Raw genomic sequence first — 70,130 nt, 5'->3', positions numbered from 1 at the left:
TGGACCACCAGGGAAGTCTCAGACCTGACTGTTTCAAAGAAAGGCTGGAGTGGCTGGAGCAGAGAGCAGGGAGCAGTTGGAAATGGTATCTTAGTGGAGTGTGTTGAGGAAGAGGGCCACTGGAGGGCTTCAATCTTAGGAGTGATATGATCTTTTAACAGTCACTCTAGGTGCGGTGTTGAGAACAGACTGTGGGGGTTAAGGATGGAAATAGGGAGGTCAGTGCGAGGGCTGCTGCAGTGTCCCAGAGAGAGACAGTGGAGGCTCAGGTGGCAATAGGGACAGAGTGAGCCCATAGGGTTTGCTAGCAGATCAGGTGCGGAGTATGAGAGAAAGGAGGCAAGGGTGATCCAAGGACTCTGGCCTGTTGGATTTATCTGGGCTACTAGATTTCTTGTGACTTCTCTGCATCCACCCAGCCTGGGTTTCTGAGTGCCGTGGGCATGCATGCCTGCATGTATGTGTGTGTCCAGCCCCTGGGGCTATACATTGCAGGCGCATCTCCTCTTTGACAGGCTGAGAGATTTGCCAGCCTTAGCAGGGTACAGGGAGGGCGGTCCTAAAGCAAGCCACAGCTCCCTCTGCTCAGGGCCATCTCTGTGTGGGTCCTTGGTTAAGGGTCAGTGTGGATTCAACCGCATGGCACTGGGAAGGGAGGCTAAGCCAGATACCCAGAGGCAGCCCTGTGAGTGATGGTTGCCACATCGGTGACCTGCTTTCTGGGGCACTCCCAGGCCCAGGCTCTTCAGCCTGGGTTCTGAACTGAACGTGACCTGCTTCTTCCATTACTTGCTCAGCTGGCTTCCTCTAAGGCTCCTGCCCTCAGATGGAGCATTCGAGGGGAGGGGAGAGTAATGATCCTGCTCAGGGGTGGCCCAGCTCCCTTCCTTAGGGTTCTGAGCCTTCACCCCTCCTGCTGGCCATGTTTTTTATGACTCCTGGCTTGGAGGACCTTTTCCCACAGCATCCTGAGGTGTCACCTGGCTGGACTTCCCCTGCTCCAGCCCCTGCAGTCAGGCTGAGCACCTTCTAGCCCAGCTGGGCCTGGCCTCCACGGATAACAGCACCACCATCCTGAACTTTCCCTAAGCCGCTTCCATGCTGAGCTCTCCACAGGCCTGTCCTCCTGGCCCCCTGGGGTCCATCTAGTACAGTGAGTTGGGTACAGAAGTGTGGGTTCTGGGGTACAAGTGCTTCCACTCATCTGCACATAACCTTGGGAAGTCACCTAACTTCTCCAAACCTCCACTTCATCAACTGACCTTGTAGAGGCCCTTGCATATTGGAAGCCCTTGTCAGTATACCTTGAACAAGCTACTGCATGTAATACACTTAACATGCAGTAAGTGCTCAAGAAAAGTCAGCTATTTAAGTCATCCCCATCTCTAGTTGAAGAAACTGAGGCTCAGAGAGGAACAGAACTTGTCCAAGACCACAGGGCTGAGAAATGATGGAGCCAGATCCCCTTAGGCCCTGCCCCTGCATTTGTCCCCTTCTTCCCTATCTCTGTGAGGCCAGCACAGAGTAGGTGTCACCCCACAAAAAGAGAAGCCAGGAGCTTACACTCTGAGAATCCCAAGGTGGGGGGAGGCTCCTGTCATAATGGGAGATACAAAGATTAATTAAACACAAGAGGCTGCCCATTCTGGAGCCAAGAGCCACAGCACTCTGGGAACAGTATCCCTCCCCACATAAAGCATCCAGGAACCTCCGTGGAGGGGTGACGCCTGGGTCCCTGATACAGGACTGGCTCATCGAGTCACAAAGGTCATAATAAATGGTAACCATACAAATTCTGAACTTCTAAAGGCAACCCAAGTTTCAAACATTCCATCTCGTTGGAATAAAGCAGCAAGAGCCTCAGATTGAGGCTCCTAAACATTGTGGCACCTAAATAACCCCTCCCAGCCAGATGGGTCACAAAAATCCATGTGACTTCACATGTCCTGAGCTCAACTTGGAGGAAATATAGTCCCCATTCTTCCAGGCACACTGATGCCAGCTGCCCCTGCTTCATTGGTGTGTGCATGTCCACACAGACACTAACACCAACTAGGGCTAAGGGTCACCTAGTCTTGGGACATTAGGTGACTCTGTGGCTTGAGAAGCGCCCTCCCCTGTCTTCCAGCAAAGATTCTAACCCTAGAGTTGGGCACTGTAATGCTGAAAGGGGCCTTTTGAATCCTTGGGCTTCGCTGGTGGCTCAGACAGTAAAAAAAATCTGCCTCCAATATAAGAGGTGAGGGTTTGATCCCTGGTTCAAAAAGATTCCCTAGAGAAGGGAATGGTACTCTTGCCTGGAGAATTCCATGGACAGAGGAAAAGCCTCTGGCCTTGCACACTTCTTGTCAGCATGAAGGGCAAGGTCTGGTCTAGGCGACACAACGTCAGGACTCTCTGACCAGCTGGTTATGGAGGCTGTGGCTCTTTCAGTGCCGCCTTGCAATCTTAGCGTCTAGCTGCAGACCTGCCTTTCACATTGCCTCCTGCCAGGAGTTTCGGTTTTGGTTTCTGATAGCAGAACTGAGTCCTACCCTTTCCCTCTATTGCCCTCCACATTCTCCTTCCTCCTCCCTTGTCTCTGTCCCTCCTTCCCTCTCCCATGCCTATGAGACGTGGCCCCCTGCTCCCTGGCTCTGTGGGAAGAGGTAAGGGAAAGATGAGAGGGGATAGAGAAGTGGGGAGAGCTAACATTTTCAGGGCTAGGCAGCCACTCACATTTGTACAAATTATGCACTACACAGCTCGAGGGGCACAGTCACCTCAATGTCACGAGGTTTTGCATAGTTATTAGCACACTTTTCAGGCAGATGGCAGTAAAGCATCCTGGGGTGGGGTGGGGAGGACATCTATTTGAAGTGAGGAGAGTGGGATAAAGGGGCTTAGTGCATTTTGGCTCTGAGCGCCTAGAAGTTCCAGGCCATTCTCTGTCCCACGCACTGCCACTACCCCCAGGCCAAAGCTCTAACCCACTTGTCCCTCACTGCTCAGCTTCTCAGCTGAGCTAGAGCCACAGTGAGAGACTCTTGTTCAAAAGAGGCTGGTCAATCACCACTAGGCTGGTCAATCACCACTAGTGGGAACCCAAGCAAGTCTCTTCCTTTCGGAGCCTCAGTTACCCCATCTGTAATACGCAGAGGGGACAAAATGATCTCTAAGGGGCTCTCTGGAGTGAACATCTGAGTCTGGGAGGCAGGTGAGTAACAGCTAGGTTTGGCCTCAGGGTCCTCTTCTCACTGAAGGAAGAAGGCTGTCATTGCCCTGACTGAAAGTAGAGCTCAGAGGACCCTTTTGTTGAAGGATGACGATGGAGGCCTCATGAGGTCACCTAGAGGAGCTATGTGACTGGGAGCAAGTCCCCTAACTTCTTGTTTCCTCCCTCACAAAACAGGGGTGACACTCACCTTGCAGGTGTTTGTGAGGATTAAAGGGAACACTGTGTGCAAAGGTGCTGGCACAGAGGAGGCACTCAGAGAAGGGCAGAGGAGAGAAGCCCTGGGGAGCACAAAGGAGCCAGGTGCCAAGGCTCCGGTGGAGGCATAGCAGCCTGCAGGGCCCCTGGCCCACCACTGCCTGAGCTCAGGCTCCAGGACAGGAAACCTACCTGGTTTCCTCTGGGCCTAACGCCCCGCTAAACTGCCTCCCGCTGTGGGCTCCCCTCCCCTCTCTTTGCCTGACCGCACTTCCGAGACAATGCTGAGGGCCTGCCAGCTCTGCGGGAACCCCAAAGAGCCCTAACCCCTCAGTCTGGCAGGCAAGGCCCCTCCCGAGCACCCTCAGCGCCCCTGACACTCCCCAGTCACCTAGAGTTACCTGACACCTCCCCCCACCCCCTGCCCCAACAAGCCACACACTGTCACACCTCCGGGCCTTTGTCCACGCCATATCCCTCTGTGTCACAGGCCTTTCCTTCTCTCCTCTCCCTGCCCCCTAAGCGAGCTAAATCCTTCTCATTGTTTAGGGCCTGGCTCAAATGTCACCCTCTCTGGGAAGCCTTTCCCTATCCTTCCAGTAAAGAAAATAATCACCCTTCCTGTTGGCTCCCTCAGCTCAGGATTCATAGTCTGGAGTGCAGTGGCGCTGAGTCAGTCATATCCACATGGAGCCTAGGCGCCCTTATAGCTATCTCTAAGACCGAGGCCAGTCACCTCTACCTAAGCGGGAGGGTGTTGGGAAAATTCAAGTAAAGGAGATGTAAAGTCCATACCCACAGTGCGGACACACAATCGGTTCCCAATAAACGCTGCTTGGAACTTCAAGTTCAGCCGGCCAACCCAGCAGGGTGCCGGAAGGATGTGTCAGGTACGTTTCAGTGCTGTCTTCCAGCTCTTTCCAGTGGTCCTCAGGTTCCCGCCCAGGGACGCTGCTAGCCCATAGCTCATTGGAAGATCAACCATGACTGACAGGCCCTGAGCCCAGTGACTGACCTAGTCCTTCCTGGAGCATGTAGTCCACCCTGCGGCTCTCTTTGGCACCTCTACGGAGGAAGGCAGAGGGTGAGAGTCATTTGGGGGGATAGGACTAATTTTCATGGCAGACTTGTGTCAGCTGTGCGGCCCCACTGATGACTCAGGTCTACTCCCCACCCTTCCCCTTCAGGAAGAGGCCCTGTCATAATCACAGTTGTGCTACATAAAAATAGCTTCATTTCACAGTGCATGAACATTAGGCCTTTCCACTGAGGGAAGAGGAAGCCCATTTCCCCACCTATATTCCCCTGGCCCCCATTCAAAAGCGGATCCTTAGGGGTGGGGTCTTCACACTTCTCCTTGAATGGCTTGAGCAGCAACTTCCTTCCCAGCTTTGGTGCAGAAGGCTTTTTGCGGCTTTGCAATCAGCTTCTCACATTTTCTCATTTGCCCCTCATACCAGAGATATGGGACATAGCAGCTGAGGTTATTGTACCCATTCTGAAGGTGTGGAAACCCAGACCAAGGGAGGGGAGGTGACTTGCCCTCCTCACACCGTGAGCTGATGGTGGAGCTGAGTTGTGGGCACCTGTCTCCTGTTACAATGTTCCCTCTGTTCTGGCATGTGCCTTCTCCTTGGAAAATGCTGTGGTCACAGCCAAGGCAAAGAAGAAAGGGGGAGGAGAGAAAGGCTGGACAGAGCCCAGCTTTGAGGAGCAAGACATTCATGCAACAAATATTTGTGGGACTTCCCCGGTGGTCCAGTGGTTAAGACTTTGCCTTCCAATGCAGGGGGTAGGTCTCTATCCCTAGTCGGGGAGCTAAGATCCCACATGCTTCGCAGCCAAAAACACAAAATGTAAAACAGAAACAATATTGTAACTAATTCAATAAAGACTTTAAAAATGGTTCACATTTTTTTTTAAAAATGAAAAAAATTTTTTAATTGTCAAGCTCTGCTGCATGCCAGGCACCACACTAGGCGCTAGGAATACAGTAGAGAGCAGAAAAGAGGTCCAGTTCCTGCCCTTATGAAGCTTACAGTTTAATAGAGAGCTGACATTGACCAAGCCAATACCAGATGCTTTGCAAAATGTGTACATGGAATAAATCATTTAATTCTCACAAACATCTCTGTAAGGTAGCATATTGGACATTTGTCATTCAAGTTGGCCACTCGGCATCTAAAACCCCTTCCTATGTGTGGGGTAGTCTTCATGCATGAGGAGGAGCCCAACTTCCATGCCTGAGACTAAGTATGCCAGCCTTCCTTGCAGTTAAGCCTGGGCATGTGACAAGGCCTGGCCAATCAGCATGACCATCCCACACCTGCTATTGAAGCAATAACTGCACAAATCCAACATGGCAATCAGGGCCCCACCTGACTTCCCAGAGGCACCAGCAGCCATTTGTAGGGGCAGGGTCCCTGGTTCACTGCTGGTGGAGCCAGTGTCTGGACACTCCCCTCCTCAGCCTATCCTCCTTGCTCCACTCACTAGCAGCCTTCATCCTGGAGGCAGAGAGCCTCTCCTCCTTGCTCCACTCACTAGCATCCTCTGGAACACAGGACTGATGGAAGCACACCCTTCCTTACACACCTGCCAGGATATCCTGGCACCCAAATGCCTTTGCCTGGCACCCAAGGTTCTTCCAACCTCTCCCCACCCCCGACATGCACATCAATCCTCCAGCTCAACCCAGTGCTCTGACCACACACCTCTCTCGCCAGTTGCTCCCGTTCCATTGCTACTCTGCCCTGCCCTGTCCCTTGCACATTCTCGAACTGCCTTGGCTTATGCTGTTCCCACTGTTAGGGATACCCTTCCCTGTCCCCTCCCACTCACCTAATAATAAAGTCTCATTCATTCTTAAATCAGCTTCAAATACCAATTCATCCATGAAGCTTCCCTCAACCCCACCTAGACACCCACTAATACTGTTTCCTTTATTTTGTCCATGGAAGTTCTGTGGATCAGCTGCTTTGGAGTGAAAAAAGGTGTGCCTGTGAAACCAGGAGCCTGGCTTTTGGTCAAACAGACACAGTTTCAAATCTAGGCTTTGCCATTTACATGCAGTTTACCTCCCCGCAGCCCCATCCTTCAGCCTCTCTGACCTCCCCCCACCCATGCCACATTGGTGGTTTCCTGTTCATTCTGCCCTATGAATGACACCCCCTCCAGGCCCAGCACTGTGGGCATCAGCTCTGGGGCCAAACCCGGGTCATGGAGGCCTTTGCTACCCATTGAAGCCATGCCTGATCCCTTTGGCTCAGTCCCACCCCTTCAAACCCACCCTCCACTACAGAACATGAGGCAGGTCACAGAGCACCTGGTGAGAGCCTCTGACTGGGCCTCCTCTGGCACCAGGGAGAGAAATGCATAGGTATGTCTTATCTGTGCACCGAAATGCCAAGTACAAGCAGGTGTGTGTGCATGCAGCTGTGTGCAGACTTGGAGGGGGGGGTGTATGTGGGAGCATATGTTGCTTATCTGAGTATGTGTGTAGCTGCTGTGGTTGTCAACTCAGAGCAAAAAAAAAAAGCCCACATTTCCTGTTAAGAATCAATTAGAATATTTTTTAAAAAATAGAAGCCCAAATCTCCCCAGGAGTGTCATCAGAGCTTGGGGGATGAAAGGTGGGAAGGCAGGGCAGGAAGGATGGGAACAGGGGGCAGGACTCTGCTGCCAAGCCATTGTGTGACCCCAAACAACACTTCTCCGGGCTTCAGCTTCCCTTTCTGTAACAGCAGGATGGAGACTAGGTGATCTCTGAACCCTCTCATTCATGGAGACAGATCAGTATACAGAGTACACTCTTCAGAGGGAGAGACCATGCACAGTTCGATTTCTCTTTAGGCACACTGCCCACCTCACATTGATCTAACCCTTCCCAGACTACCCCTGGAAACATAGGCTATACTCTGCCGTGTGGCTGCATGGAGGAGGGGACAGGGCAGATGTTTCCAGGGGGAAAGGAGCAAAGTCTCCCACCCTCATCAGCAACTTCCTCTCCACTCCTACCTGACCTGCCCTGCTTCCTCCTGGTTCCCACATCCCCAAACAGAAGAGAAACAAATTACTTCCCCTGTAGGAAACAAATTAGTTCCCCCTGGAGAAGGGAATAGGGACCCACTCCAGCATTCTTGCCTGGGAAATCCCATAGACAGAGGAGCCTGGCAGACAAACACTTTTACCTTCAGGAAAGGGCAGGAGTCCCTGTCCTTCCACCCACCCCACCTGCAGCGGGGGAAGTTGCATGGAGGAGAGGCCAGGTTCACACCCAAGTTCCCCCGCATTTCACAGATGAGAAAATGCAGAGTGAGACAGTGGTGTTGTCAGGATTGCACCTAGCTTCCCACAAGCCTTTCCACACCATCAGGCTGCACTTCCCTGAAGGAGGATGTGTGTGTGTGTGTGTGTGCGCGCGCGCGCTCAGTCGTGTCCAACTCTTTCGTGACCCTATGGACTATAGCCTGGCAGACTCCTCTGTCCATGGGATTTCCCAGGCAAGAATACTGGGGTAGGTTGCCATTTCCTCCTCCAAGGGATCTTCCCAACCCAGGGGTCAAACTTGCGTCTCTTGCATCTCCTGTGTTGGCAGGTGGATTCTTTACCACTGTACCACCTGGGAAGCCCATGAAGGAGGGTCCCTAACTCTCATTTCCACTGAGGGTGGAATATAAGACAGGAACTGACACTGCAGCACAGGGACTTCAGACAGAAGCCAGGAAGCAGATCCCCTGGGGTTCTCCAGTAAGGTGCCAAAGGAACCTCCTCACAGGCATGCCTTTAGAGTGGAGAATACCCTAGAATGCAGTAGCTCCTCATGGTTAAGAAGAGGGCTGAAGAGGCTAGGATTTCTGCCTGATATCCTGCACAGAAGTGGGCAGGATTCCCAGAGAAGGAGAAAAGCTACCATGGCTGGACTCTATGCTCAGTATTCACACCTGTGCCTATTTTACAGATGAGGAAACTGAAGCCCAGAGAGGTTAAATGACTTTCCCAAGCTCACCTATGTGATATGACCCCAAAATCTTTCTTTCCATTAAATAGTTCCTCCACACAGAGCACAAGATGAATTTAAAAACCTGATCCATAAGGTGAGTTTAGATGATATGTGGATGAATTGTTCATTGTTTTACTACTATATTGATCTGAGAATTCCCTGGTAATCCAGTGGTTAGGACTTCATGTTTTCACCACTAAGGGTGTGGGTTCAGTCCCTGGTTGGGGAACTAAGATCCCACAGACCACATTGTGTGGCCAAATTTAAAAAACAAAAACCAATATATTGATCCAAGTATAAATCAAGAAAAAATAAATCTGCTATCAAACTCATGAATTCACAGATATTATTGCTTGGGACTAGACTAAGTTTTGAAAGGAGTTGAGAAATATCAAATGGTTAATCATTTAGGTAACAAAACTCCGGTAAGTAATGCAAGAATGGCTGAAGCTTTAGAAGCAACCCTTATAACCACTCCGTTGGAGACATTAAATATGGGCCCCTGTTGGCAAACACCTGGGCCACTCCTGAGTGTGTGCCCCACCTCCACCCTGTCGCCTGTCTGGTCCTAGCCAAGCAGCTCAGTCTCTGGTGTGTGTGGAGGGGCCAAATGAGGTGAGATGGTGGAGAGATGAGCTGCCGGCTTCTGGGGAGGGAGGTGGGCGTGAGGAAGGGCGGCCTGCAAGGCTCGGAGAGTGAGATGCGGTCCCTGGGAGCTGCGGTCAGCTCTGAGAAGAGCGCCATTCGGCATGTGGTGTGCACTGTGTGGGTGTCCCTTCCTCTCTAGGTTTTAGCTCCTCATTTTGGGTCCTGGTTCCCACTTTCCTCTGTCCCTACCAGTTTCAGCCTTGCTCATTTTGTGAGGAGCCATCCTGGCAGGAGGGAGGCTCTGGGCCTCACCCAGGAGGCAGCTCCACTCCTGGGCCTTTCCTCATGGGTCTCCAGGCCTGGCCTAGAAGCCAGGTCCACGCGCAGCTGGGCATCAGGCCTGGCAGCGATCCGGCTGCCGGGACCCAGGGCAATGACGGAGGACACAAAGCCTGTGAGGGCCTATCCGGGTGACCCTGCAGTCTGGGGTCAGCTCCACAGGGACTGGCCATGGGGAACATCGAGTGCACTCACCCCCAGGCCCTCTGGGCACATCTTCCTTGTGTCAGTAGGAAGCCCTGTGGGGGAGGTGGGGGAGGGGCTCCATTTTCCTTCAGCCTCCTCCCCACACTAGCCCCCTGGTGAGTCCAGCCTGCCTTAATGACTCACGGCCTAGTCACCCATCCAGGATTTGAATCCTGAAAGATCAAGATCATATTCATCAATAAATATTTTTCCAGTATATCCCCCAAAGCTCTGGGTTAAGTGCTCTTGACACAGGTTTTTATTGAATCTTCATAACACTCAGGGTCGATTCTGTTATTGTCAACGCTAAGCAGGTGGTAAACTGGGTCTCAAAGAAGTGAAACCAAAAAAAAAAAAAGTGAAACCATCTCGTCCAAGGTCAGATATCTGTCAGGGAACAGCCAGGATTCGATATGATTATGAATCTGTGCTGTTTCCCCATCTGTGTAAAGGGAGGGCTCACTATTAGGGAAGATGGTAGATTCTTCAATCGAGCTCCATCCCCAATTTCAATACCAAGCACATTGATAATAGTCATCTTTTTCTTTCTTTTTTTTTTTTTTTAGCTGTGATGCATGTGGGATCTTAGTTCCCTGACCAGGGATGGAACCCATGCCCCCTGCATTGGAAGTGCAGAGTCTTAACCACTGGAGCAACAGGCAAGTCCCAAGAGTAGTCATCCTTAGAGCTTTATCAGTTGCCTATACCTTAGTGTGAGTGGATGATCATTGTGACCTTGTACCGCTAATGTTTTCTCATTTAGCATCTTATTGAGTTCATGCCAAAAAGAGCAGATACCATTACCCCCATTTTACAGTTGAGAAACACAAGACTCAGGGAAGTGTCGTGACTGGTCCTGCAATGCCCTGGTTAGCATTGCAACCAGCTCCTCTTTTGGGTGGGCCACTCCCTCTACCCCAACCCCTCTCACTCAGGACCTTTCTCCCAGTGCACTTTTTAAAAATTAATTAATTAGGCTGCACTGGCTCTTAGCTGCTGCACGTAGGGTCTTTGATCTTTGCTCTAGCACGTGAGATCTTTAGTTGCAGTATGCAAACTCTTAGTTGCTGTGTGTGGAATCTAGTTCCCTGGCCAGGGATCAAACCAGGGGCCCCCTGTTTTAGGACCATGAATTCTTAGCCACTGGACCACCAGGGAAGTTCCCCAGAGCACATTTTGTTAAGAGGAACCAGGACCCCAGAGAGACAGGGTGATGAAGGAGAAAAGTGGGTAGCAATGAGAAAGCAGAGACTATCCAGACATTGGATGGCCATAATAGGCTGTTACATATGTTCACCTGGAGAGCTGTGGGTTGCTCGCCATCCAGTGATGGCAGGAAGTTGAATTTTACTTTTTTTTTTTTTTTTTGGTTGCCCAGCATGTGAGATCTTAGTTTCCTCACCAGGAATTAAACTTGTGCCCCTTGCAGTGGAAATGCAGAGTCTTAACCACTGGACAACCAGGCAAATCCCTAAATTTCACTTGATTATGTAAAATAATCAGATCAGCATTCAACTTTCTGATGTAACTGGAAAATAGCCTTTAAAAAAGATCAGGATCCTCCCAAAAGACTGTAGGGCAGAGCTAGAACGGGGCTTCCCAGGTGGTGCAAGTGGTAAAGAACCTACCTGCCAATATGCAAGAGACATAAGAGATGTGAGTTCAATCCCTGGGTCAGAAAGATCCCCTGGAGGAGGACATGGCAACCCACCCCAGTATTCTTGCCTGGAGAAGCTCATGGACAGAGGAGCCTGGCAGGCTACAGTCCATAAAGTTGCAGAAAGCTGGACACGATGGAAGTGACTTAGCACTGGCGCATGCACACATACACAGGCCTAGATCAGGGGCTTGTAACCTTGTGTGAGTCTATGCCATAACCTCCTTTGTCATATGGAGAAGCCTATGGACCCTTTCTCAGAATAATGTTCTTAAATGCATAGCATAAATAACATAGGCCTATGAAGGAAACCAACTATATTAAAATGTAGTTATCAAATATTAAAAAATATTTTAATGTAGATAGTGCTTCCCAATCAATGCATAAAATACCAAGATCTAGCAACAAGTATAATCACTAATGTAGTTTCAAAACAGCAATGAATGTAAACCATATTCTGAAATATCTGAAAAAAGTGATTTGAAAACGACTGTAATTCTCCCCGTGACACTAGCACCATTCCTCCTAATACTGCCAGTGCTAATACTGCTACTGGCAATGATGTTGCCACATTATTGATGAGGAAAGGAAAATTAAGGTAGAGGTCAGTGAAAATAAACATTTTTATTTTCTCCTTCCAACTTTCAGACTCCTGAATTCTATCCTTTGATCTCTAGGGATCCCACAGACCCCACATTAAGAACTGGCCTAGTTCTATCTTTTATAGCACATGTGTCTAATGTGTAGATGTGGTTTTTAAAATCTGATTAAGTTTACAAATAAATGAGAATAATTAAGAATGAGGATCTTAAATGAGAACAAGTGAGAAATGAGAATCTCTGTGTCTGAGACCTAGAGCTCTTGCTAAGGTTACTCCATTTGCTCTCCCAGGAAAAACAGAGCCTCTGTCTGCTCATCCGCAAAGTGGAGTGCCCAGGGTTACATCAAGGCACTGTGCCCCAGATGCCCACAGACGGCTTGGCATGGGGCCAGGCCTTCCTCCACTAGCGGGGCCTCTGTGCCCATCCTCACACTGATGCCACTTGGCCGGAGGAGAATCACATTGGATCTGGGAATATCTTGACTGGCCCCTGACCTGGAGGAGGGTGACTTCACAGCCAGCCCCGGGAGCCCCAGCCTCTCAGGCGCCCTGAGTCCTCTCACACCCAAACCTCGAATGGCCTGCATCCCGGGAATTCCCCAGAAGCCCTTTGGCGCCTGCTTCCCTTCTTGACTCATTTGTGGTCACATGAGGAACAGAGTCACGAGCCAGTGTGAGTAGGTCAGTGCTGACAGGCTCACAAGACTCTTGGCCAGGAATCAGGCAGCAGACAGTGCAGAGCCGCAAGGCCCTCAGACCCCTGAGGACAGACAGAAGCCTAGAACAGAGGCTGAGCCCAGGCCCTCAGGCTCTGACTCCCCAGATTTCAGGCCCTACTCCTCCTCTGCAGCCTCCCGCATGGCCAGGCCGGGGTCTCCAGGTGGCGCTAGTGGTAAAGAACCCACATGCCAATGCAGGAAACCTAAGAGAAGCAGGTTCGATCCCTGGGTTGGGATGATCCCCTGGAGGAGGGCATGGCAACCCATTCCAGTATTCTTGCCTGGAGAATCCCATGGACAGAGGAGCTGGCGGGCTGCAGTCCATGGAGTTGCAGAGAGTTGGACACGGCTGAAGTGACAGCACACACGCTTGCATGGCCAGGCCGCTCTTTCCCCTGCCTGAATTGTCAATGCCGTGGAGCTCATTCCCTTCCCTCTAGCCAAGGTCTGCCATCCAGGTGCCTCTTCTCCAGAACCTTTTTCCCTCATCCTTTCCACATTCCTATCAAAACCCTCCTACTCTGCGTCCTGTCAGCCTCTGCTTTAAGGCAACTCCCAGTTATCTGAGGTAAGCGGAATTTGGAGTGAAAAGACCTGCGTTCAAATATTGGCTCTGACTAGCTATGAAGTCCCCTTCCTCTTTGAGCCTTGTCCAGTGTCCTCATCTATTACATGACGTGTTTTTTTTTTTAATTTATTTATTTATGGTTGTGCTGGATCTTCACTGCTGCACGCAGTCTTTCTCTAGTTGCAGCAAACAGGGGCTACTCTCTAGCTGCGGTCCAGTGGCTTCTCACTGCGGTGGCTTCTCTTGTTACAGAGCATGGGCTCTAGGCCTGTGGGCTTCAGTAGTTGTGGCACTCGGGCCCAGTTGCCCCACAGCATGTGGAATCTTCCTGGACCAGGGATTGAACTTGTGTCCCCTGCATTGGCAGGCAGATTCTTAACCACTGGACCACCACGGAAATCCCACATGATGTGTCTAAATTGCTGCCCTACCTTTCATAGCTGCTTTGAGGACCAAGAACATTTTTAGATGTGAAATCACTTCATAAACTCTAAAGCATTTTCAGAGCTATAATATGGGACTCATCCTGGCTGACAAGTTACAAGATGTGTTTTGATTATCAGGATCCTACTGGAGAAATGAAAGTGGTGGTGTTTCAGGAAGAGTGTAGATCCATTTAACTCAAGGCCCTGCCACACAGTCCCACCCCGTCCCCTAAATCATAGCCCAAACAAGACATGCCCTTGAAGGCAGAGTCTGGTCTTGGATCTGAGTGGGAGTTTGAAAACTCTGGAGAAATAACCCCTATAAACCCAACACAGGAAATTGACTGAGTAGGTGCTGTGGGTGATGCAGATTTGCTTCTGCTTTAGAAGTGATTCATCCTGTTTGTCTCAACCATTGTCAAAGAGGGACAATGAGAAGAGGGAGATTTGGAAGGATAGGACCCATTTCTGAGGAGGAAAGCTGGAGAGGTGCTGCACCCCAGGAGCCAAGCCTGAGGCTCACAGGAGGGCACGTTCAAACCATTTGTTGGCATAGGGGCCTGGAGGGTCACCTGCTGGGAATCACGCCGGGTTTTGCAGCAGAAGGCCTGGATTCCAGACCCTGCTCTGCTGTGCCCAAACTGTGTATCGTGGCAGGTCACGGGCCATCCCTGGGTCTGCACACCCTGTCTGTAAAGGGCCTGTGATGACCCTGACTCAGGAGGGTCTTCCTAGGATTCATGTGTTCAGGAGATACAGAAATGCCTGCAGGGTGAAATGAGTTGCAAGGTGAAGTGCCCACCCACCCCAACTCCCAGCACAGCATCCATCTAGGCCTCTTACATGTTCATCTCCTCAGTGGGCTGACCTGCAAGAGAAAGCGGTGCATCTCTTCTGTACTCACAACTCGGGGCACCTGTAATTACTATTCCAGAACTCACATTACAGCAGGGCCCAAAGCCCAGGAAGGCCCCTTCCTCCCCATGAGGCTATGATCACATGTCTACATCTGTATTGTTCTCATATATATCATTTACTTCTCCCCTCTGGGGTCAGAGAAAACCTCAGCCCCAGCTTGCAGTTACCTCAGTGTCTGGGAGAATTTCATCACTGCCCTGTCTTCCTTCTTTGGAACTACACAGTCTGGATCAGACCCCAGCTCTGACACTAGGTAAAACCTTGGGTAAGTCACTTAACCACTCTGTACCTTGATTTCCTCATTTGGGAATAATAATTCAACCTGCTGGGTAGATGTACATTCAGCCTGACAAGAAAATATCTTATTGTTTTCTTTGGGGGGGCGGGGGAGAGTGTGGTTGTGCCACTTGCCACAAACAGGATCTTAGTTCCCTGACTAGGGATCGAACTCATGCCTGCTCTGCAGTGAAAGCTCTTAACCACTGGACTGCCAGGGAAGTCCTTCAAATTTTTTTCTAGAGTGGTTGTGCCAATGTATATTCCCAATAGCTGTGTTTTAAGAGATCTGATTGCCCACATCCTCTTCTGCCTTTGTATTATCAAACTTCAGGCAGCCAAATGGATGTAAAATTGTATTCATTATGATGTGTGTTTGCATTTTCTTGAATGCTCGTGAGCTTGAGTACTTCTTCATCTTTACTGGTCAGATATATTTTCCCTTCAGGGAAAAGCCTATTCATATCTTTTGTTCACTTGTCTATCGTATTATATACCTTTTTGTTAATTGGTTCACAGGAATTCTGTTTTTTTCTAGACATTCCTTTTTTTCTTTTAGACAACTGTGTCCCTTTTTTATTTTATTTTATTTATTTACTTTTGGCTGTGCAGGGTCGTCACTGCTGCACGGGCTTTCTCTCATTGCAGAGAGCAGGGCCACTCTTCCTTGCAGTGCGCCGGCTTCTCGTTGTGATGGCTTTGTCTGTTGCAGAGCATGGGCTCTAGGGTGCATAGGCTGCAGTTAGCTGCAGCACGTGGTCCCAGTAGTTGTGTTTCACAGACTCTAGAGCACAGTCTCACTAGTTGGAGCACACTGCCTTGGTTGCTCTGAGGCATGTGGGATCTTCCTGGATCAGGGATCCAACCCATGTGTCCTGCATTGGCAGGTGGATTCTGTACCCCTGAACCACCAGTGAAGCCGTCTATATATCCTTAATACTCATCCTTTGTTGGTTATATAAAATAATTATCTTCTCCCAGTTTGTAGCCTTGTCTTTCATTTTATTCAAGGTGTCCTTTGATAAGCAGAGTTCTTTCTTTCAGATAATTGTATTTATTTATTTTTGACTACACGTGTCATTGTTGCTTTGCTCAGGCTTTCTCCAGTTGTGGAGATTGGGGGCTACTCTGTTGTGGTGGGCAGGTTTCTCACTGCAGTGGCTTCTCTTATTGGGGAGCACAGGCTCTAGGTGCTTGGGCTCCGTAGTTGTGGCCCACCACGGACTTAGTTGTTCCACATCATGTGGAATCTTCCCAAATCAGAAATCAAACCCGTGTCCCCTGCATTAGCAGGCAGATTCTTAACCACTGAGCCACCAAGGAAGTCCCTCCAGAGCCAATCTTAACAGATCTTGAGGGGGCAGGAAGGGAGGGCCCAGATAAAGCCTGAATGACACAGAATTCCCTCTATGCCTGACAAGCACTTCAGAGGGGGTGTCACATCCGAGGAGCCTAGAGACGAATGAAGCCGCACTATAGCTTTGCCTAAGCAGCCCCTGCCTGCATTGGAGCTCAGCATTAACCATTTTATTAAAGCCCAGGTTGGATGCATGAGACAAGTGCTCAGGGCTGGTGCACTGGGAAGACCCAGAGGGATGGGATGGGGAGGGAGGCTGGAGGGGGGGATCGGGATGGGGAACACATGTAAATCCATGGCTGATTCATGTCAATGTATGGCAAAGACCACTACAATATTGTAAAGTAATTAGCCTCCAACTAATAAAAATAAATGAAAAAAAAAAGACCAGTCAACTCAGCTAAAAAACAAAACAAAAAAAATAAAGATGTAACACACACATATGGCAAATAATGATGATAATACTTCAGATAGTGTTCCAAAGTATCAAATGAAGTTAAATTTTACCACTGCCCAGAGGTCATCACTTCAGCAGTGGCTTAGTAATGATGTTTAGCTCTTGTGAATTCTCTCCCTGCCTGCAAATCACATGCTTGATGCTTCTTGTCGTTGTTGTTTAGTTGCTAAGTCGTGAACGACTCTTTTGCAACCCCCTGGACTGTAGCCCACCAGGCCCTACCTCCTGATTTATCAACTCTAGAATCACTCTATTTATTCTCTGCAGCAAAAGTCAGTTTTCTTCCATCTCCCCCATCGCTCCTCCCTTCTCAATCATTCTCAGGGTTTGATTTTTCTTTTTAATGAATGCTACATGTTATGCCAACTCCTGCAGTTGCTGCCACAACTGTATTTCAGGAAGCCCAACCCTGTGAGGTTCCCGCCCCGACCCCCCACCCCAGCAGGAGGACGTCAGACAGGACACTTCCCATCACCCCGCTTCCTGATTCCAGACATCAACCCTGAGCTGGACAGAAAGAAAACAGCCTGTTGGTATCTGGGGCTCTTCCCAACAATGGCGCAAATGAAAGCACTGGGCCTGTTTCCTGAGTGGGGGTGGAGAGCCCCAGGACAGGGTAGGAGAAGAATGTTGCCCAGACCAGTGATAGCCTGCCACAGGCTTCCTTGGGTGACCTTGGGCAAGTCCCTTCCCAGTGTCTGCATCTGTAAAATGCAGGCTATTGAGGTCCCTCCTACCATGTACTTTTTGTGATAAGTTCAGAGTGACTTCTCTGAGGAGACCTTCTGATAAAGGGTAGAAAAACTTCAGGGTCCCTCGGGACTTCCAGAAACAGGTTGGGAGGCAGGAGTTAACCGCTTCTGAGCTTGCAGAGACCGTACCACCTAGGCCTACTGCAGGAACTGACCCTGGCTCAGGCTCAATGGGTGGTTCTGAGACCAGTTTCTTTCAGAAAGTCTTTTCTCAGCCAGAGGAAAGTGGGGAACTGTTTGACCTGAGGAGACCTTTGCTCACCCATAGCAGGAACCCCAGACAGTTCAGAAGGGCCTGGGGCCTAGTTCTCGCTCCAGCCCTCCCCAGGGGCAGAGCCATTCACACACTCTCCACTCACAGTCAGGCACACTCTTGGCCACACCACGTCCTGGAGACTCTGGGGACCCACAGGCTAAGCCCAGCACGGCCTGGCACTGGCCGCAGTTGGGCAGGCCTACTTCCCTTCAGGCCCAAGGCCACAGCCCAGGAAGGAAATGAAGGTGGGAGGGGCCCAGAAACGCTGACTTGGCTAGAAATCTGCCTGGGAGGGAGGAAGCACGGAGGCCTAGCCCAGGGCTGTGGGCAAAGCCGGCAAAGCTGCCCTGGCATCTCTGAAGATCCAGGGCCACCAGGGCCTTACCTGGACCACTCAGCCCTGGCTTGTGGCCAGGAGGCTGGAGGGGGGATCTTGACAAGATCGCCCTGTGAATGAGGGACTGAGCCCACGCCTGGCCTCAGCTGCCCAGAATATGTGGTTTTTTCCCTCACCAGCAGTGAGGGGCAGGGCTGGTGGCTCGTGGGCAAAGAAACGCCTATAGCTTAAACAAGCCCCTTCCCCAAGAGTCCAGCCTGGAAAACTGTACTTCTGAGCCCAATAGCAAGAAATGAGTGAAACAAAGAGACACAAATGAAACCGTCTCTTGGCTTTCTGGGGCTGATCTGAAAAATCCCCTGAGCCTAGGTCTGAGCACTTGGACCCCCCCTGATATGTGGCCTACTGGGGACAGCTGTCTTGCCAGCTCACCAGTGAGCGCTCACTCTGCACACACTTTTCTGATCGTGGCAGTGGAACTATAAACTGTCTGCCAAGGTCAGGGTTTCTGAACCTCAGCACCACCGACATTTTGGGCCAGATATTGTTGGGGGGGGTGTGGGGAGGGGGGCTGTGCTGGGCATTGTAGTATGTTTGACAGAGTCCCTGGTCTCTATTCACTGGTTGCCAGTAGCACCCCTCCCAGTTGGAGCAAACAAAAATATCTCCGAGCTCTGCTGAATGTCCCCTGGAGGGCAACAGGGTCCCCAGTTGAAAAGCACTGCTCTAGATACACTCTTCCTATCTTTGGTAATAAGATTTTTTGGCTGCACTTGTGGCTCAGTGGTAAAGAACCCGCCTGCCAATGCAGGAAACATAAGAGACGCGGGTTCAATCCCTGGGTTGGGAAGATCCCCTGGAGGAGGAAACGACAACCCACTCCAGTATTTTTGCCTGGAGAATCTCATGGACCAAGGAGTCTGGTGGGCTACACAGTCCTTGGGGTCGCAAAGAGTTGGACACAACTGGAACGATGTAGCATACACACATGCACAAGGAATGTGGGATCTTCCCTGACCAGGGATTCAACCCATGCCCCTTGCGGTGGAAGCGTAGAGTCTTAACCACTGGACCACCAGGGAAGTCCTTGTAATAAGACTTTTGATTTTCAGCTGACAGGTAGTCACCAGGATCAAAAATCAAGGAGCAAGACCACCACTGCAATTATGTGTAGCCACGTGGCTAAGATCTGGCCAAGGAGAGAAGGCAGAAGTGCAACTTCCAGGATCTGTCTTTAAAGGGAAGGTGTGTGTCCTTATGACTTCTCCATTCCCACTGGTTAGAATGCAAGTGTGGTGACCCGAGCAGTGTCACTCGTGGGTTATGAAGAGGTCATCAAGAGTTAATATGGCAAAACACATGGTAAGGAAGAAATGCCAGGTCCTGGATGTCCGTGGAGATGCTGTGGTGGAGAGGGACTCTCCCGCTGGACTTAACTCACAGAGAAATAAACTTGAGTCACTGCTATCTTGGCTGTCTCTCCAGAGCTGATTATAGCCTCTAATGAACTCTCCTGATAACACAGCCTTTTGTCAGTCACAGTCATCATAACATACATAACTCTGCCATACTTGTGGCTTCAATCACCCACTGTCCGCATGTCTGTGAACTTCAGATTTGCCCCAGCCCAGTCCTGGTAGTTCACTGGACAATTCCACACAGTAGCCATCCTCTCTCCAAGCTGTCCCTCCCCCATGCTCCCTGTCTTAGGAAAGGGCACCTCCACACTCCCAGCCCTGATCCCCAGAGTCATCTCTTATTCCCCTCCCCCTACTCCATCTCTCTTGTACCCACAAGACCCCAAATCCCCCATTCTGCTTCCTGTAATAAAAAGGATCTATTCCTTCATTCTACCTCAGGAGCAAGTGTCCCAGCTCAGCAGCCGCTGACCTCTCCACATCTGGTTCATTGCAACCATCTCCTAACTGGTCTCCCTGCCTCCAGTCCCCACCCGGCCTGTCCCGACCCTCTTGAGAACTATCCCATGACTCCCTTTAGTCACTAGGACAAAGTTCAAGCTTTCTGGGAAATATCATGACCGCCTGCCTTCTGCCACCTCATTTCACATCACCTTACCCTTCCCTCAGCACCTCCTTCTATAGGATACTACACAGAATTTGCCCCAGTTTTAGTAATATGCTGTGATTCTGTTTTTGCACACTCTGTTCCCTCTCTCCAATGCTCTCCTCAACTCCTGTTTGTAAACTCTTACTCCTCCTTCAAGGCCCAAGCAAAGGTCACCTCCTCCGTGAGCCCTTGCCTGATTTCGCCAGCAAAAGTAGCCTCTACGCTACTGCAGAAACTTGCCCCTCTATCTCAGGGCTGATCCCACTGCGTTCACTGAATCAGGGTGTCTGTCTCATTTTATTGTGCTTGGAATCCACAGCACCTAATGTAATGTTGGCAAGGCATAGGTGTCCAAAACAGTAATGTCACCCATTTACTAAGCCCTTACTCTGTGCCAGGGCCTGAGCTAGATGCTTTATGGAAATAATCTCATTTTATCCTCAAGATCACCCTTCCGGAAGAGATGAGACTGAGATTCAGAGAGGCTGCAGCGGCTTCAGGTCACACAGCTTGTGCAGAGCAGTGTCAGAGACTGATTCTCCATCTGCCACACTTGCTTCTTCCTTAGGATCTTGCCTCACCCCCACTGCCAAGCTCAGAGGTCTCCAGTGAAGCACCAACACCCAGAGCTAACCAGACCTGGGTGCAGAAAAAGCGCTTTGTCTTTTTCTTCAACTAACAAGTTGAGATTTCTTGAAAAGTAACTTTAAATAGTAAACCAAGAAAAAGCACTTACAAACATATAAGTATATGAAAAAGTAACTGCTCAGTTGTCTGACCTTTGTGACCCCATGGAGTGTAGACTGCCAGGCTCCTCTATTCATGGCATTTTCCAGGCAAGAATACTGGAGTGGGTAACCATTCCCTTCTCCAGGGTATCTTCCCAATCCAGGAATCAAACCCAGATCTTGTGCGTTGCAGGCAGATTCTTTACTGTCTGAGCTAAAGGGAAGCCCCATACACATATATACATACACATTAATATATGTATGTATATTATATATGTACATATATATTTTAAACAAAATAGATGGGCAAGTTGTTCAGGTTCTTCCTCCAAGCTCTTACTTCCCACACTCTAAAACCAGCAGGAGGGACTAGATGGTTGCAAGGATCCACATCAGTCCTGATGACCTATGATTCTTCAACTAGTTGCCCAGATGGATCTGGACTGATAAGTTTTGTTGGGAAGGGCAGGCCACTAGGGACACAGCTAAGGAAAGGGGAGGGGAAGGTCTTGCTGCAAGCTGACCATCCCCCATCCAGGTCCCCACCCCTTTATGACTAGACCTTAGAGGTCTAAAGGGAGAAAGAGACTTGCCCAAGAGCCTCTCCTCAGCCTCCTCCCTCTCGCATGGCCCTGCCTGGCCAACCTGGAGTCCAGACAGCATGCTTCCTGCAGGACCTACAAGGGTCCTGTCCCCTCTCTTGGTCTGTTTATGCATCTTCCCTCCTTGGGCCACCGCCCGCCCTGGGTTCCCAGGCCCTGGCTCCTCCTCCCCACTCTGGCCAGTGGGACCCTCTGGAAAGCCCCACTGAGAGTCGCCACAGGAAGGGGACAGGGGAGGCTCGTGGGCGAGTTCCTGTGGAGGCTCAGGCTCTCAGCTGTAGCTGCTGGAGCCTGTCATTTCCCTTCCCCCGCCCACCCAGCTGGGAGGCCCAGAAGTTTCATCACGGCCGAGCTGCTGTCCTTATAAGGGAAGGGCCTCCCGAGCCTCTCCCTTGGGCCCTGGCTGGCTGGTAGAGAGCCAGACCAGTCTCAGGGTATCCTTTGGGGGCCAGGAAAGGTGGGGATGTCCCAGGTTGGCCAGAATTTCCCTGGGCTGAGCATCCATCGGCAGTCACAGACTCTCCAGAGAAGAAACAGGAAGCAGTTGATTGTCACCCCAGGCCCAGAACCTAGGGTGTGGAATCCCGGGTCCCGATGCTTAACTTGTGGTCTCCTAGACAAGTTAAGTCTCAGTTTCCTAACCTGTAAATGGACTGAACAGAAATCTTCCTCATGAGGCCACTGGTGACAGTGAGAGACCAGAGCAGGCCTGCCAGTCAGCAGGGGCTCTGTGAGGCTGGGCTGCTGAAGTTTATTAACCTCATTTTCTGTGAGGCAGACCATGGGCTACGTGTTCCACAATAATCCTGTGAAGAGGGAGATTAGCCCATTTGACAAACAGGAAAAACAGGCACATTTTACCTAAGGTAAATGGCTTTACCTAAGGTAAATTCATTCATGGCTAGAATTTGAATCTAGATGTATCTGCCTCCAAATCTAGTCATATTTTTCTACTTACACCCTGCTACTTCCTCCAGGAACTTTGTTCCTTTAATAAAATTATGACAACAGGCCAGAATTCTACCATGACCTCTCCACCCTCCATGTCCCCCCACAGAGCCTCCTGGTAATGTCTCAGAAACCTCCACTTGAGTGAGTTCATGAGGTCTTTTTTTTCTGACAGTCCTGCCTCATGTCTCTGACATGTCTCCTGTCTGGGATAGGAGAGAGGGGTCGGGAAGGTGGGGAGGCAGGAACACAAGATTGGGGGGACACAAAATATGGTGGCTCCAGAAAGACACAGGGAGGTTCCAGGGCTCGGGCTCAGGTGGGACCAGAGGCACGGGCACTCTGGATGTCCCCTTCCCCACCTGATCCTCCCCCTCTGTCCTGAGTCCTGCTTGAAGGCAACCATCTGTGGTTTACAACCCCACAGGGCTTCAGACCAGAGATACCAGGACTCGTATTTAGAAGAAAAAGGCTCCGCTTCTCTGCACAGGCCTCCTGCCCCCAGGGCCAGGAGGAAAGAAAGTTCTCACCACATCCTTCCTCAGTCTTGCGGCTGGCTGGCCACTGACACCTTCCCGGCAGCCGCTCCCTTCAAGGCGGCCCTCAGGAGGAGACCTTGTTCCTGGGCCAGGATGGGGGCGCATCCCCGTCAGTAAAGGGACTTCTCTCCCTCACCTCCCTCGCAGATGAAGTGAACTGATTCGCCTGGGGTCCCCCCGCTTCTGCTGGCCACCCACTTGGTATGGTGGACACACGTCAGGCCAGTGGCAGGGGAATTCCTGAGGGATAATACGAAGGTCAGAGAACAGTCAGTAAGTCCCGGGTCAGGTGCTTCCTGTTGTGCTGACCACCAGGCCTGTTCAGCAGCCCTCACAGATAAGGAAGGGAGCCGGCCTTTGGGGAACAACTTGCGGTGCTTTCCCACATCAGGAGCGGGTGGCACTGTGATCTCCTTTGTGAGTGAGGAAACTGAGGCCTCCAGAGGCTGAGCTTCACTGAGGTCCCTGGTGGGACTCAACACCTAGCCAGCAGTTTGACTTGACTTGGTCGCTTGACTTGGAGCTGTATGCTGGCCCAGGGGTTTCTAAAGAGCACTCAGCAAAGCCCTGGGTCCTGCTGAGATGTGTCAGGGATGCCACAGGCATCAGGTGAGTCCCAGGCTCACCCCAACCAGGACCAGGCTCTGAAGTTAAAATGACAGCTGGAATAATTTTGAACCATCATAGGATATACCTGTTCAGGCAAGAATCATCAGTGGAGACTAGATCTAGAGGGAAATTTTGATGCGATACAACACATTTATGAATGGTCCTTTTTTTTTTTTTTTTTTTTAAGGCCATACTATGCGGCTCGCGGGATCTTATTTCCCTGACCAGGATCGAACCAGTGGCCCCAGCAATGGAAGCACGGAGTCTTTACCACTGGACTACCAGGGAAGTCCTGTGCATGGTCTCTAAATGTCTCCCAGATTGCTTATTAGTTACAAGAGAAAAATATGTAACTATACAGTAGAAAAATTTGTAGATCACACGTTGGGTGATCAAAATTAACATTATCAGTGAAGGGCAGATGGAGACTGTCTCCAGATATGATGTCCTGAGAAGGACCTAACATCACCTGTGCAGTTCTCTAGCTGAGACTCTATGACCTTGATCTAACTTGATGTATGAGGAAACCGCAACACACCCCAAATGAGGACTGTTCTATTAAAAAGCTGGGGAGGACTGTATTCTTCAAAAATACCCACATCATGAAAAACAGAAGCTGTGAAAACATTTCAGATTAAAGAAGACTTAAAGGGACATTTATGCAATATTCAACCCTACCCTGGAGGCAACATATGATTAAAGGATATTAATGGGTCTAATGATAAAACCAGAAAATGAATGGTATTCTATCCATGTTAAATTTCCTGAAGTTGCTAACTGTACTATGATTAATAATATAATGTTATTTTTAGGAAATACACACTGAAGTATTTAGAGGAAAGGGGCCATGATAACTAATTCTCCAAAGACTCCAAAACAGAACTGTATGTCTGTAACAGAAAAAAGGCACTCAAAAGATAAACCAACAGGTCAACCTGAGTATACAGGTGTTCTTTGTACTGTACTTACTCTTGCCATGTTTCTCTGTGTTTGAAATTGTTTCCAAATAAACTTTTTAAAAACTGAAAAGTACTGTTCCTTATGGTACTTAGCCCTCAGGCTGTACAAACATGTTGGATAGAAGGGGTGAGACTGCAAGGCCAGATCAAGCTTAGCGAAGATGGAGCACTGTGAGAAGGTGAGCCCCCCCCGCCAGCCTGGCCTATCAGAAGGGGGCCCTGGAAAAGAGTTTGGAGAACCGGTGATGGCCTCATCAACCACCAACTATCCTCTGCTTCCATGAGGCCCTGGAGCTGGTCTCCACATCAACAAACAGGCTTGTGGCAGAGAAGTTCCATAAAAAGGGATTTATTGCCAAATTTCAAGAAAGGCGCTTCATAAGCAGAAGACATGGAATGCCATCCTCCTCCGGGAGGCCAGTCAGGCAGCCCCTGCATATTCTGGATCCTCCTCCCCTTTCCTGGAAGCTGGCGTCCCCCGTGGGTCCAGGCTGCCAAGGCACAGGCATCCCATAGGAAACAACGGCATCAAGCCACTGAGGTGACCCCAATGCTGCTTGCTCAACCTGGTCACTTATCAGAGCAGGAAACTGAGGCTCTAGTCCCAGGAAGGATGTGACTTGGTGAATGCCTCACCCAGCCAAGGTGGCTGGTGAGGGAAGGCTGTTCCCCAAAGAAGACTGCAGGGGGCTACGTGAAGGTGGGCCCCTGGTGACATTCTTGCTCTCATATTGGAGACATATGGAGAGATGGGTGGACCTTGATCTAATTTGATGTATGAGGAAACCTCACACAGGCTAGGTCTGGGAGCCTAGTCTGTTCAAGAATTGTGGTTTAGGGAGGCCAATGGGGGCTCATGAGTCATGACACTGCTGCTCACCCACACCCCTGACCAGTCAGGCCGCAGAGCAGACACGTGCCCCTCCTGATACCTGCCACTACCCTCAAGAGCCAAGTAGAAGCAGAGTAAAGAAGGCAGGGACCTGCACCTGCAGGCCTCAGTGGGCATGACTAGAGGCTGGGGGTGGGGCGATGGGCAGGAAGGCCAAAGCATGCAGCTGTGAGCCTCCCTCTCTTTCAGTAAACAAAAGTGCACTTGCAGAAACCCCTGAGCAAGCCTGTTGGAAGCTGCTCCTACTCCCACAGGCCCCAGGGAGTGGCTGTGGCCCTCAGAGCCTCCGCACCTTACAGACCCTGCCCTCAGTCCAGCCGCTGCAGCAGGACAGAGACCGGATGTGCTCCGGAGCCAGAGATGATATTGCAGGGAAGGGGTAGGGACGGGAAGGACCAGGAAAGGGACAGGAGATAAAGCTCCTTCCACAGGGAAGTTCAGGAGGAGCAGTCCATGTGGAGCCGGAGCCACGGGAGGAGGGGAACGGGGAGAGGGAAGTGATTTCAGGCCCAACAGCTCCCATCAGCATTTGAAGAAATAACTGGGATACTGAACCTGTCTGGGCTGAGAAGGAACCAGAGACCCAGATATAAATCCCATCTGGGAAGCACAGAAGTTGGGGCAGCTTCACTCCTGAATGTTGATTTATAATGAATTACATACAGGATTTTCTGATGCTGACATCAGGTTCACCTGAACCGGAATGTGCAAGGCTGGACCCAAGCTGGTCCAGGGGCAGGGAAGAGACTACGAGACCCTTCGAGTACCTCCTCCACCCTGGAGTCCACCAAGCCTGGCTCACCAGAGGGGAAGGCCTGTAGAATAGGAAACGGGCCCAGGGAGGGGCCACATAGCTAATGGCTTTCTCACACAGATGCCTCCCACCTGCCTTCAGAGGCCCCGGCTGGGATCCAGGTCACACTCAACTGAAGGCCGAACCTCTGGTCTAGACCCGAGGCCCCAGCCACTTCTGGGAAGAGGTGGGTGGGGAAGGTCAGTTATGGCTTGAAGCTGCCTCTGCCATGAGGCTTTGCCTGGGAACATCTGGCCATGGAGGCTGCAGGGGGGCTCAGCTATGCTCTATTCAGAAGTCAGGAATGTAAACTATTGAGGGCGGGAAGTAGAGATGATGCCGCCCCCGGAAACCCCGAGCACTGTGCCAAGGCCCTGGGGCTGTTTGGAACAACCACACAAGCACAGACGTCCCGAGTGTGTGCTCCCAGCCCAAGCCCAGGGTTGGAGGCCCAGCCAGACAGCCGCCCTGGGCGGTACCTGGCACCTCTGGCCAGGGCAGGGAGGGAAGGATCCCAGGAGTCTCTACAGGTCCTGGCCGAACCCTGACATGCCTGATGGCCCTTCTACAGCCTGAAGAAGCACATTTCTCGGCAGGGCTGGGCTCTGAGGGACTAAGCCGGCCAGCAGGGAATGTCCCTGGCCCGGCAGGCCCTAGGGTGCGCTTCTCCTGTAGAGGGTCACCAGCTCCCTCCTCTTCTCCCGGAGCCCAGGTGCTTCCTGGCTCATCTCTTCCAGATCCCTGATCTCCTGCAGGACCTGGGTGGCCTGTCTCAGCTGCTCCACAGCCTGGCTGAGCAACGTCTCAGCATTCACGGAGGCCGACTCACCGCCCAGCACCTTGTTCAACAGTTTCTCTGTCTTTTCTGAGGCCACCTTCACCTCCAGCTGAGCCTGATGCAGCTGCTCCCGAGGCTGCCGCCGACGTCGGGGGCCTTCCCCCAGCAGGTCCCCCAGGGAGGAGCAGCGGGGATGGAACTGAGGTTGCGGGTCCCAGGGGGGCAGGGCGGTGGATGTCGTTGCAGCCTTTGGGGGAGTTCCTGGGGGGCCTGCAGCCTGGGATGACTGGAGGGGCTCAGGACTGTCATCCACACCATTCACTGAGACCTCTGCTGGGCCTGGGGCAGATGCCTCAGAGGCCCCAGGACTCTGAGCTGGCCCAGAAGCCTCCACGCCACTCATGGACGCTTTCAGTTTCTCCGATAAGATCTTGGGCGGGGGGGTAGGGGGCTTCCCACCCTCCCTGGGCCCAGCCTCAGAAGTCTCAGCACCCGACTCCTGGGGCGGTTCTGCACTCTCAGAATCAGGGGCCTCCTCAGGGCTGGGGTTCTCCCAGCTCACCTTCAGCTTGTCAGGCAGCATCCTGTTGGGGGGCTGCTCAGAGTCACTGTCCTCCACCACTGGAGTCTCCGAGTCTTCTCGGCTTTCAGGGTGGGCCTCAGTGCTTGCTGGGACAGGGGTAGGGGCGCTCTGCCCCACAGGAGTCTCCATTCTGTCACCAGCACTGCTGGTCTCAGGCGCTGGGGAAGGCTTGGCAGGAGGCATGGGCGGCCGGGGTGTCTCCCGGGGCGTCTCCCGGGGCTGGGCTGCATCGACATCGTTGCTAGGGGCTAACACTGGTGGCCCGCTGTTCGGAACATCGAGGTCCAGACGCGAAAGCCCATCAGATGCAGCATTGGCTACCTACAGGGGCAGGACATGGCATCAACTTGGATGACCGGCCACTGGGTCAGCTGTGCCCACCTATAAGAGTACTCAAGTCCTCTCATCCAGGCTTCCCATGCCCCTGGCCTCCCACACCACCCATGCCCTCTGCTCTGGCTTCCAAAGCTACCTGATTAGGAGCTAAAGTGATTCTCTGATGAATCCTCTCATCTCTGTCACTTACATAAAATTCCTGGTTTTGGATTCACAGGCCAGGAAGCCAGAACCAAGGAGTCCTCTCAGGCCTCAGCCTGGCTTCTTCCAGCCTGTATAATAGGCTGCTCTTTTGAAAGGCAACTGTGCTGGCCTGGGTGGCAGGGAACATGCTTTCCAGCCCTATTTCAGCCCCCTAGTTGGCTGTAGGCCTTGGGAGGGTCCCTTCTCTGCAACCACCCACCCAGCAGGCGACAGGATCAGACCTCACACACGAGTCTCCTGCATCACCCTGCACTCATTCGCCGCGGAGACTTCTGTCCAGCCGGCCAGCCCCATGGCCAGCCCTCGGGGTCAGAACTCTCCAGCCTTCCCCTGCCCAGCTGCTCAGCAGCCAGTGCCCATTCTCCTCATGTCATCACACATGGCCCCAGACATGGGCAGCCCGAGACCACAGCTGACCGCCAGAGGAGAACAGCTGCACCCAGCAGGCAGCTGTCCCCACCTGGCCCCAGGGGCCCACAGGGACACCCAGCAGCCCCAAGGTCATGGGGACACCTCCTCAGAGGGCCTGGAGTGGGACTGTGCAGGAGGCCCCTTGACCGAGGTCCCTCAAGGTCTTCACTCCCTTTCACATGCAAAGGGTGACCAGGCCTATACATGTATTCAGTCATTAGACATGAGTCCCTCCCTAAATTCTTCTCAGAGGGTCCCCCTTTCCAAGGCTGGCCCTCCCCATAGCTCCCAGGCTTCCTCCCTCAGACGTGCCTTTCCTCTCTGGCTGCTTCAGTCACTCCCTCTGCAGGACATTTTCCCTCAGCTGACAGACATGAACAGGCTGTCTCATCTCAAAAGCAAACCATCCAATGGCCTAGACCCCCTTCTGTCTCCCCCCTTCCCCGCCATGGTCTCCTTTGCACCAGCACCCCAGCTCTGCATGCCATGACAGCCCAAAGCCAACTCCTTCTCTGAGAAAATGTGCTGGAATCATCACCATCTGCCTTTCCCCCAGTCCTGCCCCATGACTTGTGGCTGCCAACCTGGCTGATGACCCACAGTCCAGTGCCCTTCTCTGGATGCACCCCTCTCAGGCTTCCTCTTCCTCGGCTCCCTGTGCCCCTCATTCCTCAAAGGTAACATCTGAGGAGGTTCTTTCCTGTCCTCCAAGATCTCTCCCCCCACCATCTACCCCCATCAGTAACAATGGTCTGAGGAAGGACTCCTCCCTTCCCCCTCCCCTGGCCATAACTTCTCCCCAATTCCTTGTGTCCAGGGCCTCCTTGGATCCTTCCCCCTCCCACGCCCGGGTCTCCAGGCACGGGGGCGCTCTGACAACCCTCCCTCTGTGTCCCCTCTGCCTCCCTGAGCCCTGAATTCAGTCACAAGTCCAGGTGGCCCTTGCTGCCCAGTGTCTCTCCCACTGATCCCTCCCTTTTCACCCCTGTGGAGCCTGGAGGCCCTACCTCTGCCTCTATTTCCTGGCCCCCTGCCTTTCTCTACATCAACCTACTCCATACTACCAGGGCCTCCAACTGACATCTGGAACGCACCCTTCCATCCATCCTGCCCCCAAACCCTGCTTTCAAGACCTCCACAATTTCCTCCCCCAACCCCACCCTCCCATACCATCTCCCAGTCAAAGGGATGGAGCACACCTTCTCCCCTGCTGGGGCCTCAAACTCACACCAACTCACACCATTCCCCACACCCAGGACCTCGCTCACTCCAAGGCTCCCCACTGAAACCCTTCGTGTGCTGCAAGGGTCAGCTCAGCCCGACGCCAAGAGTGCTTAGGGACAAGCTGGCCCCCAGCCCTCTGCCACCTAAGCAGCTGCAGTCCCAGGCTCAACTGACCCCCAACCCTTCCAAGCTGGGGGCAGGCCTGACCTCCTTCAGGTGGACTCTCGTAGGGGGCCGGCGCCTCTGGTCCCTGCGTACGCGGTCCCGCGTCACATGCTCCAGGACACAGCTCTTGTCCACCTTGACCTGGGAACGAGGAAACCATGTCAGTCCCCACCCAGCCTTGGGGAGGGGAAGAAACGCCCAGTTGATGATCTGACTCAGAGGTGGGGTCTGCACCTCCTCCTTGCTTGACAGGGTCAAGTGCCCCACGCTGTCTCTCTCTTTGAGGCCTCTCCCTGCGTCCAGGTCTCCGCTTTTCTAACCCTGTCTCTACATGGCCTTTGTCGTCTCTCTGCAATCTAAGGCTCTCCCTCTTCTGCAGCTGCCCTCTGGGCCTCAGTCTTCCTGCCCAAACGCAGGCTATCAGCCCTCATCTCTCAGTCCACTGCAAACATATAAGCAGCCCTGTGGCTGTTTTCGAGCTTAGCTAGGGGGAGTGGGGAGGAGTCAGCCCAAGATCCCCTAGTACCTGGCTTCCAGAAAAGGCCTTCCCTGGCCCCAGTCACTCTCCCAGGGCCCCTGAGGATCCTGAAAGAAAGCTCAAGAAAGACCAGGGACTCTACTCCCCCTGGGTCAGGAAGCCTGGAGGGCACCCTCTCTGAGGGTGAGGAATGTGGGCAAGGAGTAGCGGGGAAGCCACAGTGAGAGTCATGTGGGAAATCCAGACTGAATCCCAGCGCAGCTGGTCCCTGTGATGGGAGTATTCTAAGACTCTTCTCCCCCGAGGTGAGACTCAGGCCCACCTGGGGGTCTTTGCAGTGGAGCAGCTGGTCCTGCTCCATCAAGGCTGTCCGCCGAGGTCCAGGCCATGCTCCTGTGGCCTCCAACATCCTCTCCCATGAAACGGGGACACTTTACCAAAGGTACCACTTTACCTAGTGAAGGGCTGAATATGACACAGTCACATAAGACGTGACCTGAGAGCCATGGCTGCCAGTAAGGGAACCTGGGTGTTAAGAGGGAACTTGCCTGGGAGAATTCGTCCCCCATCAACCTCAGTCTTCTGCCAAAGGGTCACTCTAGGTGGCCCCAGGTCCATTTTAGCCCAAATAGCTATGAATTTAGTCAAAGATAAACCCTCCCTAGGAGATCTGGTCCCGTGGGACACCCTCCCTGCCCAGAGCCTGATCACAGCCCTGCTGGCATCACCATTACAGACAGGGGGCTGGATGGCCACTGCAGACAGGTAAGGAGGGCCTGGCCTATAGCCAGCCAAAATCGGACTTCACGGCCCAACTGAAGAGTAAGCTGTCAGGCTCTCAGCTCACCCCAGACCTCTCAGCCCTGGGCTCATGCTGCTATGGCTGGATCTGGGTTGGAAAGGAAGCACAGTTGCAACCAGTTAAATTCTACCCATGTTTTACTTTAAAAATACATACTTAAATTTCCTTACACCTCAGTTTCCTCATCTGTAGTATGGGAATACAGACACTTACTTTGAAGTGTGTTGTGAGGATTAAATGAGGTAACAACAGCAGGTGCCCCAGTGTTTGTAGCAGTGACATAATCAAGGGGTTGTCTGGGGCAGGGGGCAGGGTCCACTCTGAGATCACACGTGGAGGGAAAAGAGACCCAGAGAAGTCCGGAGGACTGCATCGCACCTCATCGAAAGCCTTGTTCTTGCCTCGGTTGATTCCTTCGTTGAGGGCTTTGATCCAGGATTCCTTCTCCTCCCCACTGGGTGCCTGGAACTTGATGTCACTGACCTGCAACAGGCATGGGTGTGATGAATGGCAGACGTTTATAAGAGTTCATACTTGGGGTCTTAGGGAAACTTCCCACCGCAGCCTAATGTCTGCCTTCCCACAGCTAGTCAGAAGCAAATCAAAATGACCCCCATATCAGGTCTCACACAGGGGCTCCAGAGCAAGGGGAGAGACAGACCCATCAGAGAAGGGGCCCTCTCCATGGATACAGCTGCCAGGGATCTGGATTCAAATCGGCCTTGCCCAGATCTGGTCTCACCCTCTGTGACTCCCCTAGACTGCAGCCTGACCGCTGAGATTTCTCTGTGAAGTAGGAATATAGTCCCAGTCTACATCTGCAAGACTGGGTACAACGGCACAGGTGACAGGCGTGAGGGGTGGCCATCAGAGAAGGCCTACTAGAACAAGGGCCACCTACAGCTGCCCAGGGATCCCACACCCAGCCCTGGCCAAGTGAAAAAGTCCCAGGGTCTCCTTTCTGGCCTTGAGTCATGGGCTGAGAGAGAGAAAGGGCATTAGGGGGTCCATTTCAGCCCCCTCATCATGTAGATGAGGCTCGTCAGAGGGACGGGACTTGGTCAAGGCGGCCTGAAGTAATCCCATGACTCAACCTCACATCCCCCCTCACCCCACCCCACGCCACAGGTCTCTTCCCACCTCAGGCAGGAGCTCAAAGCTCCTACATTAGAATCAGAAGGCAGCTCAGAGAGGCCCCTCCTGGCCAGGCCCCAAGGTCAGACAGGAAATAGTGGAAGGAGTGAAGCCACACAAACTGAGGAGCTGCCCCCCATGGCAGACAGCAGTAGGGCCCCTGAGCTGGACAGACCAGCACTCACAGCTGGCTGACCCTGAACTTCAGGGAGCTGTGAAGATCAATAATGTAGCAAAGTGTTAAACGTGGAAGTGGGCACAGACAGGGTGCTCAGTCATAGGAATTGCCACCATTTCTTTCCTGCACAAAACAGTCCTAGTTTCCGTATCTGGAAAAAGGGATGCCACTGCCTACTACAAAGCAATGCTGAGGGAACTAAACACCCTGGTGACTCAGTGGTAAAGAATCCACCTGCCAATGCAGGTAACACGGGTTCGATCCCTGGGTCAGGAGGACCTCTGGAGGAGGAAATGGCAACTCACTGGGAAATCCCATGTACAGAGGAGCCTGATTCACTACAGTCCATGGAGTCACACAAGAGATGGACAAGACTTAGCAACTAAATAACAACAAAGCCAGGGCCTGGCACATACTGGGTACTCAGTAAGTAGTTACTGAATGAACAGCTCATCAATGAATGAGCTGGCCCTTGGTTCCCGTTTTGGGGCCTCTGCCCACTCTCTGACCTCGAGATGCCCTAGTTCTTTGTCGGGCAGGTCACCAGCTGCCCATCCCCGCCCGGGTGTTAGATTGTGCCTTCCCTCCTGCCGTTCTCCTGGTTATGTAACACATGGCCCGCCTGGCCCCCTCAGCATCCTCGTTATATAACTTCCTCCTGGCTGCCTCTGAGTTCTCCTCATACAGGGCCCTGGTCCCACCCACCTCCCCACACCAGGCACAGCCAAATGCTCATTTGCATGACCAGGGTAAATTCGATCCTGGCAGGAGATCGGCAGCAAACCCCAGGGCACCTTGGCAACTGCCTCAGCCCAGCCATCAGGGCTGCTCGTGGCTTAGGAAGGGACAGCACTGCATCTGAGCTCTGAAAGGGCCCACTCCACCCTTTGATGGGGTTTGCGAGTATGGTGGCCCCAGGCAGCCCATCAGCCCAGCTACTGCCTCTGCTTGCAGGCCCAGAGTCGGTGGGGTGGGGCCCCTGCCTGGTGCAGGACTTAGCATACCTGGCAGCTTGAGAGGCACACACCTGAACTCAGAAAAAGATGAAGCAAGAGTGGGGCGGAGAATGAACACTGACCAAGGAGTCAACATCAGAGTTCTAGTCCCACTAACCTGCAATGAGAACTGCAAGGGTCTCTTTACTAATCAGGGCCTCAGTGGGACAAAAAATCCAACCACTGCACCCAACCCAAACTGTAACTCTTTCCCATTGGCCAGCCCACCTAAGCAGGCTGGGGGGAGTGTGCCGGCCCAGGGGTTCCCCAGGAGAGGGAATACGAAGTTATACAGGATCCAGCCCCACCTGCCTAAATGAACTAGGCATCAGAATAGGGACAGATAGAAGGGTGATCAGAATAGGGACAGACAGAAAACCAAGAAGTTGCTCCTCTTGCCCCACCCCCACCCCACATCCTGAAGAGCCACAGGCTGCACCGACGGTCCCTCCCCAAGCCTTCCCAAGAAGCTCCAGCGCACAGGCCCCGCCAGGAGTTCAGAAGCTAACAGGACTGGACACAGAGAAGGCCCACTTGGCTGGGAAAGGGGGGAGGACAAAATGGCAGAGAGGAAAGAGATGGGAGGGGGAGAGAGGAGGCAGGAAAGAGGAAAGGGCCAAGCTGGCTGAAACCAGCAGGGCAGCAAGGCCCAGCAGAGGCCACCCTGCTTCCTGGCAGCGTCTGCCTGTGACCTCATGGCAGGGGTGTGGGGACGGGGAGGCAGGAGGGAGAGGGGCATGCAAGACACTGGAGTCTTTGTTTATTTGATTAGAGGGAAAAAAAGGCGGCCTCAGGACCAGACAGCCGGGGTCATGTGACCTCCTGGCCAGCCTGTGGCCTCACTGAGGATGGGAACACCCAAGGCGATAGGAAAGGAGGGTGAGAGGATGCGGGGGAGCTGGGGGTGGGGGAAGCGTGCTCTGTTCAGTCCACCATCTGATCTCTGGAGAGCCCCCACTCTCTGTGTGAGCTCCTGGGGTACCGAGGGTCGGGGGCCCTTGAGCTGAAACCAGGGTAGGCTATGTTCCCGCTACCCAGCAGCCCCCACCAATCACTCCACAGCCCCGTCTCCCCAACTCACTGTCCTGCTCCCAGAGTCACCCAGAGCCAACCTGAACGCCCGGCTTGACTGGAGGACGAAAGGGAGGGTGTTGGCCGAAGCAGCTGAGAATGCAGCTGCACAAACTGGCCGCTTACTTGGAAGGTGATGTCCCACCCTGAGTGGGGCCCTAACCATCTAGCCCACCATCAGCTGATTCTCAGAGAAACGAGGTGGTCCACAGAATGGCACTGGCAGAGGACAGAGAAGCAAGACCTCTCTGCCCACATCCACAGGTGCTCAGCGAGGGACACACAGACGCAGACAACCCCTGGGCCAGGCGAACACTTTCCTGCACACAGAAGTGCACACACGGGCCTCAGGCACACAGGCCAACCTTCACACACAGCGCACTCTACACGTCTCCCAAACACACACACACACAAATACAGCACCACTCAGAGGGAAAGCGTGCCTCCAGAACAGGGTAGGGGTTCTAGGACCTGAAAGACCAAAATATGGTTGCTCTTCCCATCTTCTGTAAGCAGCAGAAGTCAAGTGAAACCTGCTCCTGACCTTGGCACAACCCCATCCCCAGGATCAGAGCTCCATGCTTCCTTGCGTCCACCTACCACTGAGTGGGACAGAAGGTTATTGAGTCAAGCCATCATGGTCTCCCCCCGGGGACCATAGAGGACTGGGCTCCTGGCCCTTAAAGCTACGAGAGAATCATAATGGCCTGGGGCAAGCCCAGACCAGGCCCGCTCCCCAGCCCCCAGCTTCTGTGACTCAGCCCCTCTCTGCGAGGCTCCACATGATGAGCAGAAGCTGGGGTGAGGCACGGCCCAGCTGCAGATGGGCGCGAGCTGGCGAGCAGCACTGTGTACACCAGCCTCCAAGCTGATCTCCCTCCTGACATCTGTGAATCTCCGCCACGTGGCAACACCCACCCGGACTCCCTGCCAGAGATGAGGGGTGCAAACAGCTAACTCTGTCCACATACACAGCCTGTCCCAGGGAATGAACCTCTCAGGCAAGAGACTTCCTCCAGCTTCAGCCAAGAAAGGACAATGTGAACAGAGGAAAGCTGCAGCTGTGGGTCCGAGCATTGAAGCTAGGATGGAAGGCAGGAGGGGTGGCCCACCCAGGAAGGTCTGGGATGAAGGAAGGGTGTGGTTGCCTAACTATGGCAGGGTGCCGAGGCCTGGTGGGGTGAAGACCTCATCCCTAGCCTTCCTGCCTCAGCCCCGGGTCTCCCGTGTCCAGGCGGTGGGAGAATGCCAAGGGCCCACCTCCCAAACACTACTTTCCAACTAACGCCTAGGAACATGGCCCCCAAGGCCTAGAAGGGGAGATGGGAGTGGAGCTCTCAGAAGAGCCCTAAACGCACCTATATCAACCAGGGGCTGGGGGGCTCCAAGACCAAAACAAGCCAAAGGTCCCACCCACAGCAGAACCTGGGTCTGAGCCTCCACCACACTGAACAGAGACCCGGCAGGCTTGTATCCAGGGGCCCAGACTGTTTCGAGACCCTTCCAGGGTGACCTTCCCCAGCAGACCCTGGCCTGGAGGGAGGTCAGCCAGAAGCAGGCTTAGCCCTACCTTGTTCCCCGGGGACCGCAGCAGGATAAAGCGATGTTTCCGCTTGAGGAGGGCACGAAGGTCCTGGCACTTCTCATAGCTGCCCAGCTCCACTGTCTCCACACACTTCTGCTCATCCTGGGAAGGGAGACAGAGGGAACACAGTAAGCACCAGATGCCCCTAGGCCCTGATCCCACTCAGTGAGGGCATCGCTTGGTCAGAGGGGACCCTCGGGCTGCCAATCAACCACCAAGAGGTGGCATTCAGACCCGGCAAGTAGATGATGTTCAGTCTACGCTGGTTGGAAGGATGTCCTCAAAGCTCTCCATCCATATAAGAAATGGGCTCTCAGCACAAAGGCAGGTAGCAGGATTGACTAAGATGTGCCTAAGGCCAAAGGAGGAAACAGGGGAAGCTGGAAGGGCTTAGGCAAGTGTGCCGGGGAGTCTGTGCAGGCCCAGAAGCCAAGCAGAGATCAGTCCAAGAGGTGGCCTGGCAGGAGGAGCAAGCTGAAAAGAAGAAAAGGCTTTCCAAGTAGAGCCACAGAGAGAAGCTGTTTGGGGCTATATGACCCGACTTCACCACAGTGATCTGGAGCTGACTTCCCCACTGGGCATCCTCCTCCTCTGACCCTTCACCTGGGGTGAGAGGCCACTCTCCGTGGCCAGTACAATAGACAGGGCAAGAGTTCCTTCAAGAGCATCCTGAGCCTGCCACCGTGAGGATTCATCACTAGTAGGGCTGGTGTCCAGAGGACAGCCACCTCTGGACACTGCCTGGGCCACCTTCCCACACACCAGCCCTGGCTCTTGAGTGTATGCTCCTCCTGGGCTCCACCCCACAGGTGCCTCTCTAGCAAGCGGCCTAGGACATGCTTCTCCCTCCACGGTGGTCAGCTGCTTCCTCTTCTGGGGAAGACCAGGCCGAAATAGCTTCCTCAGCGTGTCATACCCCGGAGACTCCAGGGAAGTAGCTGCAAGCCCTGGGAGACTGGCCAGCAAGTGAAGTCAACTCTTGCTGTTGACACCATGCAGAGCCCGCTGGAGCATCCAACCAGGGACCACCTCAGGGCTCCGCAGTTTTGGGTGGAATATCTGGGAGGGAGGCAATTGACTCAATTCTTTGCAGAGGAAATACCCCAATTTCCCTCCATGATAATTCTCATCTATTCAGAAACCCTGACACTTAGCAAGCCCTTTTGCCTCCCTGATTCTCCAGAGTCCCTCAAGCACCCTGAAATCCTAGAATCCCAGGATCTGCCTCATTTTATAGAGAAAAAGAATGAGACCTGGAGGCAAAGGGATCTGCCCTAGGGCACAGACCCAAATATGGGCTTCCTCAGTGGCTCAGCAGTAAAGAATCCACCTGTAATGCAGGAGACACAGGAAATGCGGGTTTGACCTTGGGTCGGGAAAATTCTCTGGAAGAGGACATGGCAACCCACTCCAGTATTCTTGCCAGGAAAATCCCATGAACTGAGGAGCCTGGCAGGTGACAATCCATAGGATCACAAAAGAGTCGGACATGACTGGCAACTGAGCACACATAGACCCAAACACAGGAGCAGTGCCAAGTGGAAACACACATCCTCTGACTTCCAAGCCAGAGCCCTTTTAGCACAGCACACTCATTCCAGCCAGAGCCACAGGCTGGACAGTGGCCGTAGCAGCAGGTTGCTCTGCACCAGTGGTCCTCCAGGTGTGATACCTGGGCCAGCAGCAGTCACATCGCCTGGGGACTTTTCAGAATGCTCATCCTCAAGCCCCCACCCTACTGAATCATAATCTTGGGGGAATGGGCCAGCAATCTGAGTTTTAACAAGCCCTCGAGGTGACTGTGATCTTTGCAAAAGCTTGCAAACCTCTGCCCTACACCAGAGATTCTCAACTTTGGTGGCACCTGGTAGCTTTAAAAATCCCCATGCCCAGGCAATATCCCAGACCAATTACATCAGGATCCCTGGAGGACAGAGCCCAGACATTAGTATTTTCCAAAGCAGATGACTGTACAGCTAAGGTCTGTAACCACTGACCTACTTACTCTCTCTTCAGCACCTTGGGGAAAGGGCAACAGGTAGCCAGGGTGACCTGTCTCTCCCATCTAGATTCAAAGAAGTATCTTTTCCCATTCCTGCCTCCCTGTACCTCTTTCCAATCCTTAGTCTTCAATCCATTGCAGGTGTCTGCACTCAACACAAGGCTGGTAAAATCCACCTGCTCAGGAAGCCACCCTGCTCTCCCAGCCTGAGCCTCGGTGTTCTCTCTCCTCTGACATTCCCCATCTGCAGGCGTCTTACTAGGCGCTAGGGACACGCTGTCATGGGGAAGGACGTCCTAACTCCCTGAAGCCACCTCTCTCCACCTCTGTTGCCTGTGTCTCCTTTCTGTTCCCCTGCCAGTGCCCCAAAAGGAACAGCTCCTGCTGCTAAGTCGCTTCAGTCGTGTCCGACTCTGTGCGACCCCATGGACTGCAGCCTACCAGGCTCCTCTGTCCATGGGATTTTCCAGGCAAGAGTACTGGAGTGGGTTGCCATTGCCTTCTCCTAAGGAACAGCGCTCCAGAGGAAAAGTTTGCTAAACTGAATGCCTGACTCAGAGCAAGACTCCAGGAAGAAACCCACCCCGCCCTCCGATCCCAGAGAGAGATCCTCACCTACCCCACGTGCACAGGCCTCCCCCCACTGGGAAGATAACTGGCCCAAACACACCCTCCTCTGTCTGGAAACAAAAGGTCAGTCCATCTCCACCACCCAGTTCCCCACGGCTGCCTGACCTGGGTCTCCTCTCAACCTGAATCGCTGAATCATCTGGCCCTTCTGCAGCTCAGAAAAATCGGATAACCCAGCAGGCACTGGGCGGGGGCAGCACTTTTGGAATGTCAGCCTCACTGACAGCAAAGAAACAGCCAGAGTCATTCGCACTCGCCTAGTTCCTTACATCAGAAAGGGGAATTGAACATTTCTCAATTCCCTCTCCTGTGCCAAACTCCCCCACCCCCGAGTGCTAAGTTCTTGAAACCGCCTTGAGGTTTTTAATAGTGATTTTTTTTTTAAAGCGTGATTTAGACTTTTCGTGTTTAGGGGATGTGAAATCCTTCCTGCTTCACAGACGTGGCCAGATATAGAGAGGTAGCCCAGGACAAGGCTGGCAGCACCTGACGAGCTGACAGCTGGGGGCCTGTCACTCAATTCTTATGGTAGCTGGGACTGGAGGAGGCTGTGACAGCCCCCTTTACTTATAAAAATAGCCCCCTCCTGCCACCACAGCATATCCTAATTTGATGGCAGTGCAGAACGTCTGGGGACTGTCTGCACGATTCACCCCCTTGGCCTTCTCTGGCTATTTCTCTGACACCCCAGCTCCTTGAGCCTGAGGACTCAGTCAGGAAAGGTGAGGTGCATCACAAAGGCAGCTCCTTTAAACACCTAGATCTCTCTTGGCCTGGGACAAGGATGAATTGACCAGGTCAGCCTGAGGCATGCTAACAGGGGCTGATGGGGAACAGGCAGGATCCCCCTTCCCCTGCCCCCAGCCCAATTCTTCTCCGCGTACCCATTGGTCAGAGTCTTACAGCCTCAACCCCAGAACACAGAGAGCATTCCCAAGTAAAGACCACCTTTTTGCCTCAGGTCTTCACCCAGAACTTTATCAACACTTACTCGACACACAACTTCCACGTGCTGGGCTGTCTAAATTCCAAGCCTGCCAAAATGAAAAGGGGCACAAGTCTGAAGTGGAAAGATGTGGAGACTATGAGAAGTACAAGGACAGCAAAAGAGGCAACCGGAAGCTTGATGTTAAAGGAGAAAGAAAAGCTGAAAAGTACAGACCGGCAGTAGGAATGGCCGGCTCACCAGTGACTGAGTCACTAAGGAAGACTGTTTAGGCCAGCATCCTCTGCTGAAGCAGGCAGACAAGAATATCCAACATGTTTTAGAGCAGCAGTCCCCAACCTTTTGGTCACCAGGGAACTATTCTGTGGAAGATAATTTTTCCATGGAGCAGGGGTGGGAGGATGGTTTTGGGGTGATTCAAGCACATTTCATTTATTGTGCACTTTATTTCTAATCTAATGCTGCCGCTGATCTGACAGAGGTACCGGTCCTTGACCTGAAGGTTGCGGACCCCTGTTTTAGAGGATTTCCATAAAAAACAAGTTTTAGAGTTTACTTGCTGGCATAGCTGGATGGAGAGCTCCCTGACTTTGGGTCTAGATCTGACCTTCTTTCACTGAGACGCTGAAGAGGATCTGGCCACCCTGGGCCTCAGGATCCTCCTCTATAGAATGTGACATGATGGCTGCTCTTCACGGACTGTCGTGAGCATCACCCAAGAGCGGTAAGCAAGGTCGCAAACAAGCATGAGAAGTAAGTATTATTTCTACTCTCATTACTGAGTGGAGCAAGCTTTGGGTTTCTGGAAACTTCATGTAAGTGGAACCTAGCCCCAGGATAGCAAGCTGCAGAGTAGATGGCCAGCTGAGGAGAAGCACGCATCCCTACCCACATACACCTCAAACAGCCCTCACCTGGGAGCCCTACACTCACACCTAGAGGTACCGCCCGTGTACTGCACAGGCCCAGAGAAAACCAGGCACTTGCCCAAGGTGGCACAGCAGGTCCAAAGTGAAACAGGCCTTCCAGTCCCGGGTCCAGGATCCCTTTCTGGCCTGGGCTGCCCCCACTTGGCTCCCCAATGCAGAACACTCAAACTCAGGAGAAGGCCGGTCCTTACCTCATTCTCGTAGACCAGCAGCTGGGCCTGGCAGAGAAGCAGGTAGCGGTCCTTCCAGAGCCCTAGGAAGCCCCCGCTGCTCTTCTTGATCCAGCCAGCCTTGTCCGCCGTCTGCCCGCTCCGAGGCTTCTGGCCCCCCTCCTTCACACCCTGTAACGGAGCATTCAGACACACCATGAGGGCTGCTGCCCTGAGGCCACACGGAGATGTATCCCTCTGCTGGATATCACCCCGCGTGAATTTCCCCCCCCAACCCCTGAGGCAGTTACTCTCAATCCAGTATCAGAAATGGCAATAATAACAGCAGCCACAATAATATCCGCAGGCACCTTATACTGAGTCACTGTATTATGTTTTACACAGACCACCTCATTTAACCCATGCAACTACGCTCCTAGGTGGTAGCATCCTCATCCACTGTCACTGCAGACTGAAGCTCCAACAGAGGAGGTGACTTACCAAAGTCACACCACTGGAAGGACAAAATCAGAATTCACACTGGGCCTCTGACCTCGCATTCCCCTCCACTATTCTGCTTCCTGTGTATTCATGCAACCACATCAACACACGTGGTATTGAGCACCCACAATGTCACGGGTGCTGGAGTAGGCAGGGAAGAATAAAAATAACACATCTCTGCCCTCCCAGAGCTGGCAATGCGGGGAAGGAGGAGCTGAACAAATAAACACCAGAGATAAACACACGAACAAGTGTGAAATGCTATGAAGCAATCAGTGAAAGTGAAGTGAAGAGGAGGGAGCGAGACAGGATAGTGGAGGACCTGGTTCAGGTCAGGGTGGCATAGGACGGCCTCTCAGAGGAAAGGACGTCCAAGCAGGATCAGAAGGATGGCAGGAGGCAGGCATGCAGAGTGGTAATCTTCCTCCTCACCCCTGCCCTTCCAGAGAGCCTTCTCGGCAGCCCCTGCATCCGGCCCCAAAGCAGGAGGTTCCACTGCCCTCATCCGTGCCCCAGGTCAGGACTTTAGTGCAGCCACCCTCCCTGACGAGGGCTGCCTTCAACCACAGGCAGGTACAGGAGGTAAACTCAAACCCTTCTCGAGGACATGGCAGCCACCCTGGAGCCTTCAGGCCAGTCACTGACATCTCATGTCTCTTGGTTACCCACCTGGGTAGCTGGGTGCCAGATATATGTCTATCTGCTGCTACTGCTAAGTTGCTTCAGTCGTGTCTGACTCTGTGTGACCCCATAAACGGCAGCCCACCAGGCTCGCCCGTCCCTGGGATTCTCCAGGCAAGAACACTGGAGTGGGTTGCCATTTCCTTCTCCAATGCATGACAGTGAAAAGTAAAAGTGAAGTCGCTCAGTCATGTCCAACTCTTCGTGACCCCATGGACTGCAGCCCACCAGGCTCCTCCATCCATGGGATTTTCCAGGCAAGAGTACTGGAGTGGGGTGCCATTGCCTTCTCCAATATGCCTACCAGGTGGGGTCAAATTCACATTTAGTACCCAGCACCCAGTACTGTTTCTTTACACATAATGGGTGCTTGAGAAAAACCTGTGAAATGAAAATAAAAATACACCCAGTTTGCTAACCACTTTGCTTCAATGACTGGTACCCACAGTGCTGAGTGTGAAGGGGAGGGTGGAGGAGAAGGGGCTAAGAGCATGTCAGAATGTACAGGATGCTAGAAGGAAATCAGCACTGACTAATTTTGACTACTTTATAATTTACATAAAGCTTAAAAAAGGGGGCGCCAGTTAAAAGGAGCACATCTCTCCCCAGAGATATCCTGTGGCCACAGATGCTTTTAGAAGGACAAGTCCAGACAGAAGAGTCAGGGGTGGGGCAGGGCATGGCCTCCCTGAGCTCCATCACAGCACGGAACCCCCAGTCTGGTCCTTACTGTGGCCCCCTCCCCCACTGCACTGCACACTCCAATGGTCAGGAGTCTGAGCTTTGAAGCCCAAGTCACGCAGACCAGAGGCAAGTCACATGATCTCTCTGAGCCTCAGTTTCTTCATCAGTGACGTGGTTATACTGACAGAAGTTGCAAGGACTATAACTCCGTAAGGCCGGGGATTTTTGTTTTGTTTACTGTTGTATCCCCAGTGGTTAGACAGTGTCTGGCACACAGTAGGTGCTCAATAAATGTTTGTTGCTAAATAAAAACATACAACATATAAAGCAATGCCTAGGACCCCCTAAACTTAGTCAATGACAGCTATCATTGTTCCTGTCGTCACTGCCTTTCCCTCTGCCTCTCAGGGACCCTGTCCCTGGGCCTGGTTCAGAATTCAAGACAAGACCTACCTGGGCTCAGCTGCTGGGCTTCAATGCCCCCAGGAGCTCATGGAATATGAGGTGCCCCCCTAAAGATCTCTCCCTAACTTATAGATGGCAAGAGAAATGGAGAAGTGGAATGGTCCCAAATGGTGTTCCCGGATGGAGAATGAGGAAGTGAGAGGCCTGCTGACAGGCTAGTTATGAGCCACCCTGATCAGAAGAAGGGACTTCGGGGCCCTCTGACAAGAAGGGGGGGCTCTAGCATCCTACTATGCACCCAAAGCCCCACACTGTCATCACTTGTGTTCAGCCCTATGGGCTGTGTGACCCACCTGGGCCTCCGCCACTCAGGGACCCCTGCCAGTTGGCCTAGGCCCAGGGCTGGAGGGGAAAAAGTGGGACAAGGGAAATCCCACCCCCACATTTGACACATCACACCTCTCCATTAGCAACTACAGCAGCTGGCCACCCCCCTCACCTCCACCCCGCCTGCAGACTTAGGCTTCTCTTACAGAAGACTGCAGAACAGTGGCCCAGATCTCCCACCTCTGAGCTCCAAGCTCGCCTCCTGTTTCCAGGGGGCCCACCCACTACCCCATGGGATCTCACAGCCCCTCTACTTGTGACCTCTCCTGCCTGCCTCACCCACAGCCCGAGATGTGAAAACTTCCTGCCAGCTGGAAGCTCCCGGGGGCAAGGCTGGAAGCTTGTGTCCTGATGCATCCTCTCTGCGAGTAACAGAGCAGTGCCCAGTGACTGCCATGATTGTATGAGCCAGAAGCAAGTCCGGAGCCTTTGGGGATGTGGATATCAGCATGGGGCTGAGAAAAGGCACTTGGGGATGGGGGTGACAACTGAGGGACTGGAGGTGGCACAAACCCAAGCCCATGGGAGGGTCTCCTGGCCAGGAATCAGTCACAGCAGCCGCCAGCAGACAGGCCTGGCTGGAGGTCAGAGTCCTGCCACCCTTCACCCAGTCCCTCTCCCTGCCCCTCAGACACTCTCCCACCAGGAGGCTGGCTATGTATGCCCCAATAAGTTTTAATAAGCGGCCCCTCCCTTTGGTAGGGCTCAGAGGGGAGGCTTTGTCCTGCTCACCCCAGTTTCTCGGCCTCCTCTCTTCTCATTGACCAGTTGACCACTCTTCTTCCTGTTTCGCCCTCTCTTCTCCCACCCATCCTCACTCAAGCCCCTCCCCAGGCCCACCGTGAGCAGCTTCTGAGGAACCCCTGGGCACCAGCCTGGCTCTGCTTTGCCTGAAAGGGGAGGGTCTCTGGGTCATTTGTTTAAAAAAAAAAAAAAAGAAAGAAAAAGATACCAGGTCAACCCAGCCCTGTGCACAGAAAAGAGCCATGACAGGGAGAGACAGACCCGCAGAAAAGAACGTGCTGGCACCTCACATCATAGAGAGCTTAGGATAATGACCTTTGCTCTTGGACTGGACTAAACCCCATGATGCTCTGACCAAACTCTGCTAAGAACCCACCATGTCAGAGCCCTGTGATGGAGCAATCAGAGAGAGGAAGCACAGGCTCTGCGTGGGGAACTTCCAGTCCGATGGGCGCAACACAGACCCCGCACAAGGGAAATCCCCAGTCTGGGGGCTGGGTGGACATCCTCTGCTTGAGAAGATCCCAGTCCATTGGGAGGGCTCTAGAACCTACCCAGACAGGTACCCAGTCTTGGCTCTCTGGTAGGGTAAGGGCTTGGGGTTAGTTTGGGAAGCCATTGCAAAAGGAAGGGTTTTGATAGGATTGTGAGAAAGGAGACACATATCTTGGCCCAGAGAAGGGCATTAAAGACTCTACATTCTCAACCCCTTCACTACAGGATGAGAAAGTGCAGGCCAGAAAGAGTCGAAGATTAGCTTAAGGTCCCCAAACCCGTACTGAGACAGGCCACTGCTCTGCCTCTCTCTAGATGGGTAAGGGCAAAGGTGCAGCCTGGGGCCACTGGAGGCCAAGCCAGGGAAAGGCATGACTGAGAGGAGGGGGCAGAACCCCAGGGCGGAGACAGGAAAGCCTGAGTCCAGTTGCAACAATAACCTCACACTGATCACTGCAGCTTTCAAAGCTTTTGCACATAAACCATCACATTTCTGGACTGCCCACCTCCTTTATTTTACAGATGGGGAAACTGTGGCCCTGAGAACACAGATGGACAGATGCCCAGTGCCCAGACCCGCACTTCTGCACCAAACCTTAGCCTGATGAAACTACCAACCTATGATATGGAGGAGGTCACTGAGGGGGCTTGGCACCAGTGTGCCTGGGAAGGAAGTTCAAAGCTAGGGGGAGAACTAAAGGCAGTCATTTGGCAGTGAGGTGAGGAGGCCAGCCGGGGGTCATGGGGCAGAGAAGGTGACTACAATCTATGCAGGGTTTAAGAAAAAGCAGGATGGGTACTGAGGCCTGGAGAAACAAGAGGAAGTGGTAGGGAGAAGAAATGAGAGGAAAAGAGGGATGCCAAAGGAAGGATAGAGAACAGGGAGCCCCTGGCCATGTAGGGAGGTGGTGGGCAAGGCCTTAGATACCCTAGGTATGCAGGGAGTTTTTGGCATCTGGGAGTTAGGAAATGGCAATGTTAGAGATTCAAGACCAGAGGAGTAGAGGACTGGGTTGACCACCAGACAAGCCATTGGACGAGGAGGCCCCAGGAGAACTTCCCTTAATTGAGGGGAGTGCGGTGGCCAGAGCAGATCGGAGATCGAGTAGTCCTGTCCCACATCCTCTGGGAGAAGAAGAGAGGAAGAGAAGCCCAGCCCTCACAACAAGGGTAAGGGAGCCCCACCCCCGTCCGCAAGAAACCACAGCAAATCATAGTGACCTGACTGTGCCCCTATTCCCACCCACTCTGAGAGAAGGCGCTACAATCAAGACCCGGGGAGGTGACCAGGCCCAATATTTTATAGAAGAGGAAATGCAGGCTTAGAGGGGAAGTGACTTATCTACCATCCCACACAAGTGCAGGGCCTGGCCTGAGGGAACTCAGACAGATACCCCAGCTGCTCCTGAACAGTGGTCCCAGGAAGCAAGGAAATGAGCACGGATGGGGACACAGGCAGTCTGGTCCTCAGCTGTCCAGGGCTGCCCCAAGAGTGAAGTTTCATCTTTTCTCCCCACCTATTCAGGCAAAGACACAGCCCCTCCCCTCAGTTTGGGAGGGGCAGAAGCTGAGACCCCCTTGGGGGACCAGAAGCAAAATCCTCTAGTCTCAGCAGGCTCCTCCCTAGTTTATTCATTCCACAGTCACACGTTAAGTGCTGGCAGTGTGCCTGGAAGAGGGGGCTACTAACAGAACTGAGTTTGCAAGTAAAGGGCGGGGGTCACAGAGTGCTTGACCACACTCCAGACCATGAAGGTCCTGATGGGAATGAGGGAGGCTCAAGGACCACTGCTGGTCCAGCTGCCCAGCTCCTCCAGGGAATCAGCCCTCCAGGGACGTGAGGATGGCAGGGGCAGGGATCAGCCCTGATCAGGGCCTGACACCTAGTCAGGGAAGAAGCTGGACCCACCACGGATAAAGGACCTACAGGGATTTAGGGGAGAAAACGCAACTTCTCCAGTCCTCCAGCCACCAGACAGGGCCACAGCCTTAAGATTCCTTAAGACAAGGACTCCAGAACCCACAGACCCACCACAACACACACACACACACACACACACGCGCGCGCGCGCGCGCACACACACACACACACACACTGTGCCCTTTTAGGATCCGACGTGGACAGCACAGAGAGTCGGTGATAACAAAGGTTCGAGCCCAGCGACTCAGGCTACTTTCAGCAAGTCATCAAACTCACCGGAGCCTCAGTCTCCCCATCTGTCCAATGGGAACAACCACCACCACCAGGATCACAGTTGGTGGGAGAAGACAGAAATAATGAAGGAGAATGGGTCTGCGATCCCTTACTCCCGCTCCTGCCTCATCTCATCGGGCCTAGGCTCTGCCTGGGGGATTGGGGTGGGCAGGGTGGGTGGGGGTGTCCGGAGACCCGCCGCAGGAGAGGGGCTGGCTGGAACAAGGGCCTGAGTCAGGGACCCCAACCGCCGCAAGAGTCTCAAAGACCCCAGCCCAGGCCCCCCGACTGGCCCGGCCCTCACCTCCTCTTCCATGACGCGTCCGCTGAGGTCCGGCTGCTCGACCGCTCGGCCGCTCACTCCCGGCGCCGCGCGGTCTCTGATACCTCCATCAACCGCCGGCCGGGCGGCGGCTCTGCGCGTTCTGTCCCGCTGGCTGCCGGGGGCCCAAGAAACTTCGGGGGGGGGCGGGGCCGAGGGCGGGGAGAGGCTTCCGGGGGCCGGGGGCGGGGCCCGGGGAGGGGACTAGAGGGGCCTGAAGGCCCCGGTCTGGGCGGGAAACTGGGACCGGGGCCGGGCCGAGGGAGGAGCCTGGGCGGGGCCCGGCGGGGGCTTGGGACTTGGATGGAGGAACCCGAGCTGGAGGAAGACAGAGGGGACCGGGCGGAGAGAGGTTTCCCTGACCCGCGGAAGGACAGGGACTGGAAAGGAATAAGGGGTGCGGGGGACCGGCTGGGGGAGGGAGAGGGGGAGGGGGCTTCCGGCCAGAGGCGGAGGCGAGGGGAACGGGCGGGGTCCAAGGGCGGGGCCGGGGTGGGGCAGGACCGAGCGAGCCCCCGAGGTGCTGACTGCTCCTGCCTTCGAGATCTCCTGACCGAGTGGGCTGCGGTTGCCAGACTGGGCTAACCGGCCTGGACGGCCCAGAAATGGGGGCAATCAAGAGATTCCTTCTTTCTTCCCTGACCCTGGGGTAGTGGCAACGACCTGGTCCTCCTCCCCGGCATCTCCTGGCAGGGCGGCGCCTGGAGCTCGGATCCCAAACCTGGGGCTGGGAGTCTGGACTCCCGCGTTCTTTTGGGGGTGGAGGTCTCAGTGTTCTGCCCTCGCTGGGCATTGCTCAGAACTGTCCACCTCTCTAGTTCCTGTATCTGAGGGGTCCCCCACTCCCATCCAGCAGTGAATCTTGCAGCCTTGACAACCTTGCTGGGAAGTGAAATGTAAGGATAATGGTGTTAGTTAGACCTTGTGCCCTCACTTGACACTTACAGAAACAGAGGTCTACAGAGAAAAGGTGACTGGCTATATATCCCAACCTCCAGCACCTTATGCCTCTGCAGGAAGAGTTAAGTGCGGGTGGAATCAGTGGGGACCTCCTTTGGCTCTGGCTGCCACAGCAGCAGCTGTACCAATTGACCCAGCTCCCCTTTCACTGCCTTCTGCTGGCCCTCACACTTGCAAGTCACTTCCAGCCAGCATGGAAAAGGGCAGCCTGGAGCTCCAGGACCAAGGGGAAGGAAGATAGGGGTCATACTTTTTCTTCATACCTGTGCCTGGGTTCCTTTACCTAAAGGGATAAAGAAAATCCAGCTTGGGGAAACTGAGAAAGTCAGTGTACTTGGCAACAACCTCTTAAAGCCACCACATGGTATAAGTCCCTCAACCTGCAGAACTGTGCAGCTGGTGTACCCAATGCCTGAGGACTCAGAAGATCCTGTATCTATAAACTCAGGTTCCACCTGCCTGAGATCAGAGACCCTGGGGAATTCATGTGGTTGCATAGAAGCAACTCATGGTGGGGGTGGAGTGGGAGTGAGGTCAGTTCTGAAATTCAGTCATCTCTGTTGCTACTGAGAGTGATCACCACTTTGGTCTCAGTTTTTCCCCATCCAGCCTATGCTGTCCCTCTAGTTGTTGCCTCCACACTACACACATTCTTTCAACACGAATATTTTATTTGCCGTGATTATTTGTCAGGCCCCACACTAATGGCTGGAAGATAACAGAAGGACCAAGTGTCATTGTCCTTTATCAGAAGAGAAAGGCATGTAAACAGAGGAAACTATGTGTTAAATGTGAGGGTAAATGCATAGAGGAAGGGCACCAAAACTGAGAACAGGCATTCCAGGCAGAGGGAACAATGTGAGCAATGGTATGGAGGCAGGAAACTCTGTGTGTATGTGTGTGTGTGTGTGTGCCTTGGAAGGAATGGAGTCTGCTTTGCATGTGTGCCATTTGATCAACAAAGTTTATTGAGTGCCTCTGAAGTGGTATATTTTCCAGTACATCATCCTGGCATTTGTCCATTCACTCAAAAGAACTTAGGACACCTCTGATATCTGCTCACTGTACTAAACTCTTCACATATATTTCATTTAATCCTCACAAAAGTAGGTACCCATCCATGAAATAGAATTTTTATCCTCATTTTACAGATCAAGAATTCAAAGCTTAGGGGCTTCCCTGGTGACTCAGTTCAGTTCAGCTCAGTCGTCTCCAGCTCTTTGCCACCCCATGGACTGCAGCATGCCAGGCCTCTCTGTCCATCATCAACTCCCAGAGCTTGCTCAAACTCACGTCCATTGTGTTGGTGATGCCACCCAACCATCTCATCCTCTGTCGTCCCCTTCTCCTCCTGCCTTCAATCTTTCCCAGCATCACGGTCTTTTCCAGTGAGTCAGCTCCTCACATCAGGTGGTCAAAGTATTGGAGTTTCAGCTTCAGCATCAGTCCTTCCAATGAATATTCAGGACTGATTTCCTTTAGGATGGACTGGTTTGATCTCTGTGCAGTCCAAGGGACTCTCAAGAGTCTCCCTGGTGGCTCAATGGTAAACAATTTGCCTGCCAATGCAGGAGACACAGGTTTGACCCCTGATCCAAGAAGATCCCATGTGCCAAGGAGCAACTAAGCCAGTGCACCACAACTATTGAGCCTGTGCTCTAGAGCCTGGGAGCAGCAACTACTGAGCCCACATGTGGCAACTACTGAAGCCTTGCACCCTAGAGCTGGTGCTCTGCAACAAAAGAAGCCACCACAATGAGAAGCCTTCACACTGCAACTAGAGAGTAGCCCCCGCCCACTGCAACTAGAGACAAGCAACATAGCAACAAAGATTCATCACAGACCAAAAAAAAAAAAAAAAAAAGAATCCAAAGCTTGGACCTGTTTAAGGTCACTCGACTGCTAAGTGGTGGCCCAAGGATTCAAACCTCACCTGACTCCAGAGTCTGTGCTCTCTACTAAATTATGTCTTTTGGCAGCATTGTGTGAGCAGGCTACTCAAAAGCCTAGGCCCTGCCTTGGAGAGGTATGAATCAGTAGGAGGGTAGACAAGTCCTGAGAAGGGGTACACCCTGTGTGCTAAGAGCTGGTTTCCAGAGGGCTGGAGTGACTAAGCTGTATTCTAGCAGGGTTAGATGGATGGGGGCAGAGGAGGAGGAATTTAGGAAGTGGGAATGTCTCACAAAGAGAACTTGTAAAACACCCTGACTTGTTAGGGGACTGTAGGCAGGTGTCTGTGGTCATATGTGTGTGATGGTGGTGGGGAGTTCAGAAAGATGCCACCAAGGAGGCAGCAGGAGCTAGAGTACTGAGTGCCTTGAATAGTGACCTGAGAGACTAGAAATTTTTCTTGCAAGTAGCTGGGGGCTGCTGAAGCACTGAGGCAGGATCTGACATGGATTTTCATATTAATACCTTATTTTTGGAACTGTTGTGTGTGGGTGGGATGAATGGAGAGAGTAGCATGGAAACATATACACTGCCATATGTGAGACAGATAGCCAGTGGGAATCTGCTGTATCACTCAGGGAGCTCAAACAGGGCTCTGTGACGACCCAGAAGCAGTGGGAAGGGGTGGGTGTTAGGAGGGAGGTTTAAGAGGGAGAGGACATATATATACCTATGGCTGGTTCATGTTGATGTATGTCAGAGACCAACACAATATTGAAAGCAATTATCCTTCAATTAAAAATAAATTTAAAAAAATAACTAGTATGTGAAGAATGGTGACAGGAAAAGAGAGACATGGAGACCCATTGGGTCAGAAATTGTCACAGAAATCCAGGTTGGAGTTGATGGAGCCGGAACCAGGCCAGTGGTTTATATGGATGGTAGAAGCAGATTCAAGAGATAGTAGAGACAGAGGGTCAGGACTTGGAGAGAATGGCTTCATTATTCATTGATAAGTATCCATTCAGTAAATATCTGTTGAGAGGTTATCATGTCTCGGGCAGTGTTCTAAACACAGGGCACAAAGCCATAACGTGACAAGGGTGATCTCTGCCCTCTTGAAGCCAGAAGAGAGTGATGATAGGCAAATAAACAAATGACCACGATAACAACACAATGTGGTAAGTTTTCTAAGGGAAATAAAGAGGTAATAAAATAGTAATTTTAGATATGGTGTGAGTGGTGGGGGGGGGAACCTTTCCACAGAGTGGAAATTTCAGCTGAGACATGAACGATGAGAAAGAGAAAGTCCCAAAAAGAGGCAAAGGGGAGAGGGGGAAGGTATTTCATGCAAAAGAAACAGCAAACGCAAAGACTCTGGCATGGGGTCGTCAAGGAACACAAAGGGAACAAGTGTGAAAGAAGCACAGTGAGTAAAGAAGAAAGTGGTAGGACTTCCCTGGTGGTCCAGTGGTTGAGAATCTGCCTGCCAAAGCAGGGGACACAGGTTTGATCCCTGGTCTGGAAAGATCGCACATGCCAAGGAACAACTAAACCCGTGCGCCGCAGCTACTGAGCCTGTTCTTTAGAGCCTGCGAGCCACAACTACTGAGTGCACTCACCACAACCAGCTGAAGCCTGTGCGCCTAGAGCCCTGGCTGCACAGGAGAAGCCCTGCCATGAGAAGCCCAGGCCCTGCAGCTAGAGAGTAGCTCCTGCCCGTGGCAACTAGAGAAAAGCCCGTGAGCAGCAATGAAGACCCGGCACAGTCAATAAATTAAATCAATAAACCTTTAAATAAAACAGAAGAAGAAAAAGAAAAAAAAAAAAAAAAACAGAAGAAGAAAGTGGAAGATTTGAGGTCACAGTGGAAGAAAGGGAGAGAGTCAGCCTCAGGCTATGGTAAAGAGGAATAGCCTAGGAAGACATTGAAAGCCTTTAACTAGAGCAGTAGCAACATCTGATTTACATGTTTGAAAAGATCCCACCTGCTGCTGTTTAGAGAAAGAAAGGATTATTGGGGGGACAGAGCAGAATCCAGGAATCCAGTGAGATTATGAGTCAACTGCTCTAATCCAGGGAACTTCCTAGGTGGCACTAGTGGTAAAGAACCTGCCTGCCAATGCATGAGACTCAGGTTTGACCCCTGGGTTGGGAAGAACCCCTGGAGAAGGGCCTGGAAACCCACTCCAGTATCCTTGCCTGGAGAATCCCATGGACAGAGGAGCCTGGTGAACTACAGTCCATGAGGTTGCAGCGTCAGACACAACTGAAGCGATTTAGCATGCACGCATCCTGTAATCCAGGGGAGATCTGACAGGCTGCTAACTCTAGGTTGTGGTGTGGGGATGGAGGAAAATGAATAGATTCAAAATACATTTTGATAACCTATAATAGAAAAAAATCTGAAAAAGGACATCATATATATATGTATCACTTTGCTATGCTTGAAACAACATTTTCAATCAACTATACTTCAAATTTTTCTTTGTTCATTCAACTATTGAAAGACATTTAGGTTGCTTTTATGTCTCGGCTATTGTAAAAAGTACTGCTATGAACATTGGGGTGCATATATCTTCTGGGGATTTGTTGTTGTTGTTTCATGTATCTTTTTGAATCAGAATTTTCTCCTGATATATGTCCAGGAGTGGGCTTGTTTGGATTATATGGTAACTTTATTTTTAGTGTTTTTTTATTTTTATTTTTTAAAATACATTTCAGCGATACTTGTTAAAATTTTTTAATTTATTTGTCTTATTTCTGGCTGCATTGAGTCTTCATTGCTGTGCTTGGGCTTTCTCTACTTGCAGTGATCAAGGGCTACTCTCTAGTTGCAGTGTATGGGCTTCTCATTGAGGTGGCCTCTCTTTTTGCAGGGCATGGGCTCTAGTGCATGTGGGCTTCAGTAACTGTGGCTTATGGGCTCTAGAGCACGGGCTCAGTAGTTGTGGTTCTTGGGCCTAGTTGCCCCGCAGCATGGAGGATCCTGCAGACCAGGGATGGAACCCGTGTCCCCTGTGTTGCACAGCGGATTCCTAACCACTGTATAGAGAACTTCTGTACAGCTTCCATTTTCCATAGTGACTTTGATAAGGACAGAGTAAAAGGATAAAGTGGGTGATTAAATAGTTAATTCCACCAGGGGATTGTAGGTAGAAAAAATATAGGAGACCCCTGGAAGTTAATGATTACTAAAGAGAGCAGGTTTGCTTAGCCACAAAACCAAGCAGCCTTGCTTAGCAACAAAATCATGCAACAAAGCACGAGACATGCCCCAAATAATAAAACAATGGTGGCATGAGACACACATACTGCCCAGTGAACTCAGTAAGTTAATGATCCCTAGGACATGTTCTCTGGACACATAAAGCATGACCATGTATTGACAAGAAAATTCCCCTGCCCACCCTAGAGGAGAAACTAATGATGGAATCATGACATCTACTCAAGAGTGACAAAGAAGTTCTTCTCCCCCTCCCTACTTTTCCTTTGATTGTAAAACTGTAGCCCAGTAAGTTCTCAGCAGCACGCCCTTGTCCGCCTGCTTGTAAGCCTGGCAAGCATCCTATTATAATAAATCACTTCTTATCTATCACTCTGACTCTCGATGAAATCTTTTCTGCACTGAGACATAAAGGGCTATGGTACTGGGAGCTCTTTGGAGCCCACCCCCTCCCCCACAAACGACCCCAAACAGTTTCAGCTGTAATAATTTACATTCCCACCAACAGTGTACATTCTCCACACCCTGTCCAGCATTTGTTGTTTGTGGACTTTTTAATGATGGCCATTCTGACTGGTGCGATACCTCATTGTAGTTTTGATTTGCATTTATCTGATAATTAGTGATGTTAAACATCTTTTCATATGCCAATTGGCCAGCTGTATGTCATCTTTGGAGAAATGAGTATTTAGGTCTTCCTCCCAGTTTTTGATAGGGTTGTTTAGGGGTTTTTGTCATTAAGTTGTAAGAGCTATTTGTATATTTGGAAAGTAAGCCTTTGTCAGTAGCATCATTTGCAAATATTTTCTCCCAGTACGTAGATTTCATTTCCATTTTGTTTATATCAACTATACCTCAATTTTAAAAAACAAAACAAACATTTTGGAGATGGAAATAATATTTTTCAATGGTGAACTGGATATTGTAGGTGAAGACGAGATCAAGAATATGGTGTGGTTTTCAACTCGAGCTAAAAATGGAGGTGCCATTTATAGAGATGATGAAGACAAGAGAAAATCAAGCTTATATGGTATTGGAAAATGAAAGTCGCTCAGTCATGTCCAACTCTTTGTGACCCCATGGACTATATAGTCCATGCAATTCTCCAGGCCAGAATACTGGAGTGAGTAGCCTTTCCCTTCTCCAGGGGATCTTCCCAACCCAGGCATTGAACCCAAGTCTCCTTCATTGTGGAGGAATTCTTTACCAGCTGAGCTATCATGGAGGAGGAAATTAAAATCTGTTTTGTGGAATATTACTCAGCTGTTAGAAAGAATTCATTTGAATCAGTTCTAATGAGATGGATGAAACTGGAGCCCATTATACAGAGTGAAGTAAGCCAGAAAGATAAAGAACATTACAGCATACTAACACACATATATGGAATTTAGAAAGATGGTAACGATAACCCTATATGCAAAACAGAAAAAGAGACACAGAAGTACAGAACAGACTTTTGAACTCTGTGGGAGAAGGTGAGGGGGGATGTTTCAAAAGAACAGCATGTATATTATCTATAGTGAAACAGATCACCAGCCCAGGTGGGATGCATGAGACAAGTGCTCGGGCCTGGTGCACTGGGAAGACCCAGAGGAATCGGGTGGAGAGGGAGGTGGGAGGGGGGATCGGGATGAGGAATACATATAACTCCATGGCTGATTCATGTCAATGTATGACAAAACCCACTGAAATGTTGTGAAGTAATTAGCCTCCAACTAATAAAAATAAATAAATAATTAAACAAAATAAAATAAAATCTGTTTTGGAGAGAGTGAGTTTAACATGCCATTTAGGCATCTGTGTGGAGATAGCATCAGGAGGATAAATGAATATGATCTGGAGATCAGAGGAGAAGGGCAGGAGGGGGTCATAATACTGAGAATCAACCTGTAGCTAATAATCAGTGGGATTGTATAAAATGCGAGGAAAAAAAAGTCCTCCCACACTGAGAGGGCTGGCTGAGGAAAAGGGATCAGCATAGGAGAATGACATGAAGCCGCCAGTACGTAGGAAAAATGAGGAAATGCGTGTTGTGGAAGTTGAGAGTATTTCAATGAGGGAGAATCAGAATCACCTGTACCGGAGGTTCAATAAAATCAGTGTCAGCTGCCCCAAAGAAGAAGCTGAGCGAGGTGAAGTCGTGCTCCGTAAGCTGGAAGACCACGAAACACCCTTTCAAGCTCCTCTGCAAGACTGTTGTAAGCCTAGGATTGTAAAGGTGGAGAGAGCACGAGGAGAAAGGATCAGAAAGGGGAAGGGCTGGCTCTTTTATGTATCAAAAGAGAAAACGCCTAACAGTGCAATTAGTAAACCACCCCGTTCTGGGCTGAGGTCGTCATTATTAGTGAGTCGGAGACTGGACTGAGACCGCCAAGTGGGAGAAAGCAGATAAGATGAACAGAGAGAGTTCTGGAGGAGGAAATGTCATGATAAAGAAAATCCATTCCTCCAGACAGCTTATGTTAAAACCAGGCTTTGGGTTAGGCGGGGAGACCAGCGAGCTGTGTTGCGCTTCACTTGGAACTGACCCCGCGGTGGCAGCAGTGAGCAGAAGACCTGCGGATGCAAAAGCTGCACAAAGCCGATAAGGAGGAAGTCCGGTCACAGATGTGAGCAATTCCTCTGCCTCCGCCCCCCTTTTTCATCAGCCAATCAAGATCCAGCTGAAGACCCGTGGCGCTGGGGCGGGGAAGAGGGCGGAGCCTGAGGACCGTTAATCCACCGCTAAGCGTTGTCCAGCTTTCCTCTGCCCAAGGACTCACTGTTAACCTGGTGGGCAGACAACCACTTTGGGAAAAGCTCTTGCAGTTTCATATAAGACTAAATGTAAACTCCAAGACTCAGCAATTTTTCACCTAGGTATTTTTCCAAGAGAAAATAAAGCATAAATACCACAAAATCCAGATATTCATCAACAAGAAAATGGGTAAACTGTAATATATCCATACAAGGCAACACAACTCAGCATTAAAAAGGATCCAACTACTGATACACTCAGCAACATGGATGAATCTCAAAATCATGGTGAGTGAAAGAAGCCAGTACACACAAGAATACATATTGTATATTCTGTGCATTTCACTATATGTAAAGTTTACATTAAAAAGGTAAGCATAAACTCTAGCTAATTCTATGCATATTGAAGTGTTTAGATGTGAAATATACTGTTGTCTGCAACTTTGAACTGCATCACAAAAGATGGATTGATGAATGCAGGGATGGATAGATGTGTTAAATACTTCCCTGATGGCTCAGCCAGTAAGGAATCTGCAGAGACCTTGGTTCTATCCCTGGATTGCAAAGATCACCTGGAAAAGGGAATGGCAGCCCATTCCAGTATTCTTACCTGGAGAATTCCATGGACAGAGGAGCCTGGCAGGCTATAGTCCTCAAAGAGTCAGGCACGACTGAGCGACTAATACACAAAACAAATACAGCAAATATTAATTGTAGAATCTTGATGGTAGGTATATGGTGTTCACTGTAAAAGTCTTTCAATCTTTCTGTACATGTTGTAATGTATTTTCAGAATAACATATTTGGGGTACCAGGGGCTGAGAACAGAGGAATGGGAGTTATTGTCTCAGTTCAGTTCAGTCACTCAGTCGTGTCCGACTCTTTGCGACCCCGTGAACCGCAGCACACCAGGCCTCCCTATCCATCACCAACTCCCGGAGTCCACCCAAACTCATGTCCATCAAGTCAATGATGCCATCTAACCATCTCATCTTCTGTCGTCCCCTTCTCCTCCTGCCCTCAATCTTTCCCAGCATCAGGGTCTCTTCCAATGAGTCAGCTCTTTGCATCAGGTGGCCAAAGTATTGGAGTTTCAGCTTCAACATCAGTCCTTCCAATGAACACACAGGACTGATCTCCTTTAGGTTGGACTGGTTGGATCTCCTTGCAGTCCAAGGGACTCTCAAGAGTCTTCTCCAACACCACAGTTCAAAAGCATCAATTCTTCAGCGCTCAGCTTTCTTCATAGTCCAACTCTCACATCCATGCATGACTACTGGAAAAACCTATAGCCTTGACTAGATGGACCTTTGTTGACAGAGTAATGTCTCTGCATTTTAATATGCTATCTAGGTTGGTCATAACTTTCCTTCCAAGGAGTAAGCGTCTTTTAATTTCATGGCTGCAATCACCATCTACAGTGATTTTGGAGCCCAGAAAAATAAAGTCAGCCACTGTTTCCACTGTCTCCCCATCTATTTGCCATGAAGTGATAGGACCAGATGCCATGATCTTAGTTTTCTGAATGTTGAGCTTTAAGCCAACTTTTTCACTCTCCTCTTTCACTTTCATCAAGAGGCTCTTTAGTTCTTCTTCAATTTCTGCCATAAGGGTGGTGTCATCTGCATATCTGAGGTTATTGATATTTCTCCTGCCAATCTTGATTCCAACTTATGCTTCCTCCAGCCCAGCGTTTCTCATGATGTGCTCTGCATATAAGGTAAATAAGCAGGGTGACAATATACAGCCTTGACGTATTCCTTTTCCTATTTGGAACCAGTCTGTTGGTCCATGTCCAGTTCTAACTGTTGCTTCCTGACCTGCATACAGGTTTCTCAAGAGGCTGGTCAGGTGGTCTGGTATTCCCATCTCTTTCAGAATTTTCCACATTTTATTGTGATCCATACAGTCAAAGGCTTTGGCATAGTCAATAAAGCAGAAATAGATGTTTTTCTAGAACTCTCTTGCTTTTTCAATGATCCAACAGGTGTTGGCAATTTGATCTCAGTTTCCTCTGCCTTTTCTTAAACCAGCTTGAACATCTGGAAGTTCACGGTTCATGTATTGCTAAAGCCTGGCTTGAAGAATTTTAAGCATCACTTTACTAGCGTGTGAGATGAGTGCAATTGTGTGGTAGTTTGAGCATTCTTTGGCATTGCCTTTCTTTGGGATTGGAATGAAAACTGACCTTTTCCAGTCCTGTGGCCACTGCTGAGTCTTCCAAATTTGCTGGCATATTGCGTGCAGCACTTTCACAGCATCATCTTTCAGGATTTGAAATAGCTCAACTGGAATTCCATCACCTCCACTAGCTTTGTTCCTAGTGATGCTTCCTAAGGCCCACTTGACTTCACATTCCAGGATGTCTGGTCTATGGATACAAAGTTTCTGTTTCAGAATAATGAAACTTTTCTGGAAATAGTGTTGATGGTTATACAATATTTGAATGCAGTTAATGGTAATGAATTGTATACTGAAAAACAGTATGGTGAATTTTATGTTACATATATTTTACAATTAAAAAAAAGAATTGAGGGAATTCCCTTGCAGTCCAGTGGTTATAACTTGGGGCTTTCACTGCAAGGGGCTGGTTTAGATCCCTGGTTGGTGAACTAAAATCCCGCAAGCTGCATGGTGAGTCCAAAAGAAAAAAATACTGGGGGAAAATTCATATGGAAGTCTCCATGCTTTCTCTAGAACCAGTCTGGGGTACTACACAGAGAGAAGGGAGAAGGGAGCAGGCTGTGTGAGTGTGCTGGGGCTACTCTTGAGCACAGGGTAGTGGGAAGAGAGAACATAGGCTTTGGAAATAGACACATACTTTCATAATCCCAGCTTTCATTTCCTAGCTCATGATTGTATTTGTTTCTTATTGTTATAGCCACTGTAACAAATTACCGCAAATTTGGTGGCTTAAAACAAGACAAACTTATTATCTTGCAGTTCTGGAGGCCTAAAATGCGTCTCATTGGACTAAAATCAAGAGCTGTGTTCCTTCTGGCGAATCTAGAGGGGAACCCACTTCCTCTAGCCTTTTCCAGCTTCAAGAAACCTGTATCCTGTATGGCTTAGTTCATGTCCCTTTCTTCCATTTTCTAGGCTAGCATTAACATCTTCAAATCAGCCTTTCTCTCTTTCTTTCACAAACACACACATGTCCACTTATTCATCATATCTCCTCTGACTCTCTGCTGCTGCTGCTAAGTGACTTCAGCCGTGTCCGACTCTTAGCAACCCCATGAACTGCAGCCTACCAGGCTCCTCTGTCCATGGGATTTTCCAGGCAAGAGTACTGGAGTGGGGTGCCATTTCCTTCTCCATCTGATTCTCTAGCCTCCCTTATAAGAATTCTAATTGAGCCTACCCAGACAACCCAGGGTAGTCTCCCCATGTCAAGATCCTTAATTTATCACATCTGCAAAGTCCCTTTTGCTATGTAAAGTAACATACAAAAGGAATCTGTGGATTAGGATGTAGACATATTTGGGGGGGTATCATTATTCTGTTTACAACAGTGATATTAAAACTTATTCTGTGCCACTAGTAGTCATATGTCAAAACAACATTTAAGAGGAAAAATATTTTTCATTTTATTTTTTCTAACAGTTTTATTGAGATACAATTCACATACCATACAATTTAAAGCAAATAATTTGATGGTTTTTAGTAAAGTCATAGTTATGCAATCATCACATCTTCATCTTCCTTCATTTTTAAATATAAGGAAACAAAGGCTTGAGACATTAAGGAAACTTGCTTAGAGTAACATCAAACCTGCAGATCTGGTGTAACACAGTGCCTTTCAGGAGCTAAGATTCCAGTCCAGGCCTGGACTCCCTTCACCAGGTTAGACCAGCCTCTGTCTCTTTGTCTCTCTCTCTCTCTCTTTGTCTCTCTCTCTCTCTCTCTCTGGGAGCAACGTGGTGTAGTAGATAAACTAACAGGCTTAGATTTGGCTTCCGGGCTTTCTTTTGCTATCTATAAGCTATGTGACATCTGGTAAAACTTCTTGGAGCTTTGGTTTCCTCATTTGAAAAATGTGGGCAATTCAATAAATGAGCGAGCTGACTCACCTGTAAGATGCCTTCTAGCTCTGTCATTCCAAGATTTAATGAGGGAAAAGAAAATGAGAAACAAATTTCCTATGCATTCAGTACAAGGAGAGGGATACGCATTCCCTGAAGACAGAGGCTCGCTCATTTCCCTTGTACCCTCTGAGCACTTGGTCACAGGTCTCAGTTCTTCACTGATGTGTCTCAGACGGATGGGAAAGACATGAGTAAAATGACACAAAGACCGATAGGCGTGGAAGGAGCTGGGGGTGGGGGCAGCAGGAGCAGCAGGTCTCAGTCAGGGGGCGAGGGCTGGGGGGGGGCGGGGGGCGGGCAGTCTGCCCAGAAATGGACAAAGGTCCCGTGAGTGTAAACAGAGATGGGAGGGATCCGAGGCAGCTCTTCCCCAAAGCCAAGTTCAGCCGCTGTGTGAGGGCTAGAGAGGAGGGAGTCTGCGTTGGAGGCAAGGTCTTGAATATAAATCTTCAGAGACGCGATTGGTGACACTAATCCACGCGCTGCCCAGCTGCAGTCTCCGTCCCCTCCCACCACATCCACTCGTCCGCGCGGCTTGGTATGCTCCGCCACCACAATAAGCCTCCTTCCCCTGGCGTGCTATTGGTACAGCCCAAGCTCTGAGGGTTGAAACGCACAGAAAGACACGCCCCTTGTCACGCCCGCTTTCTCTGATTGGCTAGAAAATTTAAAGCTCCTGCAGGTGATAGGATAATTCTCTACTCCCAGAATTTGAAAGTTTCCAGTGTGCTTCTTTTGCCTGCAGGCCGACATTTCTCAACTGGTTCGTCCGAGTGCTGGCACAAGTGAGTGTCCACCTGATCCCAGACGTGGGAGGCAGAACGTTCTTCTTCAAGGGGTCCCTGCCGGGAGGGTGCATACGAATGAATCAGATGGCGCATGGACTGGTTCCCGGAAGCCAGGGTCCCTCCGCTATTTCCGTAGCCAAATATTTTCTACTTCCACCCCACCTTAGAGATGGGAAGCACGAGAGCTTCCGAATCACACGATCTCTGACTCCCACCAGCCGTTGTGGTCTCTTTCAGCCTGTTTTCCACTTCTGTACATGGGAAATAGTGACACTAGCTTGGCTACATATAAACCAGTGAAAGTAGCTTTGAGAGGGAAGGCGCTGATAACATGTCAATCCTGCTTACCTCCACAAGTGAGTCTCCTGCTTCCTTGCGGAGAGGACTCAAGATTCCCGTGCCCCCCCGGGGTCTCTTAGACGCAAGCTTCTTTTCTGTTCAGGGGCTCCCTTCTGTGGCTCTTGTCGGACAGCAGAGATTCCCAATCCTGGGTGCGCTTGACGGTGCCCATCCGCAGCTCTGGAAATTATTGTGTGGGAGAAAAATGTCTAGGAGACTTTCCGGTTTGCCCCAGGGTGCTTTTACAGTCTCCGTGATCTCTTTATGTTACCAGTGACAGCCCTGGGACCCTTTGTGGCTTTGCCTGGGCTCCCTGTCCAGACTCCTGTACCACCTATGATGTCCCCTGAGTCCCTGTGACGCCTGTGCTCCGGTCTTTTCCAGACCTGCAGAGACGGTGGCGATGCTTTTGGGCACCCAGGCAGCGGCTGCAGAATGCGAGGATGGAGAACTGCGGTGCCGTGTGGCTGTGGAGGAGCTGAGCCCCGGTGGGCAGGCGCGAAGGCGCCAGTCCCTACGCACCGCGGAGCTGAGCCTGGGTCGTAACGAGCGCCGCGAGTTGATGCTGAGGCTGCAGGCGCCCGGGCCCGCTGGGCGGCCGCGCTGCTTCCCCGTGCGCGCCGCGCGCCTCTTCACCCGCTTCGCTGCCGCCGGGCGCAGCACTCTGCGGTTCCCCGCCGACAGCACTCCCCGGGCCAGCGCGGTCCAGCTGCTGCTCTCGGATTGCCCTCCAGACCGCCTGCGCCGCTTCCTGCGTACGCTGCGCCTCAAGCTGGCGGCGGCCCCGGGTCCCGGGCCGGCCTCCGCCCGCACGCAGCTGCTTGGCCCGCGGCCCCGCGACTTCGTCGGCATCAGCCCCGTGCAGCCCGAGGAGTTGCGGCGCGTGGCGGCCACCCGGGTCACAGATACCACGCCGGTGAAGCGGCCCACGGAACCTCGGGCGGGAGCCAAGCCCAGCACAGTGAGGACAGGAAAACGGGGGTCGCCTTGGGGAACGGGAGATGGAAGAGACCGAGTAAGCCCAAGTTTAGGGGGAAGATGGTGGTGGTATTTGAGATGGCTTCTAATTACTTCAGAGGCGATGTTCATCAGGCTTCTGAGACTAACGGAAATATGGGAATTGTGCGTGCGTTTCTCATAGTGCAATCCTTGAGACTGAGCAATGAGAATAGGAAAGTGGGCTTAGGTCACGTTAAAAGAGAAAGCAGAGAAGGTGCTTCAGAAGAAATGTAGGAATGAAGTCCTCCTAGAGGAGGAGAGGAGGTTTTGGAGAGAATAAAGTGATCAGCTGTGTTAGGGGCAGCCCACAGGTCCAATCAGATGGGGGAGAGGTGTTGGGGGACAAAGTCTGGTGGATGTGACAGTGTTCGCAAACTGGAACTGAAGGATCACAAACCACAGGGGTTTGAGACTAATCTGGAGAGAAGATGGAAATGGGGAAAAAAGGGGCCCCAGCTAAGCAGGGTTTAGCTGGGGAGATTTTAGGTCAGAGAGACAGATTGTGACAGGAAGAGTTGTGAGAAGGAAGGATGGATGAGAGGACCAGGAGAGTTAGGAAACCCAGGAGAGGACACTGAGGAGAATCTAGACCTGCAGACAGGGGACGCTAGGGGTGAACCCAGAGTCAGTAGAGATCCAGCTTTGATCCCTTCCTCTGGGAGAGACCTGGACCCCTGTGGTTACTGGCAAGATCTCCAGGTGAGCCAAGCCTTCCCAAGGGCTCCAAGGAGAGAAGCCAGCAGAGACACAAAGGGCTACCAGACCAAGAAGGGAAGGGGTGATGCTGAGGAGATGTGGGGAGGTCCTGAAACAGCCCTCCCCCACCTCAGGAAGTCACAAGGTGGCCCCTGCCTGTGAAGAGGCTGAGATTGCCCCCCACCAAACCAGAGCTTTCCAAGGAACAGGCTGCTGTCCTGAGGGCTGTCCTGAAAGGCCAGAGCATTTTCTTCACTGGGAGTGCAGGTAGTGGTGGAGCAGAGTGGGTATGGGGAGAACAGAGGGGCGCTGGGATGGAGGAGAAGCGGCCCTGACTTTGCCCTCTGCCCAGGGACAGGGAAGTCTTATCTGCTGAAACGTATCCTGGGCTCACTGCCTCCCACGGGCACTGTGGCCACTGCCAGCACTGGGGTGGCAGCCTGCCACATCGGGGGTACTACCCTCCATGCCTTTGCAGGTAAGTGAGAGCCCCTGGGGTTTAAACTGGGAGCAAGCCAGGCTGGTGGGTTGAGACAGTGCTGGGATCTCAGCCCAGGCTGAATAGTGTCCCTCACAGGCATTGGCTCAGGCCAGGCTCCCCTGGCCCAGTGTGTGGCCCTGGCCCAGCGGCCCGGTGTGCGGCAGGGTTGGCTGAACTGCCAGCGGCTAGTCATTGATGAGATCTCCATGGTGGAAGCGGACCTGTTTGACAAGCTGGAGGCCGTGGCCAGGTCAGTATGTGCAATGAGGACCGGGTTCTGGTGGTCTTCCGGATGGAACCCAACCACCCCAGACCCTAGAGCACCCCGCGCTCCTCTGCAGAGCTGTCCGGCAGCAGAATAAGCCATTCGGAGGGATCCAGCTCATTATCTGTGGGGACTTCCTGCAGCTGCCACCTGTAACCAAGGGATCCCAGCTCCCGCAGTTCTGCTTCCAGGTACTGCTTGCCCTCTGGCCCTAACCCCCTGGGGGTCTTCTCTGCTCCCTGACTCCCCCACCTTGCCCCCACCAGGCCAAGAGCTGGAGGAGGTGTGTCCCAGTGACCCTGGAACTGACTGAGGTGTGGAGGCAAACCGACAAGACCTTCATCTCTCTGCTGCAAGCTGTGCGGCTGGGCAGGTGGGGCCTGGTGAAGAGAGAAGGGGCCACTGGATGAGGATCCAAGCATGGATCAGAGAGGAGCACAGGAACCCAGAGAAGGGAGAGAAGTGCTTCATGACCCCATACGAGACGGTCACTCTGTGAGCATCAGCCAGCACAGGGCCTGGCACAGAGTACATTTCAGGGAATTATGGGCAGATAGAGACACTCCCATTTTATAGATGCAGAAACTAGGGTTCAAAGAGGTGAAGTGACTTGCCCAGAGTCATGGCTAATAAGTGACCGAGCTGGAATTTGCACTCGGGTCTGACGCCGAAACCCAAGTTCCTTCTACTCTTAGAGTCCATGGGGTCAACTGGTGCGGAAGGAGAGGTTGCAGACGTGATCCCACCCCAGCAAGGATGAAAGGTTGAGATGCTACAGCTGCTCTAACACGGGAGTGAAAGGGAGGCCAAGAGGGCAGAAGAAATGAGCCAGAGCTGGGCCTTGAGACCCAAGTCAAACTGGGGAGGGGTGGTGGTGGTGGGGAGAGGCTTTCCAGGAGGCGGGTAGGAAATGCGCGGCACACACCAGCGGTGTAGGGGACAGGAAGAAGGCTGAGTGGCAGAGCAGTCAGAGATGGTCGCAACTTCTGCCCCCTCCTCCCACTTGAGTTGCTGCAGCACCCAGTCTTCCCCAGGAGGAAGACTTGAAATGGGGAAAATAGAAACACAGGCTAGATTTTTTTTTTTTTCCCTGTAAGGCAGCAGGCAAAGGACTAGAAAATTGTAGCCTGGAGGGTGATCTGATGATAGGGTGCCAGTATTATAGGGTATCAGCCTCAACCTCAGAGCCTCATCTGCGTCTCTAAATCTCTGGCCCATGCTCATTCATCAGATCCAGCTTCCTCAGGAGGGCAGTAGCTCCAATCTGAGGACAGACACAGGGAAGGGTGCCCGCCCCTGATCACAGTCAGGCACCGTTGCTCCATGTCTGGGGTCCAAGTGAGGAAGAAACAAGTTGGCCAGCCTGGGAACCAGCAAATCTTGCTCTGCTACTGCATCCAGTCCCCAGGCCTGGTCCATGGCCTGACACGTGGGCCACATGTGGGCCACGTGCCCCACTTTCCCTGGTGTTCAGCTCGGCTCTGCTCTGATAACCTGGCCTCCACAGGTGCTCAGATGAAGTCACCCGCCAGCTCCGGGCTACAGCTGCCCACAAGGTGGGGCGAGATGGGATTGTGGCCACAAGGCTCTGCACCCACCAGGATGATGTGGCCCTTACCAATGAGAGGCAGCTGCAGGAACTGCCAGGTGAGCAGGGAGCTGGAGCTAGGCCAGACCAGCTAGAAAAGGCCATCAGGCAGACATCTCCACCTTACCCCCCACTCCAGGCAGCCTGGACTCCTGGTGTCATTTGAATATCTTGGTCCCTAGCCTTACAGCCATAAAGTCCCCTACATCTGCAAATGTAATTGTGACTTTGAGAGATGTGACCTTTTCTGGGTCAAAGTCACTCAGCCAGTAAACACTAAAAATGAGACTTGAACAGGCCTCTGATTTCAGAGCCCCAGCTAGGCCTGAGCTGTCCTCACTGCCTCCCCCATGCCCTAGGCTAATATGTGGTTTTTTGGAAATTGAATCACAAGTGAGTGACTTGTAGTCTATCTTCCCGACTCTTTCCCCAGGTGAAGTACACAGCTTTGAGGCCATGGACAGTGACCCTGAGCAAGCCCGGACCCTGGATGCCCAGTGTCCTGTTAGCCAGCTCCTTCAGCTAAAGCTGGGTGCCCAGGTGAGTGGGAAGCGGGACATAGACCCTGAGAGCTGGGCCTCCCGGATCACTGCCCTTCTGTACAGGCTGCTCCATGGCCAGAAGACCCACCTGTGACCACAACAAACTCATTCCTGCCTTTCTGTCTTCTATTGTCCACTGCTTTCCTCTTCTTCCACTTGGAGCTCCAAGCAGTGTTGCTTTAGACAGACCACTCTCCTTTGCTGAAGCTGGGTTTCCTCATCTCTAAATTCAGAGGAGGGGACTTTCTCGGTGGTCCAATAATTAAGAATTTGCCTTTCAGTGCAGGGGATGTGGGTTCAATCTCTGGTCGGGAAACTAAGATTGCACATGCAATGGGGCAACTGAGCCTGAGCACTCCAACTAGAGAGCACGCAGCCACAACTACTGAGCCCACCTGCTCTAGAGCTGGCGCTCCATACCATGCACTGCAACAAAGACCCAGCGCAGCCAAAAATATGAACAAATTCGGAGTAAAATACCTACCGCACACAATTGCCTTCTGTAGTGCACCCTATATTGTGAGTCTCTCCTTCCTTCCATGAGAGTGAGGGTAGCCAAATAGGGGCCTTTCCTTAGGTTTCAAAGGGCCCTCACAGGGAACTGCAGACACAGTGGTTGGAAGAAGGCAATCACTCAAGACTGAGGTTCATAAACATAACCTGTCATAGACATGGTCATTGTCAAAGCCCTGTCACCTTATTATTCCTTATCCCCTCCTTCTAAGGCAAACTGAGCAAACGTCATTCTCCTTTGACACAAGGGGAAACCTAGGGAAATAAAGCAGCTTGTTCCAGGGATCCCTCGACTCAGCGCCCCTCTGTGACAGCCCCCAGCCTCAGAGAACCACCGCAGCAACGCCTGGAGCTGAGACCAGGCGTAGGGATGCGCGGCTCTCTATGCATCCAGTTTTCCTTCCCTCGCAGGTGATGCTGGTGAAGAACTTGGCAGTGTCTCGGGGCCTGGTGAATGGTGCCCGAGGGGTGGTAGTCGGGTTCGAGGCCGAGGGGAGAGGTAAGTGGCGGGGAAGCAGTCCTACTGCTCGGGTTCGCAGCAGGGCCCCAGGGGTAGCATATGGAGGAAAAGGCTAGTGTGGGAAGGTGAGGACAGGCCTCACCTTGGAGTCCTGATGCGGGAATGAAAGGTGAGCCTTCCCCACACCTCCCCCAGGGCTGCCCCAGGTCCGGTTCCTGTGTGGAGTCACCGAGGTCATCCGTGCTGACCGCTGGACGGTACAGACTACAGGGGGCCATCTCCTCAGCCGGCAGCAGCTGCCCCTGCAGCTGGCCTGGGCCATTTCCATTCACAAGAGCCAGGTGAGTGCAGGGGTTGGCAGCAGGGCAGGGTGGAGGGGGCAGGATAGGCCTGGCACGTTGAAGGGTGGGGGTCTTAAAGGCCTTGGGAGTGATGGAAAGTTCCAGACCAGCTGTAGAATAAACCTTTCTTTAGTACATTTCCCATCCTGCCTCATCTCTTTCCTGGACACATATATTTCCCTTCTTTTCTCTTCTGCCATTTTCTGAGCCACTATTGGATATGTTAATTTTAATGTGTTATGACCACTCTGTGAGGTATAGTTGTAATAATCACTTCTGTTTTACAGAAGAGGAAACCAAAGTCAGAGAAATTAAGTAACTCATCCAAGGTCATACATATAGTGCCAGGCAGAGCAAAACTCATTTCCATGCCTGTCTGACCCAGACCTAAGCTCTTTCATTTCACCCTTATCCCTCTGCTCTTATCTTGGATCCATATTTCCTGGACACCCCCTTACTCAGACACCCATCGTCCTGTCTCTCTGGCTCAGACTCTATGAACGGGGCAAGGAGATCAGGGGCTATAGCTGGGCTGGTGGAGGTAGGGTCAGCTTCTTGGGCACAAGGGAAATACAGGCTGAGGTGGCTCCAGCCCTGTCTCTCCCTCCCCAGGGCATGTCCCTGGATTGTGTGGAGATGTCTCTGGGCCGTGTGTTTGCCAGCGGCCAGGCCTACGTGGCCCTTTCCCGGGCCCGCAGCCTGCAGGGCCTCCGCGTGTTGGACTTTGACCCCATGGTGGTTCGCTGTGACCCGCGCGTGCTGAGCTTCTATGCTACCCTGCGGCAGAATGGGGCCCTCAGCCTGGTAAGAGGGAGTCACCCAATGGTGGGCGGAATGTGGCCGTGGGTAGCCTGGGAGCTAGGAGGAAGGGAAGGCCAGAGAGCGCTGGGGTGGGGGTGGCAGAGCCTCCTCTGGCTCCATTGGAGGCGAGGGCAGGAGGAAGGAGATGCTGGCCCTCCAGCTGTGACTCTAGGGGATGGTACGAGCCCATGAGTGGGTTTCTCTGGCTCTGATATAGGAGTCCCCAGATGATGAGGAGGGAACCTCAGACCAGGAGAACGTGGACCCGAACCTTTGATCTGCGAAGAGAAGACAAAGGGTGGTCTCTCCTCCTCTTGCTCGCTAGGGAGCCAGGCCCTGGGGGATCCCAGGGGGAGGGTGGTCAGTGTCCCTTTCCTCCTTTGTCGGGGGCTCTCAGTCTCCGGCCAGCTTTCCATCCATTTGCCAGCTGTGCCTCAGTTTCTCCCTTTGCCCTGGGTGAGCTACTTCCAGGGTGAGGGGTTGGCAAGGGGCCTGCAGTGGTAGCTGGTGATACAGGACAGAGCTCTCTGCGAGCGGCCGGCCACAGGGCCACACAGCTGTGGGTGCTGCTCCCTGTGAGCTACAGAGAGGAGAGGCGGCAGGTGCTCCAAGAGGAGGAACAGGACGTAGGGGTCCTAGCAGGGGACTCAGGTCCGAAGCAGAGAAGGGAACCTGGGGAGAGTCTTCATAGCCAGATCCAGTCCTGCACAAGCCAGGACAAACACTCTCCTGAACCTAACTTGAGAACACGCGCTGCAAAAATATGCATCTATATCTTAAGCTGCTCTTTTGGGAAAGACATCGTGGGAGTATGGATATTCTCCGACTTTATTTATTTAGGACAAATAAACTGGTAAACTGTGTGAAGGCTGTTTGTTGAGTCTTCTGTTCCCTTTGAGAACCCCTAGTGAATTCCCTGGTGGTCCAGTATTAAGACTGTGCTTCCACTGCAGGGGGTGTGGATTTGATTCCTGATCAGGAAACTAGGATCCTGCATGCCGACTGACGTAGCCAAAAAATAAATACATAAAGAACCCCTGCCTGAGACACTGGCTAACCCTTTCCAGGGAGGCTTACCTCTGCCCTGCCTGTTTACGCAGAGGTGTCTATTATGTCTTGATGGCTGAGCTCACAGCACCCTTATGGGAGGTTTTGTTAGTATCACTTGCTACTTCGCAAAACTGAGGTAGCTGAGTTGTTGACCCACAGTGAAATGACAAGGTGAATCACCATTACACAACAGGTGGGCATGTTGCTGGTTGAGCTTGGTCTCCCCTGCAGGGCCTGCAGCCATTGGCAAGAGGCTGAATATGCTCTCAAGGTGCAAGAAGGATCAGGGCTTCTGCCCAGAGATGAATTTCCCATCATCCTCCAGAGTCAGGCTATTGAAGATGACTTAGAGATACAGTTATTTCTTTTGTACCCTCTCCTGGGACTCTCCTCTCTGACCCCACCCTCAACTCACACTGCTGAGGCACCCCCACCACCCCCGATCCCTTTTCCTTCACCAGGGATTGATTTCAGCTTTCCCTAGTCTCCAATGAACTCACCCTGCATAAAGATGTCTTCCTCACAAGACCGCCTGGACACCAGAAAGTCCTGTCCTTAGCAATCCTCTCTCATGGTGAAGATGCTCTCCAGGAGGCCCCTGGAGGAGGGCAAACTGGTTCCCTAGAAGGGGGATCTCCAGACACCCCTGTCTCTCAGGCCAGATCATGAGAGTAGACGGCCTCATGAGGGAGGTATGCAAGGAACCTCCCAGTTCTCTATTTTCTTGGCATCTCATTTAATCTAACTTTTTTTTTTTTTTCCATTTAATCTAACTTTTTAAAAAATTTTATTTATTTATTTGGCTATGCAGGTCTTAGTTGTGGGAACTCTTAGTTGCAGCATATGGGATCAAGTTTCCTGACCAGGGATTGAACCCAGGTCCCCCACACTGGGAGTGCAGAGTCTTAGCCACTAGACCACAGGGAATTCCCCTCATTTAATCTAACTTCGAACCTGTATCCCTGGGAGCGTATGGAAACCCTAGCTCAGTCAGGATTGGGGGCTCCCCACCCTGAAGGTCGTACAGGCAGGGAGTGGGCCTTCTAGGAGCAGGCCTGTTAACCTTCAGGGTGTCACGGTAGCTGCTGACACCCGCAGTTACCAGCATCCACAGGCCATAACTCTGCCCAGGCCCAGGGGCTGGGTGAGGGAAGGCTTTCCCGGAGTCATAACCTCTCTCGGGGCCTCATACCATGCCCTCTGGAACCCTGCAGCTCCCTGTGGTCTCCCAAGGGACACTGATCACCCACCCCTGTCCAGTCTTGGAGACCTTCTTCTCTGATCCTTGTGAAAAAAAAAAAGTAAAAGTGTTAGTCGCTCAGTCATGTCCAACTCTGCAACCCCATGGACTGTAGCCAGCCAGGCTC

General features: G+C 51.8%; 2 protein-coding genes across 4 annotated transcripts; one reads left to right on the top strand and one right to left on the bottom strand.

Annotated features, from left to right (window-relative positions):
- Positions 1 to 24,635: 24,635 nt before the first annotated feature.
- Positions 24,636 to 47,123, bottom strand: PLEKHO2 (pleckstrin homology domain containing O2). The gene is made up of 6 exons (XM_043920197.1): positions 46,983 to 47,123; positions 40,630 to 40,779; positions 35,917 to 36,033; positions 31,347 to 31,451; positions 29,731 to 29,829; positions 24,636 to 27,669 (listed from the first exon to the last, which is right to left on the bottom strand). Exons 1-6 carry the CDS (start codon positions 46,992 to 46,994, stop codon positions 26,641 to 26,643), a joined length of 1,512 nt encoding a protein of 503 aa, XP_043776132.1. The 5' UTR covers positions 46,995 to 47,123; the 3' UTR covers positions 24,636 to 26,640.
- An 8,858-nt stretch (positions 47,124 to 55,981) lies between these two features.
- On the top strand, positions 55,982 to 68,483 carry PIF1 (PIF1 5'-to-3' DNA helicase). Of its 3 annotated transcripts, none has more exons than XM_043920890.1 (13): positions 55,982 to 56,100; positions 61,412 to 62,042; positions 62,857 to 62,989; positions 63,075 to 63,200; positions 63,300 to 63,453; positions 63,545 to 63,659; positions 63,735 to 63,841; positions 64,976 to 65,115; positions 65,490 to 65,596; positions 66,523 to 66,610; positions 66,767 to 66,912; positions 67,525 to 67,716; positions 67,931 to 68,483. In XM_043920890.1, the coding sequence occupies exons 2-13, from the start codon at positions 61,431 to 61,433 to the stop codon at positions 67,988 to 67,990; spliced, it is 1,980 nt and encodes a 659-aa protein (XP_043776825.1). In that variant the 5' UTR covers positions 55,982 to 56,100; positions 61,412 to 61,430; the 3' UTR covers positions 67,991 to 68,483. The 3 variants fall into 3 exon arrangements, with proteins under 3 accessions (XP_043776825.1, XP_043776824.1, XP_043776826.1); XM_043920889.1 differs by lacking the exon at positions 55,982 to 56,100 and adding an exon at positions 60,567 to 60,685; XM_043920891.1 differs by lacking the exon at positions 55,982 to 56,100 and having other exon boundaries at positions 61,431 to 61,988.
- Positions 68,484 to 70,130: the final 1,647 nt, after the last annotated feature.

Source organism: Cervus elaphus, chromosome 12 (assembly GCF_910594005.1).
Source record: "Cervus elaphus chromosome 12, mCerEla1.1, whole genome shotgun sequence".
NCBI lineage: Eukaryota > Metazoa > Chordata > Mammalia > Artiodactyla > Cervidae > Cervus > Cervus elaphus.
Note: the sequence above shows the minus strand (reverse complement) of the source record. Positions and strands in the feature narration are given on the sequence as shown.

Excerpts from the sequence above, each read along its gene's own strand:
- PLEKHO2 (XM_043920197.1), bottom strand. Across the intron at positions 36,034-40,629 it reads TGCTGGTCTACGAGAATGAG|GATGAGCAGAAGTGTGTGGA; the intron begins GTAAGGACCGGC and ends CTCCCTTCCCAG. Across the intron at positions 27,670-29,730 it reads CGAGAGTCCACCTGAAGGAG|GTAGCCAATGCTGCATCTGA; the intron begins GTCAGGCCTGCC and ends CTGCCCCTGTAG.
- PIF1 (XM_043920890.1), top strand. The coding sequence starts at position 61,431 with ATGCTTTTGGGCACCCAGGCAGCGGCTGCAGAATGCGAGGATGGAGAA. Across the intron at positions 63,842-64,975 it reads CAAGCTGTGCGGCTGGGCAG|GTGCTCAGATGAAGTCACCC; the intron begins GTGGGGCCTGGT and ends TGGCCTCCACAG. Across the intron at positions 65,116-65,489 it reads GCAGCTGCAGGAACTGCCAG|GTGAAGTACACAGCTTTGAG; the intron begins GTGAGCAGGGAG and ends CTCTTTCCCCAG.